Source organism: Eucalyptus grandis, chromosome 7 (genome assembly GCF_016545825.1).
Source record: "Eucalyptus grandis isolate ANBG69807.140 chromosome 7, ASM1654582v1, whole genome shotgun sequence".
NCBI lineage: Eukaryota > Viridiplantae > Streptophyta > Magnoliopsida > Myrtales > Myrtaceae > Eucalyptus > Eucalyptus grandis.
The window spans coordinates 32,790,239-32,862,327 of NC_052618.1; the positions used below are offsets into that span (position 1 = coordinate 32,790,239).

The window sequence follows — 72,089 nt, forward strand, 5'->3', positions numbered from 1 at the left end:
AACTACGATGTTCTGTCTAATGAATCGACTGAAAAAAGAAAAACAAAAAAAACAAAGTTGTATTTGAATCATGTGCAGAGTCAAATGAAAGAGGCAATGCTCATATCACTGCACAGTTGGAACACGAGGTTAGAAAAGAATTAATCAGTTTCCAGTCGTGTAGCCAATTTTATTAAGTATAAAATTTAATTTCATTGTAATCTATTGACATTCAGCACCCTATCATTGGATTCAGCTCCCATTAGATGACCCTTGCCAGCTACTACATTCGAGCTAATAAATGACACTATTACCACCTCAGTCTTGTCGTATTTGGTCATCTTTTACTAGAACTATAAAAAGGTCCATGTATCTAAAATAATTTTTGCTTTTTTAAAGTCCCACAAGCGTGATATATTCAGTTAAATCGATATTATCATGCTAAGAAATGTCCCTAGCCGTAAAAAATTGATGTCGGATTTCTAAAATATCGATTAGATATTTCCGGAGAAAATCCAAAGTGGCGTACATACTCGCTTTTGTGCGCTTGAAAATCCAAAGGACGAATACTGCAATATATATAACCCCTGTGAAAGTGGCACTCAAGAGGCTTATAGCCAGTGGTATGAACAAGCATATGGCAATCTTTTGAAGCAATCTGGATTCACACAAAAGTTGCAATTAATGATTGTGTGATCACCCTTACCACACCGGCACAAAATTTTCTTACAAGGCAACATGCATCTTTTAAAATCAGGAATATCCAACAGGGTCTCATTCCCTGAAGGACTTTGATATAAGACCATACACAAAAAAGCCAAAACAGCACATAAAACATAAGGGATATTTGCAGCAAGTAGCGATGTACTTGAGCCCCAATTCATATTTGGAGTCCCTATCATATACCTACTTGATTGTTTAAAAAGTAAGGTAAGAATGAAAACATGTCATCGTTCCTTCACCCTAGAACAAGAAAACAAAAGCATAAGCAGTTGATTAGGATTGGGGGAGGGGGGTGGGGGATTGTTGTCCTGTTCTGATTGAACATTCTCTTAATTTGTTTGGTATAGTTGTGATTATATTGCACTGTTGCTGTGCGGTTAAGAGCGGCCACTGGATCATACATGTTTAAGGATGCACTACCCCAAATGTGTACAGCGTAGCTTCCTGCAAGATGCCGTAAGCTTCAAAAGTTGTTGGGATGTTGTAGCTGTGAAGAATTCACCAAATGCTTCGTACATGTTGGAACATTTCTTTTTGCAATTGTAACTGCCCATCGAAAAATTGTACCAAACAAGCTCTTGGTCAATTACTATCGTTATAAATAGGAAAATAGATAAGCATATACTTACATGCTTTTCTTTTTTATAATTATATTACATGAGACTGGTAAAAAGATTTTCGACTGTTGTTTTTATGAGTTTTTACCAATATAAACTTTGAAAATATTCAAGAAAAAAATCTAGATGTTGATGAATATTATTGTGCTATCTTGAAATTTTGCTCATTTGTTGGACCCATGAGAAATGAGAAAATGATAAAAAAACTTATTTTCATATCGGCAATGTATATTGATGCATAAAACAATCTGTCACGGCACAGCACAAACTCCATTTTTCTGGGTTTGGACGGATGTACGTGGGGGTCAAACTTTACAGGCAAACAACATGAAATAAACAATGGGTTCGTACGATTCAGATTTCGGTGAAAAGGACATCAAATCACAGATATAGAATGGGAGAAGAGGGTGTTGGATAGAAGACAGGACTCTCTTTCAATATCAAAGACTTAGCTGCTAATGAATACATATTGATGCACATACCCTTTAAATAAATCTCATTATATTAACTACAAAGACTGCACTTTTGTACTATATATATTTCGCATTGGTGCAATTAGAATTGGCATTCTTAACACGCATTACACAGGGAGGGAGGGAGGGAGAGAGAGAGAGAGAGAGAGAGATGGAGCTTTGTGGACATGGATATCTGGAAGACTTGTTCTTGGCTCATCAAGAGAGAAACCCTCCTTGGGAAGCTAACGTTGCGCCCATGGAATTGAACGAGCTCTTCTCAAGCGATTGGAATTATGATTTCTTTGATGACTATCGAATTCCATCTCCCTCCTCGCATTTTCCAAATTATTGTTCCTCGCAAGAATCATTGCTCTCTCCTCCTACACACCATCCAGACCAGAACATCTTCTCCGAGCTTCCTCAATATCCACTTAGCATTGAGTCCTTGGCTCACCAGCTCCTTGATTCGCCGATCTCGCCCCCGCGGATCGCCAGTTCGTCCTATAGCCCGTGCGACGACGCCCCACTTTTCCCAGTTCAAGAAAGAACACTTCCCTTGTCTGTGATGACGGAGGAAGGAGAGGCCACGTTTCTTCATGCAGATGGTTTTAAGCAGACCATTGGGATGCAGGGAGATTGTAAACCAGAATCGATGGAGTCTCCGAATAATCAGGTTCCAGTATTTTCCGCAGCAGGGCCTAGTGTAGGGGCGAAGAACAATCGGGCTAGAAAGAAGTCGGGGGGACAGCCCTCGAAGAACTTAATGGCTGAGAGGAGGCGAAGGAAGCGGCTCAACGATCGGCTCTCGATGCTCAGATCCATTGTCCCAAAAATCAGCAAGGTGCGTACACATTTTGAGTTCTTTTGGGTCATTATGTGAATGCTGAACTTCTTGTCTTACTGAAAAGTTCTAATTGTGGTTTTGTTCTCATCATGTCATATGCCAGATGGACAGAACTTCAATCCTATGTGACACAATTGACTACATGAAAGAGCTGCTCCAGAAGATCAACCACTTGCAACATGACAGCCAATTCGGTCCCTATCACTTGAACATAATGGACATTATAGAAGACATGAAACCCAATGAGATGTTGGTGAGAAATACACCAAAGGTAAAATTTTACTGAAACTGTGATCAAGGCCCTATAATCAGACTTAATCATTTGTTCATGGAATCTAAGTATATAATTTGGGCCATGTCTTTTTCAGTTCAACGTGGAGCGAAGAGACGTGGAGACAAGGATCGAGATCTGCTGTGCCACGAAACCGGGTTTGTTGCTGTCAATGGTGAGCAAATTGGATGCATTGGGCCTTGACATGCAGGAGTGTGTCATTAGCTGCTTCAATGACTTTGCGATGCAAGCTTCTTGCTCAGAGGTACGAAAACCAACGACTATACAAAGTGATGATAGCTTTTTGAGCCTCACGATTTTTCTAGCAGAGTTTTTTTGGTAAAGATTTTTTTTTTTCTAGCAGAGTTGAAATCATAAAAACCTTAAATTTCTAAATGAGTTCTTGCACCTGTTGGCAATAGGAAATGCAGCAAAGAAATCTCACCAGTACTGGGGATATAAAGCAAGCGCTGTTCAGAAATGCCGGATACGGAGGAAGATGCTTGTAAAGATTTGAAGAGAATTAGAAAGATTCTGATTTTCTAGGCCTTAGATTGAGTTCTGCAAATGGAAGGCTTTTAGTGATTTTGATTTTTAGCGTGAGCTTTCTTTATTTTCCCTTGCTGAACCGAGCAATGTCTTGAAATTTACTTCATGTGGGATTGAAACGTTGACCATTGGTGGAAAAGTGTTTTTCTTCTTGCTTCAAGTTCATTAGGGCATGTTTGTTTACACTTAAAGCAAAAAGCAACACAACAATTCCATTTAAGCAGAAGTACTTAGGCAAAAACAAAAGGAAAATCTAACAAATTATTCAAATTTATGTATTTTTTCGTGTTGATATTCGAGTGTCATGAAAGTTCAATAAGTTTCAAATTATAAAAAGTCAAAATGCACGAGTCCTATGATTTATATTAATCAAAAAATAAAAGGTAAACATCAATTTGGATGGGTCGTTTTAATTTCATCCATCCAAATCATAGCGAAAGCCAGTTAGGTTGTATTGAAATCTGTTAGCTATGTTTTGCAGCAGAAGAAGAAAGCTCTATAGGAGACTGGAGATAGAAAGCAAGGACAAGTGGTGAGGTCAAGATTTTTCTTTCAGTTCTTCCTTTTCCATATGGTTTTCCTTCCTTAAAGAAGACCGAACCTTCATAAATGGTAGATTAATGTGCTCCCGAATTTCGAGTTTGCTCGTTGTAGTAAATGAAAGATTCGAACTGGTGAAGTGGTTCTTAAGCGATATGTGTGAACTGATATAGCATTGAATGAATCTGGAATATAAAAGTTGAATTTGAATTGCTAAATCTAACAAGAACTACGTGAGACTCACCATTTGTGGCGGTCTAGACATAGCTAGGTACATGTACTTAGTCTGTGATAATGTTTGCATACGATCGTGCATTTTTTTTTTTTTCAAAATGCAATACATACCTAAACGACAAATAGTATGAACTGCGAGCGCTTTGACATCATTTTTCCTTTTCCTTTTCCTGTTCATGGTTAAATGTGCTTGGCGACACATGCTGATACCGCTCATGGATTTATATCTTTCTGTTGGCTTTGGACGGGCCTGTACTTTACACTCCTAGTTACGCGCCAGTGTCTCAAAACAGTAGAACTGAACAGTTCAACAAGCAAAACCTCCTCTAACCTTATGGCGATTTGATGTGTATTACCGGTCACTGACAATATCAGCCAAATAAACCTATCATAATCAAAGTACGAAAAATTCTATCCTTCCACCTTTAGAAATATGAATTCGACTTTTTTTCCGGTGCTTATAACTTTCACTAAACCATCGATTTTATTTTTCTAGGTAACATTTTAATGACCTAAGAAAGATCTTAAGAAATTACCGACATTTTATAAAATAGCATGCGAATTCCCAATTTTGTACTAACTTACCAGCTTTTATTTTTGCATAACTTTCTAGGGGTGTGCAATGGAAACCGCCCGAACCGGGAACCGGCGGACCGGACCGGACCCGCCCGGTTTGGGCGGTTCTAGAGGGTCTCGGTCCGGTCTCAGGTTCCTATTTTTGGAACCGGTGATCGGTTGGACCGGTTCTCGGTTTTGAGGTTAGAACCGGACCGACCATATATATTAGTTTCTAAACTAAATTACAATACCCATTACCAGATTCATTTTTCCTCAAAGTTAATCCCCTTTTTTGCGTTTCTCTACACTCTACGATAAGCATCACATCAGCCTTTTCTTTTCTAAATTTTGCAATTCTTATTTTCCTTTTCCTTCTTGAAACCTAAACGGCTAAACCCATCTCTTTATTGTTTTTAGTTTCTGCTCTAATGTACAGTAACCATCACATCAACTTTCATTTTCCCAAATTTTACAATCCAATTCAACGGCAATTCTCGCTATCTTTCCCTCTCAAAACCATAAGCCCTCCCCTTGCTCGCTCGATGCCTTGCCCGACGCTCCCAACGCCTCACCAATGGATGGTATTGAACAATGACCAAACTATGTGTTGAATTTTTGTTGAGTTTGGATTCTGTTTTTCTTTTGTTTTGTGCCTCTCTAATAATATTTATGTTCATGAGAATGAAGGTGAATGTGTTAAATATGTTTGGAAAGAAAAACTTCTCTGATATTTCAAATGCATGGATCTCTAGCTTATTTTTTTGTTTCATAATAGTGCAAGGACATAGAGTATGATACAGGATTTTAATTTTTGTTTCCACAAAGTGGACGTTTATAATTTAATAGGGCGTCACTTTGTTGGTCACAAAGTGAATAAGAAAACTTGACCGGATCATAATCTTGTGCATTACTTTACTAGTAATTACTATTTATTTTTTTTATTAAATGAAATGAAAACAAGTGATGGTTCATTGGAACCGGACCGGTTGGTCCGGTCCGATTCTCGGTTCCAAGACAGCCGGTCTGGTCCACGGTCTAGAAAAGTGAGAACTGGTCCTCCCGGTCCGGTTCCGGTTCTTGAGTGGAACCGGATCGAACCGGAAACCGATCACCCCTATAACTTTCTAACTGTTCAAATTTATTAACATTTACATGATATTACCAACTTAAATTAGGGTGACTTATCAACTTTTATCATAAAGTTACGGACTATTCTTAGGTTTTAACTCTCATTTGAGTTACTTACATTTTCTTTTAATTTACCGACTTTCTTATTAAGTTATCAATTTTTATTTACATTGGTTATTAATTTTTTAAAATTTAGGGAACAAGTTGTTGCATGACCTAGTATTTGTTTTTACATATAGTTTTTAGACCTTATCGACTCTTACCTGTGATCATGGGGAAAAAAATCCGTTCCTTAGGGAGTACAATGGGTAAAATCATCCTCAAAATATATCATAGAGCAAGCAATGTATGATAGGAGCTGTCTATACAATTTATATACCAAGTAATATATTAAATTGTAGGTGAGAATTTATAAGAGTACTTTATATTCAACACTGTCCAATATTTTGTTTCAATTGATGCATAGTTACCAAAAAAAGTCTTAAACCTAATTGCACGAGTATCAATCTAGTCTAAAATTTTTAAATTTGGCCAATTTAGTCTTACACCTTTTGACAATATGTTAATGTAGACTTTCTAGCCAATTTTGATGGACAATCACTAATGTGGATGCCGGTAACTTTATGTGGCATGACCAATACTAACATTGATAATATTTTATAATTATTTAACATTATTTTGTTTTTCTTCAATATTTATAGATTTTTTTGGTTCTTTACTTTCTTTCCTTTTAGTTTCCATTGAAATATAGCTGACCTTGGCGGGTTTATGGTGAAAAAAGAGAGAAGAAAATATAAAAATTAAATAAAATTTAGAGAATTTCAAAAATTGCAAAATTGTTCACATCGAGTTAGGCATGCCACCTAGAACAACTAGTATCTATGTCGAATTGTCGGCCACAATTGGTCAAAGGATTACATTGGCGTATCGTCAAAAGGTTTATGATTGAATTAATCAAATTGAAAATTTTAGAACTAAATTGATATCCATACAATAAGTTTATGGTTTTCCTCAAAAGTTGGTGTTGGTGTACCTAAAATTGGGCCTGCTTGGTTCGGCTTTTTGGGGAATGCATTTGCCAAAATGCAAATACCTTTGGGTGAATGTGGTTTTCCAAAATGCAAATATCGTTTGGTAAAATTTGCATTTGTAAATGACTTTTATTAAATTTAAAAAAAAAAAACATTTGTATTTTTTTTTGAAGTTCGCCATCGGACCGGATCTCGGCAACCGGATGGCGGATTTGGCGGCACGACCCCGGCAACGATCGCCTGGGGTCGCGCGACCCAGGCGTCACCTGAGGTCTGACAACAATCGTCGGGGTCGGGTGACCCTCAGGCGATGGTCGTCGGCGCCTTGGCTGGAGGTCGTCAGCCTCCGATAAGTTTCTTCGTGCAATGGTGTGCGGTGGTTTTGGAGAAGATGAACAGTGCTGATATTTGCATTCCAAAGATATAACTTCCCAAAGTACCTCCGGAGCTATATTGGGCTAAAGGTTCTTAGAGCCACTTGAAAATGCAATTGCATCTCACCAAAGTCACCCAAAAAAACAAACCAAATACCTTTGCATTTGGCCAAGGGACTTTAGAGTCCCAAAGGGCTTTCCAAATGCTCAACCAAACAGGGCCATTATCCTATATCATGTGCCTATATGCCCTGTCTAAACGTTTAGTCCCTAACCGGTCTTATTTTCCCTAAATTAGCTCTTCAATGTTTCTTTTTGTGCATGTTACTCCTCAAAAAGTCTCCTGTCGCAAACCCTAAAATGTTGATCGCGAATAGGTGATGACCATCAAATTTATGTACTAAAACCTCTAAAGCAGGAAAGAAGTTGAGACAATTCTCAGTAAGAAATCTCAAGAGTCTTTAGGTTTGTTTGCACTGGAGTTGTAGGACAAGCCAAAATTTCTCTGTAAGGCAGCCCGTCTATACCCCTAATCGTAATAAGGCAATACCTAAGGCCAAAATGAGACTTGATATAAGAAAGTCGAAAAACTTAGCGATGGCAATGAAGTATTGCAGTGATCAAAATTTACAATTTGATTGTATGACCTAAATTGATCCGGGCTCCAAATGTGAACCCTTATGGACTAAAGCTGAGCCGGAAAACTCATTGGTTTGATTGATATTGCCATTCATTTCTTACCTACTTATTTTTGTTTAAATTGTGCATCAAACGTGGCACTACATCTATATATTCGACCAAACCAAACGGAAATAAAAAACATTGAACTAGAATCAGGTTTCTTTAGACAAATGGTAGGCGAAAACCGAAAAAACTATAGTAATTTTTTTACGCAAATCCGATTTAATCGCATGCCATCCCATTCGATTTGACCTTGTTTTATTCTGGTTGTGTTCTTCTTATTCATTTATGATTTGAGAAAGCTCCCTCCTGAAGAGATTTGATGAACAGAACAGAAAGTGGAAACGAGAGGGAGAAAATGAAAAACAATGCAGAGAGAAAGTGTATTCTTATTCAATGAGTGCTCGCTTACATCGAAAAAACTTGTCCCCATTTATTCTTCCTCATCAGTTTTTATATCAACCGGAGAATGACAACAGAATGAAAAACAACTAGCTAACGGAACAACTAACTAACTGAAGCAAAAGAAGAGAAAGTTTGACTTTACAAACTTAAAACTGAATACTGATTCCTCAATGGTAAATCAGTTTTAACTGAATACTGATTCCTCAATGGTAAATCAGTTTTACATGTGCTATAATCTCTGTTGTTGCTTTCTTTCTTTCCTTTATTTTCGTCAGCTTCTTTCATTCCTTTGTTCTCGACGCTTTCTCTTTTTCCTTTGTACTTGATAGCACTTACTGGTTTTCCATTAGCTTCGCCTTCCTTCTTTCCTCTGTTCTAGAAGTTTTCTTTCTTTTCTCTGTTCTTGACATCACTAGTACTTTGTGTAGTTCTCTTAACATATGAGGCTTGAATGTGACTTCAATCTGTTGCAGATTCATCGTCTTTTAATAGAGAACAAAGTTGATTTGTACTCTCAGGAAAATGGCTCTGATACCAAGAAGAGATTTGATGAACATAACAGAAAGTGTAAACGAGAGGGAGAAAATGAAACCTCCAACCAACGCGTGATTCATCCTCACAGAGAAAATCGTAGTCAAATTCCGGATGTCGGTCATGATTAGGAAATCTCAGTTTCCTGTCTCTCTGGCCTCTAATCGAGTAGGGTGTTCCTTGGATCTTCTCTCCACACTCTGGTTGATAGCTTCGACGTCTCCTGATGAATTTCGAGGGGGCGATTTGAGAGATTTAGGAAATTCCCCATATCTCCCTCTATTGTTTATATACCTCATAAATTATAACTGTTATTGTGAATCCAGGAAAATGGGGGTCTGAATATACATCTCTTTGCGCTAACTAGTTGCCTTCCTTCTGGTGTATAGATACCGCTGAATGCACGAAATTCATGCATTCTCTCTTTCGATTAATTCATCTGCCTATTTGTGATTGACGACTCTGATGAAATGCCTATATCCTAATCTCGGAAAATAAAAATAAAAATGGGACTCCTTTTGCATTGCATATATATGAGGATGCTATGCATGTGTCATTGTAATGCGTTCTGTTACAGATATTTAGAATATGTCATTTGATTCTCCACATCTCTCGTGATTGTTTATATGTTTCTTTTGATTGTGCATATGCCCGATTGGTTACCATTGATGTTTCATTATCATGTTACTTTGGATAGTAATTCAATAAAGCATATGAATAAGTAAACTTATATAAATACACGAATCTCTCAATTCTTTCATTTGCATTTTTCTCATCTTTTTCTCCCATTAACTGGTTTCCAATATCAAGAATTTATTTTCCTCTTCACCCCTATCAATGAGCTGATAAGTGGAGAAGGAACGCTGATGTTGTTGCACCTGCGCATTGACTTTCTTTATGGGGAAAGGTTAAAGGTAACTTCTTGTTGCGGCTAAATTCCTTGGAAAGCCATGTCTTAGACTCTGATTTTTTCGTTTTTTTGGTTGGAAATTCGGCTTCCTTTCATTTAGTGAAATTTCCAAGGATACAACATTTTCGCTTCGCAACATAGTAACTCGGAAGGGCTGAAGGGAGGAGGGAGATCTCGTTTGAAGGTAGGGCCTCTTTTCGTTGGGCCTTTATTACGGCCCGGTCCATAAATTTCGTCCGCCCATTTTCTTTACCGATGAAAAGTAACTTTTGAGGGAACATCGGATGATACAAAAATTCTAATCGAAGAAGAGAACAATATAATAATGCCCGGAAAGCATTCCATCAAGGTCGAATCAAATGTACCCCAAATTATTTTTGATGAAACATCCCGGGATACAAAATATTCTAGTCGAATAAGAGAACAATAGAATAATGCATGGAAAGCATTCCATAAAGGCCAAATCAAATGTACCCAAAATAACTTTTGATGGAACGTCCCAAGATGCAAAAAAATCTAGTCGAATGTGTCACTCTTATGAGTCATTAAGGAAACAATATAATAATGCACGGGAGATTGATAATTATGATAGCTTAAATTGGCATTTGACGCACATTAGACCATTCTTTTTAACTCGATCCAAAGTCGACGGCTCATATCAGAATTAGTAGGCCCAAGCAAAATCGCTCATCTTCCTTTTCTCCTCCTCGACTCGATTCCAAAAGGCAGATGAGTTGACATCAAATCCGAGTTTGAAGTTTTTCTTATTCAAAAACCCAATCATATTAGGGTCCGTGACTTAGTCAAGTCTGATAACGCATAGAATCATGTAATCTACTCACAACACAACCTAGTTATACCCGTTCATTCCCGCAACATGCACCGCAACCAATCTCCAAATCTCTCTATATTCCAACTTTAGAACCCGCGCTTCTCATTGGATGGCGCGCGCACGCATTACCGTACAATTGAAAGACATCCAGCCTATTTCTTCTTTTCCAGGACAACCGGCTCTGGCCAACCGCTGGGCAGGAACATTAGCATAAGAATGGTACCCGGCATATCCGAACGGGAATGGCGAACGAAGCATCCGCATCGGGGAAAAGCTCGGGAGAGGAGAGCATGATGCGCCGAATATTCCCCCCCGCTGTCGAAAAGTCTCCCGCCACGTGAGACTTTCGAATCCCTCCACAACAGCTCGGACACGTGTCGTCCCGGCCGCGGGCCGACGGGAGGCCCGCCACGTGGCCCTCTGGATGACGGGATTCGGTTACGACTTCTGGCCGGCACGCCATGGAAATTGGGGAGTTAATGGTTGGTTGGTCGGTCGGCAAGCCGATACGCCGCCTGTCGACTGGGGATTTGCCCGTCCTTCGAGTTTGAATTTTCTTTTTCTTCCCCACCGAATAATACGTCAAAAAAAAAAAAAAAAAAAAGGAACGGAAAATTTAGTTTGCAATTTCGGGGTGCGCGGAATCGGGGCGGGTTGGAGGGGTTGAGTTCGCACCCGGCGCACGCAAAGGCCACGACTATGGTGATTCACTGTTGTGCGCCGCCTGGCGGGTGTACAAGTAACGGCCTTTCCTCCTCCTCCTCGTCGCTGTCATTATTACGCCCCGCCGCCTCCGTACGTAGTAGCCGTTCTCCCTCCTCGCTCGCCCTCCCTCTCCCTCCCGATCTCTCCGTTTCGCAGCCGCCGCCGCAGCCCCAGCCGCGTCGACGCCGCCGTCGCCTCGACCTCCTCCCCGCCGCCGCCATCCGCTCTTCTCTCCCGCCTCGTTCTTCCGGTAATCCGTTTCGGCTGCGAATCTTGTCGTTTCGACTCCTTCTTGTGTTTCGCGTTTCCGCGGTTGCTGTTTGATTGGTTGGTGACGGATTGCGCGTGTGATTCGATCCGTTTCGCACTGAGAGATCTTTGATCTTCCGACGATTTTTCGTCGCTCGGATTTTGCGGTTCGGTTGCGGGTCGGTGTGTTTGAGTTTGGATTTAGGTAGCGAATGTGCTTGCGCGAGACGGATCACGTTTCGGCTTTCTTGAGATGCTGCGGCGCATTGTGACTATTATCGAAATGGATTCGGCGTTCTTCAGATTTCGGAATATTTGTCCTCTTTTTTGCGTGACGATGATGGTGTGATCTGGGATGCGATTGCGAAGGACTCGTCGGTTAATCGATGATGCTGCTTATTTGATACCTACAGCTGAAATTTGGATGATCGTCATTTTCGCCCGATGGAACTGACTCTGTGGGTGCTCCGTTTTTTCTTTGGTTACAGACATGGATTCTGCAGTGACAGGGCTATATCCATTACACCGTTGCAAGACACTCCACCTGGTACGCAGCGTTGCCCTGTTTTGGGTTTCTTTATGCGTGTGTAAAAGCAGATTCATAGGCGTTAAGAATTTCGGTTCTGACTGGACAATACATGCAGGTTAGGCATGCACAAGGAATTCATAATGTGGAAGGAGAAAAGAATCACGACGCCTATCTGTCATATGATCTCTTTGATGCTCACCTCACCCCCTCTCGGCTGGCAGCAGGTGGTCACTTTTTCTCATGTTCCGAGCGGAATTTCTCTTTAAGATCGCATTTTATTGGTTTTCTCATTAGGAATGGAGTTGCTCCCGTGGATTTGACAGCTGAATATTCTCATTATAAGAACTTGATTAAAAACTAGGTGGGCTTGTATAGAATTTTAATAAATAGACGGGGCGACAATGACATAGCCAATTGAAGTTGTTGCGAAAACTGAGAAGTCTTTGCTGTTCTTGTTCTTGTTATAATGCCTAGAAGTCTACATTTATGTATATAATTTTTTGAACTTCAGCAGATCTATTAGAAAAATTTTAAGGCATTTGTTTCTTGCTTTTTTCTTTTTTTAATGCGGTTTGTTTGGACTGGTTTACTTTCTAATGATCTCTTCATGCGGTGATAGGTGAGTAACCTGCGCAAGCATGTCCAAGCACACGGACTTTCGAAGAAGATTGATCTTGTAATTGCATCCCCTCTGTTGAGGTACTCGGCTTCAAATTTGTTTGTTGCTTTATCTTTTCATGTGTTCTTACAGATTGCATTGTCTTCAATTTGATTGATTATCAATTGGCAGCTTAGATTGTTAAGGATATAAGTTGTTTTGTTACACATAGCTGCTTTACTCATTTAAGCCTTCATAAGTTCATAGAACTTTGATATAAAGTCCTAAAAATTGGTTGCTAGAGGCACCTGAGACATGAGGTCCTCTGTGATGAATGATTGCATTTGAACTTGCAATGAGACAACTTCATCTACAGCATAAGAGAAGAGAGTAAGTGAGATAAATTTCGGATGGTGTATCCTTTCTCATTTGATGGAGAACGGGCCAATGGGCAAGGTGTATATTCCATTTGTCAAGATAACTACAATAAACTATATCATTTTCTAGTAACTTAAATTTTAGTATTAAATGGTTGCATACTCAGTTCAACATATATCTTAATGAGTTTTCATTCTTTATATGTTATGGGTTTTAATCATTCTTTTGTCCACATGTTTCGGGTCCGCAAACTTTAAGTTTAACTTGTCATTCTCCTAGCCTTTGCATGAGGAGCATGCTGTTGTACAAAATTTGGACTTGAAGTTCGTTCAAGTGCTGTTTTTACACTTTTATGTGATCACTTGCAGAACTATGCAAACAGCTGTTGGAGTTTTTTTTGCGGGGAAGGCTACACAGATGGAATAGGTGCACCTCCTTTGATGGTTGCAAATGCTGGGAATAGCGATCATCCTGCTATTTCAAGTCTCAACTGCCCACCATTTATTGCCATAGAACTTTGTCGAGAACATTTAGTAAGTGAATACTATGGGAATAAAAAATCATTCACAAAATCCTGAATATTGATTTGTTTTTCAGAATCGGGAAGCATTTTGTGTGGAAATTCCGCTATGGTAACTTTTGTCCGTGGAAAATGTTGGTAGTTTTCATTTCTTCTTGCTGTACCCTTTTTTGAATGGATGCAGTTGAATTTGGAATGGGGCCATCCACTTTACAGATTGTATCGCATTCTGTTCACAGCTTACAATCTTTACTCTATTGACTATAATATGCACAAGTATCTGTATTGGACAAGGATTGCGAGACATAAGAAAAAGAATTTGCCTTTGTCCTTGACTGGTATGATAATTTGTGAACTTCAAAGTGGATATCAAGTGGAAGTACAGCTGTCTATACCACTGGCTTTATAAGGGTCATACTTCAGAGTATTTGTTTCTCCTTGATTTGAGATTGAGGGATTCTTTCTTGTAGTTACCTTAGTAAGTATGAATGAAGCTAGAAAGCTGGCACTTATTAGGAAGAGTTCTGATTCTTGTTTAGCAAATTGACTGATCTTGCTTTAGTTTAAATTTAGTTCTCAACCTAAGGACTTCTTATCTTGTTAAGGATGACCAAACGTTACATATTTATTGTTGTAGAAGGATCAGTTTCTTCATGTTGCACAGGTTCCTCCTTTTAGCAGTTAGAATGGTGGATGCCACAATACATCATTCAACTTTTGCCAATTTTTATTTGTGCAGCTGAAATTCAGTTTCTATTATGGCTATCATTTTACAAATCATTCGACTGCTACCACTCTCTTTGTATTACATTTCAATTTCGACGAAAATGGACATGTTAGCACAAGTGGATGACCTAACATGACATGGCATGATGGTAACCTCACATGGTGAACTGATTTTCGCTTGAGCACCATAATCCATAAGATTGGTCACAGATCTTGTACCATGGATCATGCTATCTTGTTGAAAAATGTCCCATCTAGCTTGTTGTGTCATGTATTTAATAATTTAGATATTTTGTCAAATGGAGTTTGCATATTAGCATAATATATCTCGTTCTATTGAAAATGGTGACCAACTGGAAACAGAGTAGTGATAATTGCATGACTTTGCAAAGTATAGTGGTAATACCCCAAGCCGAATGATCTCTCATATAATTAGCCTCCATTTAAAAGTTATTGCAAGACAAAGATGCAGACATTTTGCTACTAGTAATTGTAGAATTTCTCTCTTTCCTGGTATTTTGTGGATCCTCTTGTATTGGTATTGAACATTCCTTGCAATGTTTCATGTTGCTAAAAATTTACATTTTGGTCCATAGGGAGTTCATCCTTGTGACAAAAGACGAAGCATTAGCGAGTATCGGCCGCTCTTTCCTGCAATTGATTTTTCATTGGCAAGTGCTTCATTTCTTAAAATGTTTTTATTGGGCATTTGCTTTGGAAGTCTCAACATTAGCAAATCTCAGTAATTTAACTTTGATATTCACTTTTCTTTAGATTGAGAATGAAGATGACGTCTTGTGGATGCCTGATGTTAGAGAAGAGGATGAGGAAGTTGCTGTTCGAGGAATGAAGTTCTTGAACTGGTACTTCATAACTTCCTACTAAGTGCTTTAGAATATAAACCACAATGCAAAATAGACTTGCAACTTGTATGATCTTGGTAGAAAATAGCTGAAAAGCTATGTAAATAGTAAAAATCTGGAATGAGCCATTTGATTCTGCATCTCAAGGTTTTGATTTATCTTCAGGTTGTGGACACGGGAAGAGAAGGAGATTGCAATTGTTACCCACAGTGGATTCTTGTTTCATACCCTCAATCGTCATTCATCGATCAAGAGCGAAATGTGCAAGCAGTGAGTATCTCCTAGTTCATGTTTGGTCGATTGGTTCTAGTCAATGGTTTGATTAATCTAATTACGATTGGGAGCGCAGAAATGTTTGTGTTCTGACCGACTTGTTTTTCAAATTATTTACATTTGGTCCTTCATGTTGTCTTCCTTCTGAATATATTTCTAATGAGTGAATGACATGAAATTAAGATCGTTCCTGAAAAGCACTCTGAAGATTTTATGATATGCTAAATTTTTAAGCAGTATACACATTAGCAGTGACCACTTTTTAATCCACTGTGGATTGTGTTGCGATATCATACCACAACCGTTTGTTAAGCAGAAAAACTTGATTGTAGGTGGGTGATGCCCATCAGTCAATAGGGAAAGCTGGATCTCTATCTTCACGTTGAAAGAGAGGGAGATCAAGTGAGATCTAAGAGTTGCGAGTAAAGGGTAGAGTGTGAGGGAGAGAGCCGCCGTCAACCACCACGCTTGAACTGTATCCGACGACCCACCCCGACTTCTCTTTCGCGTCAAAATCATGATAGATTTCATCCCCCTTTGTTCTCGACTTTTCCGATGGGGTCAGTTTCCCAAGGATCTTGGCTTAGAGTTGCGCGAGGCGGACAGACATAGCCTGATCTATCGAGCTGGAATCCGCCGCGCGACGTCAAAACCTAGTGACCCGTGACGCCATAGCTCGCGCCCGCACCACCGCGCCCGGCGACGCGAGCTCCTTTGCCCGCTCACTGTCCCGCGACGCCACAACTCGCCTTCACGTCAAGATCGGTTCCATGGATCCATAGAGAATCGGACGGACCGGCATGATCAGATTCTCGGGTGGATCCAATCTGGCAACTGCGCGAATGGATCACCAGTTGGGCCGGAGCCGTCGCTTAGTGGGCGGTTACCGGTTACAGATTGGGAGCGCCCACCCAGGACCATACACCCCTAATCTAAGCTATATAGCGATCGATTCTTAAAAAATATTTTCCAAATCGTTTATTTTACATTAACAAATAGATGCTAACTTGTATACTTTTCGGTAGAATGGTAACTCTTTAGAAGATAACTTGTTCGCTGGACACAATGATGATATAGACTCATTATTAAGTACGTTTCGATTTGGCATATATGAATACAGCTTCACTTGTTTAACCTAGTTAGATTTGAATTGACATGTTGAGGCCGTGTCATTTTTTTTTAACTCAACACAATTAGACACATTTCAACATGATTAATAATCATATATATATATATATATATATATATATAGATATATAAAGATTTCTTCCTGATTGTTCTAAACAATAACACACGTGTTAAGTAAAACAAATATTGAGAATCATAGAAAACCCTTTTACAATAATACAATTTAGATATGAAATGTACTTGTTTTCTAGAATTGTGTTAAAAAATTGTAACCCAGGCTATTGTGCATAAATGTTTTACATGTTTATTGTTGTAAACATGTCAACATAGCATGCCATGTTAGTACACAATGTGGCGACACATTTAATAATCCTGTTAACTAAATCGTGTCATGTAACTCATTTTTGTTAGACATTTTGTGTCCGTGTTGAGGCAATTTGACATGTTCATTTAATATGTCGCATTCAAATTAGCCACACACATCTTATATTGCTAATTGAGCACAACATGACACGAATCATTAGCTCTTACTTTCATATGGATGATTCAAATTTGATTTTAATCAGCTAATACATCGAGTTTGCGCAATTTTGTAGTTGATGGCTTTGCTCTCAATCGAAAATGCAAATACTAAAAAAGTTAGTCTATCATATGACTCAAATTAAAGTCGAAAAAAATCCCAAGTCTCAGGTCTAGTTTTCGGGTCTCGGACGCAGGAGATGGGGCTCTCGGATCCATACTCTTACAAAAATCAGTTTTAGGTTTTCAAAAAGTGTAAAAGAAATTTCAAAATTTAACCATAAATTTGTCTTGAGCTAGAAAATTTTCCTATCGCCTCATTTTCCAAAAGCCATACCGATGGCCAAAAAATTGGAAGAAAAAAAATAAAATTCACCGCCAATTAATTTTTGTGCGAAATAAACAGTTCGTGACCATAGATTAAATTCATCTAAGTAATGAATGTATAGTTTTCATAAAGAACAATCAATTTATAATCAAATTTTACATAATTTCATTTTGGCAAAATCAAAAAAAAAAAAAAAGAGGAAAGTCACCGTCATTGCACATAGCTGTTACCTCCCTTGCTTCCCTCTGCCGCTATATTACATCCCACTCGACTCCACCAAGAGCTTTCTCCGTCAAGCTCCGGGAAGATCCACCTCGCCGGCGACAATGGCGGCCCCCGGCGACTCTCTTCCGGACATGCTCGACTCGCGAACGCATTTCTTCGGCCTCAAGCTCTTCGTCCTCGTCGGCGTGGCGGCCGTCGCCGTCGTCTGCCTCGTCGCCGTCTGCCTCGGTTGCCTCTGCATCTGCTCGAAGCAACGGAGCTCGAAGGGCCGCGACGTCGGGCCGAGGCGGAAGCACGGGCCCGGCTCCGTCCCGGCGGCGACCAAGACGATGGTGGAGCTCAGGGCAGGCGCGGCGGATCGCGTCGAGCGCGGCGCCAGAGAGGGCGGGATCGGGTATGCGGAACCGGATCCGGCGAAGTTCCGGGAGCTACTCGAGATCGGCAGGGACGAGGCCGGACATGGAGGCGGAGGAGAGAAGATGAGGAGGGGAATGCGCGGCGACGACGGCCACGGCGGCCCCGGCCGTCGGAGGGAGAGCCCCGCGGCGCCGGCGCCGGCGGCGGGGGAGGAGCGGAGGAACGTGGGGTGGGGGCGGTGGTACAGCTTGCGGGAGCTGGAGATCGCGACGGGGGTTCGCGGAGGAGAACGTGATCGGAGAAGGAGGCTACGGCGTCGTGTTCAGGGGTCTTGCCCGACGGCTCGGCGGTGGCGGTGAAGAACCTGCTCAGCAAGAGGTACGCAGTCCGTAACCCATGAACGCGCACTCTCCGTTTCTGTCTTTTCCTGCGAATTTTCCCCGAGAAAGTTCCAGCAACGCGCTTTCCTGAAACGTCTTCTGTACGGAAGAAGAAGAAGAAGAAGATGATGATGTGATGCGTGTGCGTGCTGTTCTTAGATCAGCATCCACTGACATTTTCATTCGACGAAGACGAAGACGCTTGAGAGTCAAACCACCTCGTAATTTGGGAAAAAGAAAAGCATTTTTTTATGTAAGTAATTAACAAAGAAAATGGGTTGTGTTGACTTATTGACCAATGCTTTAGAAATACTTATTTTGTATAATTAGATAAGAGAAAACTCATTTTCTTTAACCACTTGTCTATTAAAAATGTACTTTTTAAGCATGTGTTTTCAGGGTCAATGCGTCTGTATACTTTTTTAAATAGCTTCTCTGTCTTGTTGCAGTAGTGACATTAAAGAGGCCAATTAGAAGAAGTGAAGTAGTTAGATTTGAACAGTAGTAATTTATTGCAATGTGAGTATTATCTGGTCACTTTCAGATCGACCGGACCAAGAATATGTTTTTTTTTCGTTTTCAACGAAAATATAAACAAAAAAGAAATTATTTTTCTGGAGACGTGCCTGGTCTGAAAGAAAATTGTTTTCCTTGATTCTTGATTCTTGGTGTGCATTCAAGTGAGAAGATCCCTCTATTTCTATTTCCTATCTTTCATCAATTTTTCTCTTTTTGAATATCAATAAGTCTCATCTGTTCCTTTTTTTTTCATAAATCTTGTCTACTATCTCTTTGTCATATTTCAATGACGCTCCTGTTATTTTACACTTAAAAAACACCATTGTATGATATTTTGCAACTATGATTGTATAGTTTCTTTCCTCATATTTTGTAATTCTTGTTATTTTGATAGGTTTCAGAATAAATAAAGAAGGTGTTGATTTTAGTTTCTTAATTTCATGTCATTTTTAACAACATAGGCTGCCTTTAGTGGATTCACTTCTCATGTATGAAATACCATAATACCAATTTTTCAACTTACTTGTCTTCGGCGCAACCAACACAGAAAATGGTCTATTCTCTCTGAAATTGAATTTGCTGAAAAAATTTTAGACGACAAAAAGTTTTTAGTGAACAATCTTAACCGACAGTTTCGTTTTCTTGGAATTAGTGGTGTGACCGATTTTAAGTGACAAATTAAATATGCGGATCCATGTGTAAGGTGGTTGTTTGGCTACTAAATGCATAACATCCAAATAAAACTTTGTCACCAAATAAATAAATAAAAATAGTGACCTTTCTAAGTATATCTTGTATTTTTTTATATTCGACTAGTGATTCTTTTTTTCTTTCAAGTTCAAGTCTGAATTTCATGTCAGATGCTTCTTCTTTTGTTCTTGCTCCTTGAAGAAATGCCATAGTTTCTGACTCATATTTCCGGAGGAACTTTGGGGTTTATCGGACAGATAAGTTCCTTGTATATTCTGGGATGAATATGACGAGTTTCAAACGTAAATGATTTTATCAGTTTTGTACTTTATGAAAGATGAAACCTCACATAAAGTTCAGTAGGAAATCCAGCATGTGAGCTTGCAACATCTGTGAGACTCACACTAGGACAATGCATTTTGTTGAGTCTGATTCAGAGTTGATAGTGTTGGAATTCAGAAGATGAGAACTCCTCCACATTTGAATCTACCCCCATGCTCACCGAGTATCTTTGTTTTCCTATGTTCCTTGCATATTTCCTTTCATTCCTGGCTTCTGTTTCAACGTTTGTTCTGCAGTCTTGGACTGAAGTTTCGTTCTTTTCTAGTATTGTGGGTTTTCAATCCATTTCTTTGGCATGTCAGATTGCATCTGATGAAGCTGAGGACCATAGTTTGTAAAGCTCATTTACATGTGATTCACGATGTTTGGTTTGTGTTTGAGTTGAAGAACAGCGATGTAATGAATAAAAGCCAAACGTACTTACTTGTTTTCAGGGGTCAGGCGGAGAAGGAGTTCAAAGTTGAAGTTGAAGCCATAGGTAAAGTAAGACATAAGAACTTAGTTGGGCTGGTTGGATATTGTGCAGAGGGTTCTAAAAGGTAATTGTCTAGCTGCATTACAAAAAAATTTCCATGAGGCAAAGTTCTATATAATGGTCCCTATTGAAACTAATGTTCATGGCCACAGGATGTTCCGTGTATAAATACATCGATAATGGGAATTTGGAGCAATGGTTGCACGGTGACGTTGGACCTGTTGGCCCCTTGACATGGGACATCCGGATGAAAATTGCAGTCGGAATAGCTAAAGGGTGTGTGCAACTCTCGCCTCTGATTCTTTCTGTTCTGCTGACTTTGTGGAAGGAAGTTTGCCTTCACTTTGACTTGCGTTTTAGAACGCTGGCAGTCATGGTGTTTCTATTAATTGTTTCATCTATTCATTGGTTTTGCTCTCTCAGTGACTTTCTTGTTTTACTTCAGTGGTCTGGTTTTCTTTTCAGGCTAGCCTATCTGCATGAAGGTCTAGAACCAAAAAAGTAGTACATCGGGATGTAAAAGCTAGCAATATTCTTCTGGACAAAGGATGGAATCCCAAGATATCAGATTTCGGCCTCGCCAAACTCTTGGGGTCTGAGGCTAGCCACGTGACTACGCGTGTAATGGGCACTTTTTGGGTTCGCTCTTCTCTAATCACCTCTTTATCAAAGTTTAAGGAATTATACAATCCGGTCCACCCTTGCAGCTCATAATGTAGAGAAGTTGAGTGACTTCTCATCATCTTTGCAGTTACGTTTCTCCTGAGTATGCAAGCACGGGCATGCTTAATGAATGGAGTGATGTATACAGTTTCGGGGTTTTACTGATGGAGATAGTAACGGGAAGGACTCCGATTGACTATTCCAGACCAGCAGCAGAGGTGAATATTTTGCTCACTAGGATAACTTTCTGTAATGACCGATAAACCTTACTCGACATCCTGAGGTTTCTGTTGCATGTTCGTCAGATGAGCCCTAATCGAATGGGTTAAGGAAATGGTAGCCAGCCATCGCGGGGAAGATCTTGTTGATCCCTTGATTGCAGTTCAGCCCCCTCCTAGAGCTCTGAAGAGGGTTTTGCTGATCTGTCTGCGCTGTATCGACTTAGAGGCCACCAAACGACCGAAGATGGGGCAAATTGTTCACATGCTCGAGACAGAGGATTTCGCTTTCCGCACTGTAAGTTCTTATCATCTCTAAAAGTTCGTATTTTCTGCACTCCATCACTTACTGCTGAACATGCCATTCTGTTAGTGAATCATTCTGCTGAGTTTTCAGTTGCTTTATCAGTGCCGTCACCATTTCCTACTATGAATGCATAATGCACATGTTCCTCCGGTGCGATATTGGCTTGTGAAGCCTCGAATCTTGCATCTTGTTTCCTCGTGGATGCATTGCTGGGATTTGAACTTTCTGCAGCATCTTAACCAATAGCAACTTGAAGAGAAAAAACTTTTAAAGGAGAGTAGTATGAAAAAGTTAATGGTGAATCTGATTCTGCTGAATAAAGTGTGCCTTTGCTAACAAAGGTCACTCTCCCTCACAAAGATAGACATGATATCTACATTGTGGGCATGAAAGAATGGTTGCTGTCACAACATGACTGAATTGTTCGAGTGTTCACTTGACTCGGTTGTTTCCGAGTTCACCGCACCGCCACAGGAGCGGCAACTCGAGCATGTTATAGCCATGTATCGATTTCCTCTAGCAAAACTTTTCTGTCTAGATGAACTCTTACCTCAGCTAATCTTCATTCGAATATAAGATCTCGGGTGAGTGAATCATCTCCACATGATTGCAGGAACACCGGCCAGCTCGAGAGAAAGATCCACTTCTATCGAGGGGGGTCGCTTCGCATGACATTCATCCGGATAGATCGAGGTGGCGATAACGCATGTTGCTGGACTCGCGGGTTCACCGTCTTGCGGCCTAAGTCAATTCATACAAGAAACAGATTCTTGGATAACTTTAATGGGTATACAACACATATCTTGTGTCTCTTGTCTTGCTTCTAATGTATTATTTCACCTGTAAATGCTGGAAATTTCTCCCGTTTTAGTTCGATAAAAGCCGTGTAAATTTGTCGGCTCGACGGACAGACTTAAGTGGAGAGGAGTGTCTCACATTTTATTGCAGTGATTCTTAACATACTGGGAATTCCTGCTGTGCATCCAAGTTGAATGAAATTTATGGCAAAGGCAATATATTGGGAAGATCCATCCTGGTTTTCTGTTCAATCAAACTCCCATTTCCACACTGAAGGAACATAAACTTAACCCTTGCCTTTTGGGCCAAGTTTGTTGAACCTAACGACTGAGCCCATTTGAGATATGCTGTCCTCAAAGTGGACAAGGCCCAATATGGCAAGCGGAGTAGGGCCGGGCCGTTGTCATGAGCGAGTGTACCGGTGTCGCTTCGACGGAATGGAATGGAATGGAATGGAATGAAACGAGGAAATTGAGGAAATTGAACGCGAAAGGAATCGGTGTTAGAGAATCCCAATGCCTTTTTGGCCGAATAACGAGAATGGAATGGAATGAGGGTCCTCTTATTCAGGGTAAGGAAATAGGAACGTAATGGACTAATGATATCGACATGTTTAATATGAAACTTAGTATTTATCAATGATAGATAAATAATTGCAAGAGTCAGAGATAGGAAATGATAAGCTTTTGGCAGTGATTATTTTATGGTTAATATCAAGAAAAATTTCAAATTAGTATACATGTGAGAAATTTATCTCAAACTTATTTTTATTACAAAAATCCTAAACGGGTATATTTGTAATAAATTTTATTCTTTATTATCTTTTGTTAATTTTCTTTGTCAAATTATTAAGTTACATGATACGTTGCGGTTGATGGGTGTACTAATTTGAGACTTTACTCTTTGTTTGTAACATGTGTATTGGTTTATGATTTTCTGTAATATTAATTCAATTTAACAGTAACAACAGAGGGTAATTTTGTTACAAATGTACTAATTGGGGGGTTTTTATTGTTAAAAAAAATTAATTTTGGTAAAATTGTCACAAAGTATACAAGTTTGAGATTTTTTATAGTTAAAAATTAATTTAAAGTAAATTTGTCGGCTGGTGTATTAGCTTAATGTTAAAAAAAAAAATCTAGCGAGTTGTTATAATTTTTCTTAACTTAAAAGATGAATGTGATTTACAATTCATAATAAGTAATACATAGGTTGTCCATATTCATATATTATAATCGACTTAATATCCTAAAAACCTCCAATTTTAGCTTTTAATCCAACTTTATCATTTTCTCATTAAAAAATCCCAACTTTAAGTTCAATTCAGTTCTACCTCAAACTTTTTATTGTCTTATAACCCTCAATTTTAGGTCATGTCACAATTCTATCCTCATTTTTTTTGGTACTATGAAAAACTCACGACACTAGGTCTTGTCCTAATTTAACCCTAAAATTTGTACTATCCGTTAAAAAAAAACGTACTTTTACTTAAGTAACAAATCTACCTCTATTAATCCTCTGTCCAAAAATTTGTTGACAATTGAGAGCTGGAAAACTCCCAAATATGAGTTGTTCAATATTCCAAGTGCAATTTCTTTGATTGCGAGAGACAAAACATCAGAAGCAGAAGAGATCGAAAACCAAGTGCAAAATAACTAAGGGCGATTTTGATGAAGGATTTATGAAGGCAGATTTGAGATTTAAGTATAAGTTAGCAATCTCTAAGGAACCAAAAAAAAGAGTAAATTGAAACTTGAATTTTTTTATGAGACAAAAAGATTTAGGGTAGAATTGATACTAAACCTAAAGTTAAGGTTTTTATACGAGACAAAAAATAAAGTTTAGGGTAGAATTGACACTTGACCTAAAGTTTGGGGTTTTAGATGACAACATAATGTTTAGAGTAGAATTGAGACTATAACTAAGGTTAGAGGTTTTTTACGAGACAAATTGTAAAATTTAGATAAAAGTTGAAGTTTAAGGTTTTTTGAAGGGTTTTAGGCTTGTTATAATCAGTGGTATTATGTCAATTTAAAATTTGTTATTAATTTACTTTTTATTTATGCTTTTATGGGGACTCCAAGTTCGCTTCTCAAAATAACAAGGAAAATTATCTTTTCTCAAATTTATTGTATAGATGTCAATTTAGTCTTGAATTTTCCAATTTTGTCAATGTGATCCTAAACTTCTATGTAGAATTCTTATGTAACTCTAATCAATTATTGTCGAAAATCGCTAATGTGGCGATTCATAGGTTATCCTCATTAGCTTGTCATGTAGGACGATCGACGATGATCGAACGTCACCTCTATATAAGAACTTGGCATAAAGGTTTCAAACCCCATATTGGCGAAATTGAAAAACTTTAGATGAAATTGACATTTCTATAAGAGGTTCAAATCAATTCGATATTAAAATAACGTGTCGGAGAAACCCCAACGGATGTCTCACGTGGCACCAGTCTCTAAAGGCTAGAATTCAAGTCACATCAATCATATGTGTCGAAAGATGAGAGAGAGAGAGAGAGAGAGAGAGTTGCCATGCCATGTGATAATGCTTTTTGCATAAGGAAGTGGAACGGGTGGGGGAGAGAGGTTGCTTGTCGTTTCTTTAAGCATGAGAGACACGACGCCATTATGGCCTTTGCTGAGGAGCAAAAGGTCAAAAAGGAAGGGGCCTACTGGGCCTTGTACTCGCGTTGGCCGACTTGACCTTTCTTCATTTTTTAGTCGTCTTTTCTAATTTACTTATATATTTTGCGGGTATCATACTTTCCATTTATTGCGACACATTTGCCTCCACCTCTAGTCAACTTCTAATTGATCGGCCACGAATTGTGATCGTCGTGCATGCCAAACAAAATAGAAGTCGGTACCGATGATGCCCAATGGCGCGTCCCGTCAATCAGAAGAGCCGTTAAAGAAATTCCTTTTGATCTTGATTGGAGGAAACCGCTGTCTAACCTTGCAAGCAAAGTGAGATTTTAGGGCTTTTTGTTTGAGTTGTGCAAGATGAAGTTCTCATTAATAGAGGGGAGTAATCCGGACGATTGCGAATGATATAATCGGTAAATATGTTTTCCTTGTTGCAACATATTCATTCAATTGTCAATGAGGAATTATGCTTACTTGATCTTCATTACAAATAGTTGTGGATTTGCTATGACTTTCATGCAGAAAAAAAAAAAAAAAAGAGCTGCTTTTATGGCTCACGTCTCTTTTTTTCTTATTTTTTTTTCAAGATCTTGTTCTAAGTATTGTATAGCCAATTTCAAAGTTATGACTTATGAGATACCCGCTAACTTTATGGATAAGAAGAGACCTAGTTAATTGAAAGTGACATGAGTGAAAGGGATTGCTCCATATTCACCCGGAGCAAGTGATAGGGTCATTGAAATTTTCAATCTGCTTATAATGTAGATTTTAATCTTTCTAAAAGTTCAACCCTCCAAATTTGACTCGTATTAGTTGAAAAGGCAAAAGGGTATCACAAAGAAAGGCAAATCTCACAATTCATTTTCTAATTTTACTATTACAAAGACAAAACAACCAGCGTGCTCAATTTTATATATTAAAAAATACTTAATTTTGAATGTAGCATCTCGAATTTTACAAAACCCGACGTTAATTCATGACACCTCGAGTTCCCGATATTTTCTTATTTTTGAATATTGCTAAATCTACCAAAATCTCCATCTTCTTAATCACCCAAGGTTGTGTAAAATATATTGGTTTTACCTGCAAAATCGAGTCTTAGATTTAAGAGCTCGATCACGTGGGAAAGTGACTAGCGTCTAATAAATTACCGTCATTATCATGATATCTGGTCATGTATTTAATTTGCCAATATTAGATGGTCTCCTAAATTGAAAAGGAGGCACTTTCCAATTTTGAATGCTAGCATGACTATTTAGTGAAATTGTCCATTGAGTCAACATCATCCTTCATGAAACGGCATGACCGATGCCCTGAAAACTCAAGAAGTACTAATTTGATGATGCAAGTAGGTGTTATAATGGTGTGTGAGTGGGGCGATTAATACACAAGCCATCTAGATAAGGAAATCATCCATGTTTATAGATATCATTTGTTTACGAAAAATAAATAATTTGAAAAGTATTTTTCTAAAAACATTCATCTTTGTTACTTGAAAGAGTCGGTCAATAAAAAGTGTGTTCATTATCGATAATAATATATATTTAAATATTTTTATGCAAGATAAAAATAATTTTTATTCATTCACTTTTGTAATTGATTCAAATAATCATTTTTAAAAAAAAATATTTTTCACTTATCGAAATTCTGAAGACTTCTAATCAAAAACAAAATTCTGACCACCCATTTATATCATTCCATGTGATATCATATAGCATATTGACATATATTTTTTTGTGCGTACAATGTGTGTTTTTATAATATACTATAATGTAAATATACTAAAAGAAGTTGTCGGTCCAGAAAGTTGTCTCCATCGGAAAGTTCGCGCGGTCTTGAGGAAGTCGCCAAAAAGGTTCAAACGACGTGTGCGAGAGAAAGAGAATGGGCTGCCCTTTTCCACCGCCGTCCTTTACCACGCGTACGCGACTTTTGGGCTAATGGGATGATGCCACGTCAGCGAATTCAGTGCCCGAACCTGCTCAATTCTACAAAAAGAGCAAGAGAATTGCCTCGAATCATTTAATTAGAGTAGGTAGGATTTAAGATTTAATTAGTCAGTATAGTGCACACATGTCAAATCTTGATTATTGTAAATTAGGTGGCTTTTGAGATGGAAAAAAGAAAGAAAGAAAAAGTTTAGAGGCCTTGTGGTCCACCTCAATGTCTTAAAGCAACATCACGAGGCAGATCATTACCTGGCATTTGCTACCTCATTCGAGGATTGGTTGTGCACGTGTTACCATTTAATTGTTATTAGAATAAGCTTCCCTGAGTTGTGATAGGAATTTTTAACTTTGGCGAACATGAGAGGTGTTTGTTATTCGTTTTGTCATAAGTAATGGAGGCATCGATTGGCAATGAAGGAAGAAGATGAACAACCAGGTGAATTCATGGCCGAACCGTTATCTTTTTGAATTTTCTTTTTTAGCTCTGTAAGCGAGTGGGGTTACATTCAATAAGCAAATGCAAAAAAAACACATGCATTCGATCCATTTCAATTGAATGCCGTGAAAGAACTTCAAATAAAAGTAATTAATATCAGTAGCCCGACAATATATCTATACAGAACTTCGATCTTGATTATCATCTACCCTTTTGAACATTTGCAATCCACCCAACCTATTGAAAACATCATGTTGCACTCAAGCACAACGCTAAAAGCCATGGAGAAGATGGTCCTTAGACAAAGAAACCAATCACAGGCACCCCACACCAACTCCATTCAAAGGGTTTAAATTCCACTTTCCCACAGTCCATCCTCAGGTGGGAAACCTCTTGAGGAGGGTTGACGAAGAAATGGAAATACTATTGGTCTTGGAAATTGCTTGAGGGGAGGTTTCTCAGATGGGAGGAAGATAAGATGCGGCTCCAACCGCCATTTGATAAGGGAAAACCCCTAGAATCTTGCTTGGTCCCACCCAATGCAAAAGTGTTTTGGAAACGGAAGAACATGGCCAATTTTATTTGTATATTATAATTCGAAAAAAAGCCTCTCTCTTTGTGATAAAGAAAAGACACTTTCAATTCTTGAAAATCCTATCATTTCGCCAGCGATTTTATTTTGAATTAGCATGCCATATAGATTGATTGGCATCTTGTATACAACTTATAGTAATATGCAAAAGAATTGTCTATTAATGATAACTGAAAACATATTTCAAACAGAAATATAAACTTATGAGCTTTTACGAGATCTTTTGGAATTTCGTAATAAATCTATAATAACACGAAGCATGTGGTTTCTTAAAACGTTAAACTCTCTTTTCTTTCCCTCCCCTTTTCCTTTTTTTTTTTGCCGGATTTCACCTCACTCTCCACAATTTATATTTCCATTTTTCTGTTTTTTTATTGCGGACATAATGATTTATCTTCATTGTCGATAATTATTTATATTTAAATATTTTTTGTGCAAAAAAAAAAAATTTTATTCATTCACTTTTGTAATCAATTCAAATAATCATTTAAAAAAATATTTGTTACATTATTTATTTTTCGCTTATCGAAATTCTGAACACTTCTGATCAAAAACAAAATTCTGAACACCCATTTATATCATACTATGTGATATAACATATTAACATTTTTATGTATATTTTTGTGCGTACAATGTGTATTTTTATAATATACTATAATGTAAATATGCTAAAAGAAGTTGTCGGTCAAAAAGTTGTCTCCGGCGGAGAGCAATCAGGCGGTCTTGGGAAGTCGCCAAAAAGGTTCAAACGACGTGTACGAGAGAAAGAGAATGGTTGCCCTTTTCCACCACCGTCCTTTATCACGCGTACGCAACTTTTGGGCGATGGGATGATGCCACGTCAGCGAATTTAGTGCAAGAACCTGCTCAATTCTACAAAAAGAAGAAGAAGAAAAAGCAAGAGATTTGCCTCAAATCAGTTAATTAGAGCAGGTAGGATTTAAGATTCAATTAGTTAGCATAGTGTACACATGTCAAATCTTGCTTATTGTAAATTAGGTGACTTTTGAGATGGAAAGAGAAAGAAAAAGTTTAGAAGTCATGTCGTCCACCTCGATGTCCTAAAGCAACATCACGAGATAGATCTTTACCTGGCAATTGCTACCTCATTCGTGGATTGGTTGTACACGTGATTAGAATAAGCTTCCTTGAGTTGTGATAGGAATTTTTTTAACTTTGGCGAACATGATAGCCTGTTTGTTATTTTTAACTTTGGTGAATATAAGAGCTGTTTGTTATTCACTTTGTCATAAGTAATGGAGGCATTGATCGGCAATGAAGGAAGAAGATGAACCGATGATCAAGGGTTGGGACTTTAACTAGGTGAATTCATGGCTGAACCGTTCATCTTCTTTTTGAATTTTCTTTTTTAGCTCTATGAGTGAGTGAGGTTACATCCAATAAGCAAATGCAAAAAAAACATGTGCATTCGCTTCATTTCAGTTGTATGCCCATGAAAGAACTTCAAATGAGAGTACTTAAGATCGTAATCCGATAATATATCTATACAAAACTTCGACCCGATTATCATCTATCTTTCCGGACATTTGCAATCCGCCCAAGTTATTGAAAGCACCATGTTGCGCGCTAAAACCCATGGAGAAGATGGTCTCTAGACAAAGAAACCAATCACAAACACCCCACACCAACTCCCTTCAAAGGGTTTAAATTCCACTTTCCCACAATCCATTCTCAGGTAGGAAACCTCTTGAGGAGGGTTGTTGAAGAAATGGAAATACTATTGGTCTTGGGAATTACTTGAGGGGAGGTTTCTCATATGGGGGTAGATAAGATGCGGCTCCAACCACCATTTGATGGGGGGAATAGGCCTGCCAAAAAGTTTGGTTTTCCCCTAGAATCTTGCTCGGTCCCACCCAATGCAAAAGTGTTTTGGAAACGGAAGAACATGGCCAATTTTTTTTTTTTTTTTGTATATTATAATTCGAAAAAGAAAGCCCCTTTCTTCATGATAAAGAAGAGACACTTTTCGATTCTAGGTATTTTAGAAAAACTAGGTTTGGAAAGCACGCCGGACAGAATGTTGGAATCAGCATATGAAAATCCTAATATTTCACCTCATAGTTCTATTTTGGATTGACGAGCTATCTAGGTCGAATTGTGTTCTTTTGCATAGAACTCATAGTAATAAGTAGAAAAATCACTGGAGATTTCGAATAAAACGCTGATCATAACGGAATGTGTATTTTTGGGCAAGCCTGTGAACTTATAAACTTTTTTGAGACCCTTTGAAATTTCATGATAAAAATGACTTCTCAAAATGTTAAACTCTCTTTTGTTTCCCTCTCCTTTTCCTTTTTTTTGGTCGGATTTCACCTCTCTCTCTCAAAATTTAAATTCCCATTTTCCTGTTTTTATTCGAAATTGGGGAATTGTTGGGGAGAATTATGTGGGGGTAGCAAAACCAGCCGCAGTCCAAATACAGCCCCCAGACAACCCCTCCCGTCACGCTAACGCCCCCTGCGTCAAAGTCAATGGGGAGAGAGGAGGACGAGACCAAGACTCCTGCTGTCCGTTGACCCCATAAAAAATAAAATAAGAAAAGGGAAAGTTTTATATTTCTGTAATTAATTGAAGTTTGAACCCCTGCCCTTTTCACACCGAATCGAAACTGCTCCGCTTCTTCTCCTTTGTTCTTCTTCGTTACCGTTACTTTGCTTCCACCTTCCCTTATTTTTTCTCCTTTCTGTTTTATTTTCGACACATCTTGATGGATCATTAATGGAAAAAAGATAGAAAGGGTCCTGAACTTTTACACAATGTGAATATGTATAGACATATTCGATTTCATCTCTAGATTATACGAAAAGTTCTCAGACTCACATTAATCAGATGAGAATATTAAATACTTTCATGTAATTTTGAGACTAAATTTTTGGTATATATTTAATTTGATTTTTACACTATATAAAAATATTTAATGTTGTTTTCAAAGTCGAATCAATAGAATAATAATAATAATAATAATAATAATAATATTTTTACATGATTTAGGGGCTAAATTAAATATTTAGGTAAAAAAGGAAGGGGCCTACTGGGTCTTGTACTCGCGTTGGCCCACTTGACCTTTCTTCACTTTTTAGTCGTCTTTTCTAGTTACTTATTTATTTTGCGGGTATCATACTTTCCATTTATTTGTTGCAGGCGACACATTTCCCTCCACCTCTAGTCATCTTCTAATTGATCGACCACGAATTGTGATCATCGCGCATGCCAAAAAAAATAGAAGTCGATACATATGATGCCAATGGCGCGTCCCATCAATCGGAAGAGCCGTTAAAAGAAATTCCTTTTGATCTTGATCGGAGGAAAACACCGTCTAACCTTGCAAGCAAAGCGAGATTTTAGGGCTTTTTGTTTGAGTTGTGCGAGATAAAGTTCTCATTAATAGAGGGGGAGTAATCTGGACGATTGCGAATGATATAATCAGTAAATATGTTTTTCCTTGTTGCAACATATCCATTCAATTGTCAATGAGGAATTATGCTTAGCTTACTTGATCTTCACTACAAATAGTTGTGGGATTTGCTATGACTTTCATGCAAAAAAAAAAAAAAAAAAAAGAGAGCTGCTTTTATGGCTCACGTCTCTTTTTCTTATTTTTTCAAGCTCTTGTTCTAAGTAAAGAAGAAAAATAATCACTTGCATAGCCAATTTCAAAGTTATGAGACACCCGTTAACTTTATGGATACGATGAGACCTAATTAATTGAAAGTGACATGAATGAAAGGGATTGCTCCATATTCACCCGAAGCAAGTGATAAGGTCATTGAAATTTCCAACCTGCTTATAATGTAGATTTTAATCTTTCTAAAAGTTCAACCCTCCAAATTTGACTTGTATTAGTTGAAAAGGCAAAAGGGTATCACAAAGAAAGGCAAATCTCACAATTCATTTTCTAATTTTACTATTACAAAGACAAAACAACCAGCGTGCTCAATTTTATATATTAAAAACAAAACTTAATTTTGAATGTAGCATCTCGAATTTTGCAAAACCCGACGTTAATTCATGACACCTCGAGTTCCCGATATTTTCATATTTTTGAATATTGCTAAATCTACCAAAATCTCCATCTTCTTAATCACCCAAGGTTGTGTAAAATATATTGGTTTTACCTGCAAAATCGAGTTTTAGATTTAAGAGCTCGATCACGTGGGAAAATGACTAGCGTCTAACAAATTACCGTCATTATCATGGTATCTGGTCATGTCTTTTATTTGCCAATATTAGATAGTCTCCTAAATTGAAAAAGAGGCACTTTCCAATTTTGAATGCTAGTATGACTATTTAGTGAAATTGTCGATTGAGTCAACATCATCCTTCATGAAACGGCATCACGGATGCCCTGAAAACTCGAGAAGTACTAATTTCATTATGCAAGTAGGTATTATAACGGTGTGTGAGTGTGACAATTAATACACAAGCCATCTAGATAAGGAAATCATCCCATGTTTATAGATATTGTTTGTTTCATGAAAAATAAATGATTTGAAAAGTAATATTTTTGAAAACGTTCATCTATGTCATTTGAAAGAGTCGGTCAATAAAAATATCTTCATTGTCGATAATAATTTATATTTAAATATTTTCATGCAAAATAAAAATAATTTTTATTCATTCACTTTTGTAATTGATTCAAATAAATAATTTTTATTCATTCACTTTTGTAATTGATTCAAATAATCATTTTTGAAAAAAAATTAAAAAGAAAATTATTTTTTGCTTATTGAAATTCTGAACACTTCTGATCAAAAACAAAATTCTGAACACTCATTTATATCATAGCATGTGATATAGAATATTGACAATTTATATATATATTTTTTTGTGTGTACAATGTGTATTTTTATAATATACTATAATGTAAATAAACTAAAAAAAGTTGTCGGTCTAGAAAGTTGTCTCCATCGGAAAGCTCGGGCGGTCTTGAGGAAGTCACCTAAAAGGTTCAAACTACGTGTGCGAGAGAAAGAGATTGGGTTGCCCTTTTCCACCACCACCGTCCTTTACCACGCGTACGCGACTTTTGGGCTAATGGGATGATGCCACGTCAGCGAATTTAGCGCCCGAACCTGCTCAATTCTACAAAAAGAGCAAGAGAATTGCCTCGAATCATTTAATTAGAGTAGGTAGGATTTAAGATTCAATTAGTCAGCATAGAGTACACATGTCAAATCTTGATTATTGTAAATTAGGTGGCTTTTGAGATGGAAAAAGAAGGAAAGAAAAAGTTTAGAAGTCATGTGGTCCACCTTGACATTCTAAAGCAACATCACGAGACAGATCTTTACTTAGCAATTGCTACCTCATTCGTGGATTGGTTGTGCACACGTTACAATTTATTTGTTATCAGAATAAGCTTCCTTGAGTTTAGGAATTTTTTAACTTTGGCGAACATGAGAACTGTTTTTTTTTTTTTTGGTAAAGTTGGCGAACATGAGAACTGTTTGTTATTCGCTTTGTCATAAGTAATGGAGGCATCGATCAGCAATGAAGGAAGAAGATGAACCAATGATCAAGGGTTGGGACTTTAACTAGGTGAATTCATGGCCAAACCGTTCATCTTTTTTTCGAATTTTCTTTTTTATCTCCTAAGCGAGTGGGGTTACATCCAATGAGCAAATGCTAAAAAAACACATGCATTTGCTCCATTTCAGTTGAATGCCTATAAAAGAACTTCAAATGAAAGTACTTAATATTAGTAACCCGACAATATATCTATACAATACTTCGACCCTGATTGTCATCTACCTTTTCGGACATCTGCAATCCACCCAAGCTATTGAAAGCATCATGTTGCGCTCAAGCACAACGCTAAAACCCATGGAGAAGATGGTCCCTAGACAAAGAAACCGATCAAAGGCACTCCCAACCAACTCCATTCAAAGGGTTTAAATTCCACTTTCCCTCGAGCCATCCTCAGGTGGGAAACTTCTCGAGGAGGGTTGACGAAGAAATGGAAATACTATTTGGTCTTGGAAATTACTTGAGGGGAGATTTCTCATATGGGGGTAGATAAGATGCAACTCCAACCACCATTTAATGGGGAAAAGGCCTGCCAAAAGTTTGGTTTTCCCCTAGAATCTTGTTTGCAAAAAGTGTTTTGGAAACAGAAGAACATGACCAATTTTTTTTTTTTTGTAGATTATAATTCGAAAAAAAGCCCCTTTCTTCATGAAAAAGAAAAGACACTTTCAATTCTTGATTTTTAAAGAAATTGGATTCAAAGAGCGTGTGTAGCGCATAACGTTCAAATCAGCATTATATGAAAATCATATCATTTCGCTAGTGATTTTATTTTGAATCAGCATGCTATATAGATTGATCGGCATCTTGTATATAACTTAAAGTAATATTCAAAACATCCGTCCATTAATGATAATTGAAAGCATATTTCGAGTAAAAATGTAAACTTATGAGCTTTTTAAGAGACTTTTTGGAATTTCGTAATAAATCTATAATAACACAAAGCATATGGTTTCTTAAAATGTTAAACTCTCTTTTCTTTCCTTCCCCTTTTCCTTTTTTTTTTTTTGTCGGATTTCACCTCACTCTCCTAAATTTATATTCCCATTTTTCTATTTTTTGTTCGAAATTGGGGAATTGTTGGGGGAGAATTATGTAGTGGGGCCCGGGGGGTGGGCGGCGGAGAGGACGAGACCAAGACTCCTGCTGTCAGTTGACCCCATAAAAAATAAAATAAGAAAGGGTTAATACTTTTTGAAAACCCCAAACCTGACAACCGCGACAAATTTACTTGTATTTTTTTGACCACCAAAAACCCCAACTGGTATACCTTTGACAAATTTACCATAAATTGGTACACTTGTGACAAATTTATCCTCTGTTAGTTTTAGTTAAATTTTCTTGTTAAATTATAAAGTTAAATAACACGTGACAATTGACCGGTATATTAATTTGGGATTTTATACTCTGTTTGTCATAGTTTATAATTTTTGTGATTTTTTTGTGGTATTAATATAATTTTTTGGAGGGTATATTAGTCACAAATTTACTAGTTTGAGGTTTTTGTGGTCAAATAAATTAGTTTGGGGTAAATTTGTCATAAATGTACCCAGTTTAGGGTTTTTTATAGTTAGTCGGGGTAAATTTGTCACATGTGTAGGTTTGGGGTTTTTAAGGTATTAACCCAATAAGAAAAGGGAAAGTTATATTTCCATAATTAATTTTTTTTTGGTCTGAAATTTTCTATAATTAATTGACCTCCTGCCCTTTTCACACCGAATCGAAACTGCTCCGCTTCTTCTCCTTTGTCCTTCTTCGTTACCGTTACTTTCCTTCCACCTTCCCTTATTTTTCTCCTTTCTGTTTTATTTTCGACACATCTTGATGAATCATTAATGAAAAACGATAGAAAGGGCCCTGAACTTTTTACACAATGTGTATAGACATATTCGATTTCATCTCTAAATTATACAAAAATGCTCGGACTCACATTAATCAAATGATAGTATTAAATACTTTCATGAAATTTTGAGACTAAATTTTTGGTATATATTTAATTTGATTCTTAAACTATATAAAAATATTTCATTCTATTTTCAAAGTCGAATCAATAAAAGAATAATAATAGTATTTTTATATGATTAAGGAGCTAAATTAAATATTTATAAAAAAATCAACGATGACGTTATATATTATATATTAGACAAAAAAAAAAAAAGAGAGCTGATTTTATGGCCCACGTCTCTTTTTCGTAATTTTTTTTTTCAAACTCTTGTTCTAATAAAAAGAAAAATAATCTATTCAATTTCTAAGTTATGAGGTACCCCATTAACTTTGTAGATAAGATGAGACCTAATTAATTGAAATTGACACGAATGAAAGGGATTGCTCCATATTCACCTGAAGCAAGTGACAGGTTCTTTGAAATTTTCAACTTGCTTAGCATGTAGACTTTAATCTTTCTAAAAGTTCAACCCTCCAAATTTGACTCGTATTAGTTGCAAAGGCAAAAGGGTATCACAAAGAAAGGCAAATTTCACAATTCATTTTCTAATTTTACTATTACAAAGATAAAGAAAACCAGCGTGCTCAATTTTATATATGAAAAAAAAAACTTAATTTTGGAATTTTACAAAACCCAATGTCAATTCGTGACACCTTGAGTTCCCGATATTTTTTTATTTTTGAATATTGCTAAATCTACCAAAATCTCCATCTTCTTAACCACCCAAGGTTGTGTAAAATATATTGGTTTTACCTGCAAAATCGGGTCTTAGATTTAAGAGCTCGATCACGTGGGAAAATGACTAGCATCTAACAAATTACCCTCATTATCATGATAACTGGTCATGTATTTAATTTGCCAATATTTGGTTTCCTAAATTGAAAAATAGGCACTTTCAATTTTAAATGCTCGCATGACTATTTAGTAAAATTGTCATATTGATTCAACATCATCCTTCATGAAATGGCATGACGGATGCCCCAAAAACTCGAGAAGTACTAATTTCATGATGCAAGTAGGTACAATAATGGTGTGTGAGTGGGATGATTAATACACAATCTAGATAAGGAAATCATCTCACGTTGATAGATATCGTTTATTTCATAAAAAATAAATGATTTGAAAAGCATTTTCCTAAAAACGTTCATCTGTGTCACTTGAAAGAGTCGATCAATAAAATGTGTTTATTGTCAATAATAATTTATATTTAAATATTTTTGTGCAAAATAAAAATAATTTTTATTCATTCATTCACTTTTGTAATCAATTCAAATAATCATTTTTAGAAAATATTTTTAAATAATTTATTTTTCGCTTATCGAACTTCTGAACACTTTTGATCAAAAACAAAATTCTGAACACCCATTTATCTCATACCATGTGATATAGCATATTAACATTATATATGTATATTTTTTTGTGCGTACAATGTATATTATTATAATATACTATAATGTAAGTATACTAAAAGAAGTGGTCGGTCCGGAAAGTTGTCTCCATCGGAAAGCTCGGGCGGTTTGAGGAAGTCGCCAAAAGGTTCAAACGACGTGTGCGATGGAAAGAGATTGGGTTGCCCTTTTCCACCACCATCCTTTTCCACGCGTACGCGACTTTTGGGCTAATGGGATGATGCCACGTCAGCGAATTCAGTGCCCGAACCTGCTCAATTCTACAAAAAGAGCAAGAGATTTGCCTCGAATCATTTAATTAGAGTCGGTAGGATTTAAGATTCAATTAGTCAGCATATTGTACACATGTCAAATCTTGATTATTGTAAATTAGGTGGCTTTTGAGATTAGAAAAAGAAAGAGAGAAAAAGTATAGAAGTCATGCCGTCCACCTCGATGTCCTAAAGCAGCATCACGAGACATCTTTACCTGTCAATTGCTATCTCATTCGTGGATTGGTTGGGCACGTGTTACAATTTAATTGTTATATAAGCTTCCTTGAGTTGTGATAGGAATTTTCTTAACTTTGGCGTACATGAGAGCTGTTTGTTATTCGCTTTGTCATAAGTAATGGAGGCATCGATCGGCAATGAAGGAAGAAGATGAACCAATGATCAAGGGTTGGGACTTTAACTAGGTGAATTCATGGCCAAACCGTTCATCTTCTTTTCAATTTTTCTTTTTTAGTTCCATAAGCGAGTGGGGTTACATCCAATAAGCAAATGCAAAAAAAACACATGCATTTGCTCCATTTAAGTTGTATGCCCATGAAAGAATTTCAAATGAGAGTACTTAATATCAGTAACCCGACAATATATTTATACAGAACTTTGACCCTTGATTGTCATCTATCTTTCCGGACATCTGCAATCCGCCCAAACTATTGAAAGCATCGTGTTGCACTCAAGCACAACGCGGAAACCCATGGAGAAGATGGTCCTTAGACAAAGAAACCAATCACAGGCACCCCACATTAACTCCATTCAAAGGGTTTAAATTCCACTTTCCCTCGGTCCATCCTCAGGTGGGAAACCTCTTGAGGAGGGTTGACCAAGAAATGGAAAAACTATTTGCTTTTGGAAATTACTTGAGGGGAAGTTTCTCAGATGGGGGTAGATAAGATGCAACTCCAACCACCATTTGATGGGGGGATAAGGTCTGCCAAACAGTTTGGTTTTCCCCAAGAATCTTGCTCGGTCCCACCCAATGCAAAAAGTGTTTTGGAAACGGAAGAACATGGCCAATTTTATTTGTATATTATAATTCGAAAAAAAGCCCCTTCCTTCGTGAAAAAGAAAAGACACTTTCAATTCTTGATTTTTAGAGAAATTGGATTCAAAAAGCGTGTGTAGCGCAGAACGTTCAAATCAGCATTATATGAAAATCCTAGTATTTCGCCTGTGATTTTATTTTGAATGAACATGCCATGTAGATTGATTGGCGTCTTGTATACAACTTATAGTGATATGCAAAAATCCGTCCATCAATGATAATTGAAAGCATATTTCGGGCAAAAATGTAAACTTATGAGCTCTTACGAAATCTTTGGGAATTTTGTAATAAATCTGTAATAACACAAAGCATATGGCTTCTTAAAATGTTAAACTCTCTTTTCTTTCCCTCTCATTTTCCTTTTTTTTTTTCTTGTCGGATTTCACCTCACTCTCCAAAATTTATAGTTCCATTTTCCTGTTTTTTATTCGAAATTGGGGAATTGTTGGGGGTAGCAAAACCAGCCGCAGTCCAAAAACAGCCCCTAGATTCGGTTTCAATTACGAAACCGCCCCTGACACAACCCACCTCTTCACGCTAACGTCCCCCGCGTCAAAAGTCAATGGGGACAGAGGAGGCCGAGACCAAGACTCCTGCGGTCTGTTGACCCCATAAAAATTAAAATAAGAAAAGGGAAAGTTATATTTCCATAATTAATTATTTCTATATTTCTAATAATTAATTATTTCTATAATTAATTGAACTCCTGCCCTTTTCACACCGAATCGAAACTGCTGCGCTTCTTCTCCTTTGTCCTTCTTCGTTACCGTTACTTTCCTTCCGCCTTCCCTTATTTTTCTCCTTTCTGTTTTATTTTCGACACATCTTGATGGATCATTAATGAAAATTGATAGAAAGGGTCCTGAACTTTACACAATGTGAATATGTATAGACATATTCGATTTCATCTCTAAATTATACGAAAAGTTCTCGGACTCACATTAATCAGATGAGAATATTAGATACTTTCATGTAATTTTGAGATTAGATTTTTTGGTATATATTTAATTTGATTCTTAAACTAGATAAAAATATTTAATGCCATTTTCAAAGTCGAATCAATAGAAGAATAATAATAGTATTTTTATATGATTTAGGAGCTGAATTAAATATTGATAAAAAATCAACGATGACGTTATTCATGCAGCTATCTCAATTATTTATATCTGGAGCTCGAACTCCCCAAACCACTTTTTAAAAACACTTGAGCACGCCCGCACACTCCATATCCAGCTCATCGAGCACCATCCATGGCGGCTTCCTTCCTCTCCAATCCCTCCTCCCTCTCCTTCCTCCTCCTCCTCCTCCTCCTCCACGCTTCTCGCCTCGCCTGTAAGTGCTTTCTGAGCATATCCTTCTCTCTCTCGCTTTCTCTCTCTTTCTGTGGGTAGATTCTTGGCTAGTTGAGCAGCGGAATTCGCAGAGTTTGAGCTGAATTTTGTGTGGTCTATCGAGTCAGTCGAGTCTTGCGAGAAATGGGTATCGGAGCTTCTCGCTGGTCGAGTCCGGATTCGATGTGGGTTCGCGGCGGTTTCTTCCGTTTCTTTTCGTGGCGTTCGATCTGCCCGCTCGAAGTTTGTCCAATCTTGAGCGAGTCGAGTCGGGTGAGGAAGCTGAGGAATGTCTTGACGGTAGCTATTTCGTCTCTGCAGTTTCGCAGTCCTTCGTCGGAGTGAACTATGGGCAGGTGGCCGACAACCTCCCGCCGCCGGAGTCCACGGCGAAGCTCCTGCAGTCGACGACGATCGGGAAGGTCAGGCTGTACGGCGCGGATCCGGCGATAATCAAGGCGCTGGCGAACACGGGCATCGGGATCGTGATCGGCGCGGCCAACGGCGACATCCCCTCGCTGGCCGCCGATCCCAACGCGGCCGGCCAGTGGGTCGGCGCCAACATCCTCCCCTTCTATCCCGCCAGCAAGATCACCCTCGTCACGGTGGGCAATGAGGTGAATCCTTCAGCTCTCTCTGTTCTTCCGAAACGGGCAAAAATCAAAGCGCGACCCTTTGAATTTCCCGAGATTTACAGGCTCAAGGAGAGCTAATTCAAGAAGTCTTGAAATGAATTTGAAGTCGCCATTCGAAATTCATCTAGCTTAAGTTCGTTCGCTGCCGGTTTTCGACACGGCCCGTGATCACGAACTCGAACACGATTTTAATTGAAGCAGATAATGCAGCTAAAACGGCGTAAAGGCCTTTGCTTTTTTTCCTTTCATCTGGCTTTTTGGTGGGTATGAATGATGTGAGAGATGGTGCCATTCCTTTTCTCTTTTTGATGGAGCAAACATCAAGAAAGGACCAAGAAAGCGCTAAAAATTCGCGTTTTTCTAATGTTTCGCAGGTGTTCATGTCCAACGACGAGAATTTGATGTCGCAGCTCCTGCCGGCGATGCAGAACATGCAGAGGGCCATCACCGCCGCCGGGCTGGGCGGCAAGGTGAAGGTGTCGTCGGTGCACGCCATGTCGCTGCTGAGCCAGTCCGACCCGCCGTCGTCGGGCCGGTTCCACCCCTCGTTCGAGGCCCGGATGAGGACGTGCTGCAGTTCCAGCGGGAGAACGGCTCGCCCCTGCCCATCAACCCGTACCCGTTCTTCGCGTACCAGAGCGACCCGAGGCCCGAGACGCTGGCGTTCTGCCTGTTCCAGCCCAACGCCGGGCGGGTCGACTCCGGGACCGGGATCAAGTACATGAACATGTTCGACGCTCAGGTGAATTTGGTTTCTATCTCTTTCATTCCTGCCTTCTTCTTCTTCTTCTTCCTGGGAAATGGGCCTTGGTGAGAGAGTTCTCGGCCCATCTCTGCTGACAAAACTCTTATCTTTCTAACGGTCGAATGCATTGACGTTTGATTCTTTCTGTATGCCCCACTGGCCATGGCCTGATGATGTAGATAGAGTCCAGTTAAAGACTGCATTTCAATACTCGAGCTTGACTCGGTCATACACAGCTTGATATGAAAGCTGAGTCCGAGTTCGACCTGACAAAGTGAATTATCTGTCCATGGTCGTCCAATTTGTGTTTCGGGCTGGGGGTCAAGCTGATTAAGAACTTTTGAATCTGCTCTTTGCAATATGGTCATTTGTTCTCGAAAAGATGCTGCCTGTTCAAGACATTTCCTTCCTATAGGTGGAGTCTTGGTCAATCTTTTAGAAATGGTGGGCCTCAACTGAGCAATGAATGAATTCTCTTCAGTAGACTTAGAAAAAAAGTGAGTCCACAACCACCCCTTCTTCGTTTAGGTCGGGTTCTCTAATAGCAACGTGGTCCCATAGAACTGAAAGTTTTGCATCTATGTATGTACTATGGTGGTGTCAAAGCATGCCCAGTCCGCCGCCTTGTTGTGTCCAAATTCCACGGTACTTATTGACCTTTTGTTCATTGACCGTGAAATGAGAGTTTGCCTGATCAGCTCTCTCATAGTTTAGATGCTACTTTTGATGAGCTGAGGAAAGATGCTGTGTTTCTTCTCCTGTGTATGGGTGTAGCAAAAAGGAGGCAAGAGAGATGCTTTGGTTTTCTTTTCTCTTTTCTGGGTTGTTTTCAATGGTGAGGTTAGAGTGTTCTGGCTGAAAAAGTTTGCTTCTGAGAAGAACTGATGGCTCAAACCTTCCAACTTCTGAAATAGGTTATTCATGGTGGTTGTGTCGCTGTAGACTTCCATTCAAGTACCTTTGTCATCAACCTTTTTCATCTTGCCTTTTGAAAAAGCATCTGGTTCCGTTGGTATATATGCCCACGATGTACCAGCACAAATACAAATTGATAAAATTAGTTACTGCACTTTTGCTTAGCTCATCTCTTTAGAATGGTGGTCATCCTGTGCTGTGAGAGATGGGAACCTTGGAAAGTTACTTGAGGTATGGGCTGACAGGCTGTCCAGAGGAAGAATTTTAGACAAAAGCCTCCAAACATCTTTTGGCCACGTACCTAAAGTGAACCAGAAATTAAACAAGTTGTGACAGGCAGGGACCACCCGATGTCAAAGCCCCTTCCATAATGTGGGTGAAAATGTAGCCATGGGGATAGAGTAGTTCTCATTAACTAGCTAGGTGACATATTGCACGTGCTTTTATCTGAAGAACAATGTGAGTTCACTTGATAAATGAGCAAAATCACAATCTGCAGGTTGATGCTGTTTACTCTGCCCTAAAGGCTTTGGGTTACAAGGACATTGAAATCATGGTTGCAGAGACGGGGTGGCCGTACAATGGCGACAGCAATGAAGTCGGGACTAGCGTAGAGAATGCTAAGGCTTACAATGGCAATTTGATCGCTCACCTTAGATCTTTGGTTGGCACTCCACTGATGCCTGGGAAGTCCGTGGACACATACATTTCGCACTCTATGACGAGGATTTGAAACCAGGGCCTACTTCTGAACGATCGTTTGGAATGTACAAGCCTGATCTGACCATGACTTATGACATTGGTCTTGCGAAGAGTAGCCAGGTAAAACAACCACGTTCACTCTTCTTCATGCCATTATGGCTCTTTATTTTGGCAGTATGTAATAGACAATACAGGAATCGTACTGTATCGAACAATGGACATGAAAGGTGGAGTATGCAAATTGCTTTGCAATCCATGTTTGAAATAATAGAACTATGGGTCTTGACCTTCGTGACAGGAGACGGAAAGGTGCGATAGGCTTTCAGGATCTATATAGGCAGCAAAATAAAACTTTAACAGAAATCATCTAGGGCCTACTCTGTTCTAGTTTGGCACAAAGCTACTATCATGCACATTATTTTGCTCTGTTGACCCTGCAAGGCACTCTGAATAAGAATTCTTAGTATTTGGAGGTTTTTCTTTCTTTCTTTCTTCCAATTTACTTTTTGGCTCAGAATTTGGGAGAGTTGGAACCACCTACTTCATGTAGACATCATATGTACAAGCCCCATTATTCATCAAGGATCATAGTCTGTACCTGTTGCAGTGACAACTTCATTAATCAAATCCAAAAGTTTTGGACCTCTATGCATACAGTGCTTTATTTCTAAGGATAGCATGATGGATAATGGGTACTTAGAAGAGGAATGCATGTGTGGTTGCCCCTGTATTTGTATTTGATAAGTTGCTGCATTTAGGAGCTTTAATTCTGCAACTCTTAGAAGTTGTAAAATCTGAAATGAACACTTAATAATTCTCAAAGTTTCTCCTGTACTTCAGACCCCAGCTTCTCCAAAAGCTCCAGTGACTCCGACCCCAGTGACTCCGACCCCAAAACCAACAGGACCGGGCTGGTGTGTTCCCAAATCTGGCGTTTCCGATGCTCAATTGCAAGCAAGTCTCGACTATGCTTGCAGCAATAACATCGATTGCAGTCCGATCCAACCTGGCGGTGCTTGCTTTGATCCGAACACCATAGCGTCGCATGCAGCTTTTGCCATGAACCTCTACTACCAAACATTAGGCAGGAACCCTTGGAACTGCGATTTCTCTCAAACAGCAACGCTCGACGAACAATCCCAGTAAGTCTTCCAAAGCATGGCTCTATGAGTACTCATACTTAACCTAGACATTATAATTCCTAAACATGCGTAAATGAACACTGATCCTCGTATCTTTAGCATCTTTAGTATCTTATGCCTAACCATAATGCGCTACCCAAATCGATTTTTTATTTTTCCTCCAAAAAATGCCTTTGTTACCAAATGCATTTGCTCCAAAATGAGAAGAGGCAGAGTAAATCAGAAGGAAAAAGGATGAAGTTTGAGCTGGTTATAGGTATTGCTTCTGCGAATACTAATATGGTGTTAGACTAATCGCTTTCTCCAAAAGTTTAAGCTACTGATAATCAAGCCCTGGACTAACAGATAGAATAGGGGTGCCCAAGTTCGAATTCGCGGTCTATGCTCGGATTCATGCAAGATAAAAACATTATTTCCGCAAAGTCGAGCAGACGAGCCAGGGCTAGTGATGTGCAATGAGTTCATCTCTGTAGTGAGTTATTGCTAATTTGAACTGAATTGTCTGAATTGCAGGTTACAATGGCTGTGTTTACCCTGGTGGGAGCACCTGAAGTGCGATAGAACTGTATCATTAGATGATATATATAAAAGGCGGAATAAGGAATGGCGGTGTAGTTGAAGAACTTTGTCCCTATATTTAGTTGTAAAGCCCTTCCTTCTTATATTTATAGGTGTAATACAAATACATATATGTAGCCCTTTTCTCCGTCATTTTATTTTATTTTTCCTCATAAAGTTAATGAGTATGGGAAAAAGGATCCCTAAGGTTTTAGGTTTGAATAAGTCTCCATATTGTGCCGTGTACCTTATTTCCTAGATCTTCAATGAAGCTACATGATTTTTGGGCATTGATTTCGATCCAAAGGATCACTCTCTCTCTCTCTCTCTTGCCTTTTCCGGTCCGATTATTTACTGATTAAATGCTGTATTTTCAGTAGAAGCTGTGCCAGACCGTATTATATATATATATATATATAATTTTTTTTTTTTTTTGTATGAGATGATAAATTAAGTAAATACGTTTACATGTGAAGTAACGAGGTGATGGGGTTTGGTCAAGGACGCAACGAGGTTTTTCATTCTTTACAAGGACAACTTTTGAACTAAAAGGATGAAGCACAAAATTGACGGGATAATTATAAAAAAAGTCTTAAACCTATTGCATTATATCGTAAACTTTTTTTTAGTCAATTCAATTATAAACTTTTTGCATTTGTGTTAATTGAGTTTATTCGGCCAATTTTGATTGGTCGACATTGATTTGGCACTATTGGTGCAAATATGGTATTTTTAAAATAATATTTTAATATTTTTGAATTTTTTTTTATAATTTTTCTTTAATTTTCCCCCTTCCCTAGAGCTAGCCCTTGCTTGGTTGGGTGAGGGCCGCAATGCCTGCACCCGATTTTGTTGGGTGAGGTCATCGCGACCCTTGCAACCTCGCCCACACACACTTAGGGTGAGGGTTGCGATGCCCTTGCCGATTCTAAGGAAGGGGAATGGGGGAAAATTAAAGAAAAGAAAAGAAAAAAAAAAAAAATTATAAAAATTTAGAACATTTTAATATTTTTGAATATTTTTATAATTTTTTATAATTTTAATTTTCCCCCTTCATCTTCCTTAGAGCCTACCCTTGCCTAGTTGGGCAAGGGCTGCTATGCCCTCACCCGATTTTGGTTGGACAAGGGCCACGATGCCTTCGGCAACTCTAGATGGAAGCGGAAGGGGAAGGGGGAAAAATTAAAGAAAAGAAAAAAAATTAAAAATTATTCAAATATTATTTTAAAAATGTCACCTTAGCACTGGTTATGCCATGTTAGTGTCGGCTGGCCAAAATTGGCCGAATGAACTCAATTGACACAAATATAAAATGTTTATGATTGAATTAATAAAAAAAAAAGTTTAAGATTGAATGAGGATTTTTTTTTGATAATTCCCTCCAAAATTGGCTTTTGGTAGTAGAAAGAGGGAATGAGCGAGAGACGATGGGATTTCTTTTGCAAAAAGGAAAAACTGGGAATTGGGGATCGGGCGGATTAGGTTGGGTTTGGAATTTATTTTGGGTTGCTCGGATTTGGCTCAGTACGATTAGGATCATAATCGGGTTGTTTTAAATAGGTCGACATCTTATCGATCAATATCCGACCGACTTATCTTTCACCTATTATTTCCCTTAATATAGGCAAGAATTTCGTTTGACAAGATGGTTTTTGTCATCCCATCAAATAGAAAATTTATGCGTTGGATCGGGTTGAATCCGTCATTTTACGGATTAGAAAAGAAGGAAGCATGGCCCATCCCGTGGTGGGCGAGTTGGTTAGGGCGCACACTGGCCACACAAACGGCCAGGGTTCGATTTCCTTCTCGTCGCGTTGCGTGACTTAAGCGGGTGCCGTGATACCAAAATAAAAAGAAAAGAAGGAGAAGGAAGCACGCATCTTTGTTTGTGTACGGGCAGCTTGCGGGTCGTGGAGTTGAGAAAAACCCCATTCGGACAAAAGATGGGAGAAGTTGGAAGCCAAGATATACGTCTTCTATGGAGTCCGTTGATACCGTCAATAAGTTTTAGCAAGCATCCATTGTGTATCCATCATACCACTTTAGAGAAAGTGATTTCCTCTCGAGAAACCGCAAAAAAATACATGATCAAGAGCCATGTTCTTGAAAGAACTAAGTTTTCTTAAAAATAAGAGTTAATACTAATAAAAACTCTAAATTAATATAACTACGATAAATTCACCCTTCGTTAATTTTCATTTAAATTTTCTTATCAAATTGCTGTTGGATGACATTTGACAGTTTACAGGTGTATCGGTCAAGTGTAGTACTTACCCTAAAATTTTCTATGATATGAGCAAAAAAAAAAAAAAAAAAACTAATTGAGGGTAAACTTATTAGAATGGTATTTATTTAGAGTATTATCATATGTGTATTATGTTTAGGTTTTTGTGATAAAAAAATTAAATGAGATAAATTTGTCCAAATTTGAGATTTTTTATGTTATTGATCATAAAAATGATAACGATGGCAATGATGAAAGTGAAAATTAAAATAAATTATTCTACTATCATTTGAAGGTCGGATACATGATCTAATTATAAATATTATGCATCCCATGCCAACTGTTCCATTGTCGTCCAGCGGTTAGGATATCTGGCTTTCACCCAGGAGACCCGGGTTCGATTCCCGGCAATGGAACCTTTTTTTTTTTTTTTTTTTCAAATCTGCACATAATTAACGTATTTTCTAGAGACTAATAATTTTTCCAATTAAGGTAATTTTGGTTAGCATTAGAGTTACCAGAAAACAGTTCCAGACTTCCGATCACTCTCACTATCAATCCTCTGAAACCTGGCTCCTCCAGTTTTAACTAGTTTCTCATCATCACGCGGAAAAAAATCAGTCCAACTACGGATTTTATGGTTCACTAGAGCTCGCCTCCGGTCGACGGGAAATTCCTCATCGGTGACAAAATGAACGACCAAAAATAGTGACAATGTCCGAAAAAAGAACACCGGACCCGACATAGTCGTAGCAGAAACTTAGGACTAAGAAACAAATCAAATTTCCATGTCTGTCTCGGCACCGGCACCGGCACCGTGACGGTAACACATAGAGCCATGGATGATTGCTACTGCATTCCATTCCTGCTCTTGACCAGTTCGAATCAAAAAGAAAAGGGAGAAAGCCCCCGCATGATCGAAACAATTATTAGACAGTTCATAAATGCCAATGTAGCAATGGTGCAGCCGTGTTCGTCGTATATGAATGGATCACTGAGGCAGTCGGACAATGGAAGAATATGCAGAAGGAAAAGCCTGATCCAGCATCTTCTTTTTGCTCCCTATTTTCACTTTTGAATCATATCTACGTGGAGATGAAGCCGAGTCGCACAAATCAATGTCCAACCACCCTATGCCGAGAAAGTTTCGGTCTCTTCTGCAAAATTCCACTCCAGCTCTCCTTTCTTAAAGGCAAAAAAGTAGAGAAACTGAACACGCAAATCAACCGCTCGCTACAATCTCGTGTATGGCATCACTGACGCTTTCATCCTCGGAGCGCACGGCCAACTTCATCGCGACATCTCTCTGACCATCTATTCCGAAGGACAAGCGCACCAGGACCTTCACGTTCCCAATATATACACCGGATAGTAGGCAGCTGTGGGACCTGGAATTGCTTGGGACCACTTCCGTTCCCTAAAGACATATAACAAACTCGCTTTCACTTCAATGGATGATAATACATCATAAAGGCAGAGTACATCTAACAACAGAATGAAAAAAATGGTGACTGCCAATCTGCACCGAGTTGGAAAATTCCTCGGAGTCCTTCCATCTCTCAATGTCATAGTTTTCTTATCAGTCTCAATGTCTTCTATTTATCAAACTTTAACAACCTTTAGTTCAAGGTTTTGTCTAAAGAAGAACACCCACTTATATTGAAAGTAGGTCCAACATGGTCAGCCTAATTCCCATCGCTATAAGAAAACAAGTTCATTCACTTATTCCATGGACTTCAGGGCAAATGAAGAGGTAGAAACAGCTTCTGCGATATCTGTCTTTATCATGCCTCAGAAAGCATACTGACATGAAATTGTTCATTTGCATCTTTATTAACTGGGTCAATAGAGTTTCGGTATAAAGGATTACTATGTCAGAAAGCCCAAAGCAGGTGTAAACCAACATCAATATTCTGGCATATATGTTCTTAAACCAACCTCGAGCTGCAAATAAAAGTACTTCCAACAAAAGAATACCTCACAGGGCTGCATGCCAAGAAGGTCGATGACTGCATTCATAGCTTCGGTCAAGCTCTCCCTAGATCCCAGGCCATATTCATCAACCCGCTCAAAATCTGCACCCATGCTTTCCCATGCATTTCTGAAATTGGATACTCCGACTTTCAGCATGTAATCTGCTGCAACAACCTCAAGGTCCTCAAGCTGATATTCATCTTCAACACCATCTTCCTCTGCTTCACCAGTGGGCAGATCAACCTGATAGGGAAGTAAAATATTAAACAAAAAAGTGATTCAAAACCAAAGAATAAAATTGGTCTGTTGATTGCATTCTCTCCTCTTTATGCAAGTTAATTATGAGAATTTACCCAAAAATGTCAGTAATAGCATTAAGATTTATGGGTTTTTAAATTACAAGCCGTCAGTAGAGAATGGGCACTCAATCCCACAGGAGAATGTGACCATAGAGTAGCACGTATGCTTCTACCATACCAAATATTTTCACATGTTGAGGCAATTAGCGAGAGGATTTCATGTCATCTACAATAGCTGACAATGACAACAGATGATATTAGACAAAACCAGTTACTGAAAGACAAGCCGTTATTCAACAATCTTCAGTTATATCACGTTAAACATGATATTGAAGGTGACAAGTCATTCTTCTCTAAACTATAAGCTGGAGAAGAATGAGGGGATAATCTAAGTAAAGCCAACTAATACCTCTTTAACTATGAACTTCAACATATTGGAGAATTTTCCAACTGCAGGCACACCGTCAGGCTTTTCAAATGCCACAAAGGTCTGTCCAGGTGAATCATAAGGAAGAGATCGTAGAGGTTTGGATGCAACTTCAGAAAACTCCTCCGCATCCGAGGAATCCACTATAACAGCAACCTAGAAGCAAATTCAGAAACTATAATTGCAGTCTCAGGCAATGTGTCAAAGCAATATATGGCAGTTTTGAAGATAACATTACATTTTCCAATAACACCTCCGGAATCGTGTTGGTGCAGTTGTACTGAAACAAGACATGGCTATCAAAAATGTGTTTCACAACATTAACTGCATATTCTGTTCCTGCTTCAGTCAACTCGACTGGCGCAGACGACTGCAAGAAAAAGAAAACCCTTTTAAGTAAATCTCTACCAACAAAAGGTGGACATAAGCATTATTGAGATAAAAATATAATTACAGAACCTTAAAAAGCTTCCCAAAGCTGGAAAACTCAGCAATTGAAGAAAGAAGTCTCTCATAAGCATCAACAGTTGTTGCAGGGCCACTTGGAGGAGCAGCCAGACCAGCAGTAGGCTTCTTTCCAGGGGCTTTTTTCTCTGCAAGTGGCTGAGACTTGATCTCCTTGGGCACAGAGTTTATGTCAAAGGACTCATCTGAAGGCTCCTATATTGGAAATGGACATGTAAGTCAAAGTTAAAGGTCTTTAGACGAGGAGTGAGGGGGGGAGATAAGACTGACATAGTTTTTCAGACTTGTCTCCAAGTTGGCCAGGGGAACTTCCAGCGACCCAAAGAGAAACTCATTCGCGCTTGCATTAGTCTCAACTTCTGAATCATCACACCCAAGTGTGTTTAGGTAAAGAGTTGCTCTGTCACGAACCTGCAAGTGTGCATAAACTAAGTTGAGGCCAGACACGAAGGCTCATATAGGGGAAAAATCTATTGCATGACAAGCAAAATAAGCAAAGCTAAAAAGCATATAACATGATCTTTGCCCCAGACAACTAACCTCATCATCACTATCAAAGAGACAGCGCCGTAGAAGAACAAAGATACGGGGCTGCAAGGAAGTTGTCAGTGATTAATCCAGCATTGATCAGATCAGAAAGAACTGTTGAAAGGTGCATACAACATTTGCTAAATAGCAGAAGTAAAGGAAACTCGGCTTACCTTCAACGATTCGACCATGGCACCAAACTTTGCCAGGGTGCTTACAGCACTAGCCCGAACAGTAGCATTCTCAAGATGTACCCGATTGTAGATGTACCTTATGTACTTACTAGGATCTGAGGTTTTCGGCCCTTCGATTCCCAGAAAATGGAGAATCTACCAATGAAAATGTAACCACACATGAAAAAGCTGATTTTTAAAGAAAAGGGGAACTCTTTAAACATAATGTAACTCAAACACCCCACCTGTGTCGACAGATAAGTAAATTCACAATCTTCAATAAATTCCACAGATGAAGCAACCCACTTTCTTTTGCTTCAGGTATATCCCTGATGAGGATCACAATGGAATCTATAATAGCCTTTTTATACTCGAATCCACCTTCTTCCCTAAGAATGTTGCTAAGGAAGTTCATCCTGACGAAAACCAAAATAACATCATCATAGGTTAATCCAAATTCACGTATCAGTTACTTTAGAGAATAACCACATGATAAGATATATTTGTTGTACCAAAAAGGAAAATGGAAGGAGGCCAACTCACAGGGATCTGTATTTCAGAGGAAACTTCAAACATAATGACCTTATGGCTTCCACCACTACAATTTTAAACTCATCGGCAATATCTGACATAAAATTGGTAATCTGCTTCATCAGACGATCAACACTTGATTCGTTTCCTGTCTTCAGAAGAGTGGTGATGGCAAGTGTGGCGATGCTTCTGTTCTGGTCAGAAATAAGACTCTCCATATCTATATTGCAATTAGTGACGGCCATTGGATGTGTCATTGCAACCTGTTCAAGAATATTCTTTAAGATTTACTTGGAATAGAACTGCAACTGCAGGAATGTTAATGAAAAATATTGGTTGTCCCACAACCAAACTCTTTGGGGCCATGTGGAATCCTTGGCCTAGGTCAAATTTTGACAAAAGATTCAACTATATCCAACCCCACAAACAAGACACAAACTATGTGGAAATCTAAACTTGAGAGGTCTTATTCCAACTCCCATGATAGTGCCAAGAGAAGAGCTCCTCATTCCACCACTAGTTCAGTTCTAGACATCCTTTCTGAGCCTGGTCACAACTCAACTCTGGACAAAAGTCCACATACACGTCATCTGAATATTTCCATCTTACAATTACTGGGGCGATAAATAGGGTACAATAATCTACAACCAGCTGCTTTCTTTCTGTCCTCCTGGGACTACAAATAAGGTACGAAGACAGAAACATGTTGCTCTATTTCTTCAAATATATGGGTGCCTTTGCACCTATGCTACATATGTATGCATATGCATATACAACTAATGAAGAAAGACGAGTAACAATATATGCAGACTGAAGGTGATGATGACAAAACTGCTCACACCCATTTGGAGGATATGTGGATATTTACATTGATTAGTCTTCTACACATAAAAAGGGTTTTAAAAACGTATTGGCAGACTATCTAGGGAGGAGTAGGGTGGGAGGTACTGACCTTATTCAGAGTGCGGACAGCTGCGAATCTCAGCACTGGTTTGGAAGAACTCAAAAAGAGCTGGAGAACAGTTATTGCTGGAGTCAATTCCCTGCTTGTCACTCCATTAAGCTCGGTGATAGCTCTTGCAGCCTCAAGAATCACCATTTCAGCCTTGTGCCGCAGACAGCTTTCCAAATAATCAAAAAATGGTCTTTCACCAGTTTGTGAATTACCGGCTGACTCATGGATAACCTGCATATATTGTTTAATAAATGATAATGTCATGCAAATTAGTTATGTCATATTGAAAAGGACATCTTCCAGCTAAGTAGCTACAAGTACCTGACTAGTGTAGCGTATTAAAAGGCACTGGGCCAAAGGTGATCGAACAGATCCCCTTGTCAAGCTTGTTACAAGCTTGCTCACAGCAAGTCTATCATTTTGCCGAATCTGTGTGTTTTGAATAGGATGTAACGTCAGCACCTTTAAGCTAATAAGTAATCCAAATACATTTTAAGCGTACAGAAAAAAGGAAAGTCTCGTTATTGTGTGGCATTGTATACATTAGAGTATAATCAGAGGCTCTTTTCTTTCTTGATGGCCAAAATAATTGCCTCTTTCCACAGCAAAAAGGGAAAAAACAGCATGATACGAGACAGTATGTCCAGCAGCACAAAGCAATGCGCTCAATTATGACCATTCAATGGAGACGACAAATTCAGGTTTGTTTTCAGAAAAGGAAAGGAGATCAAAAGAAAAGAAAGGTGATGTGTCATGACACAACATGAATCAGCCAATTTACAGAATAGAATGAACTGCTAAATTTAAGTTGTTCTAGGTATTGAAGAAAAGGGAAGACCAAGTATTTACATTTACCCCACCATGATAAAAGTGAAAATATAAAATATCTGCGTCCTTCATGTCTTTTGTCAAAATCAATATGACCAACTAAAGATAAATTATGTCTATTTTAGATTGCAGATCACTGATCACAGGGAAAGCTGGTATGACAATGTCAAAGATCTCTCTCTCTCTCTCTCTCTCTCTCTCTCTCTCTCAACTTTTCATGAACTAAAAGTGATAGGTTTCCTCCTATGAGGCTACGTATGAACTTGTATTAGTTCAGAACAATAACAGGAAAGAACCACCTGACAAGCAAGAAATTCCTTAATGTAGAAGAAATAGAGGAAACAGAAAGAACAGTGAAAAACACTTCAGAATCTACTAGCTAGTTTCTATTGCAGAAAATGAGACAGCTTCTCTTCCCGAATGCAAATTCCAGAAGCTAAAAGTTCATCTAAAACATTAAATCACGGATTTTTCACAGAGGTCAACAAATGGATCTATTCATGTTTAGCTTCAGATAGTAAATCATATTATTGCCATGGAATTAGCCTTCCACTTGGGACAGGCAGTCAGGCGTCCATAGACATGAAACACACAAAACACGATCAAGTCTAAAATTTTCTATGCAAAGGTAAATAGCCATGCGGCTGACTAATACTGGGATATAAGATTGCAGTTTCTCCAAAAATTGCACCTAAATTGTGAAAAGGTAAGTCCAATCGTCTAGACGAACAATGCTTTAACCAACCTGATGGAGTACGGCCAGTGCATGAAACTGTACAAGGGCTGCTCTTGATTGCACAGCTTCCTGAACCTCATTGCTCCACCTTTTACAATCTCCGGGTTCGTCTGTAAACATGAGACAAATATAAAGAGGCAGATTTTGACATAAAGAAGGAACTAGCTACCATCACCAGAAAGCATTTAAATGAACCTGAAGTAAATGGATCCCGCTAACTAAGGCTGCACTGGCAACCACCGGGTTCTTGTCAACAATAGCTTGTTTCAAGTAGCGTTCAATTTGGGTGAGCAGGGTTCCATCTGTGATCCGACATAAAACTCGAATTGCATTGGCACGATACATGTCAGTCTTGCTGTTCATATCCTTCATTAGGGAGCTTGTCACAATAATCACCTAGCGAAGCAAAGAAAATTCAGCAAGTCAGAATTTGCAAAACAAAACCAAGGCTCATTCATATAAAGGGAGTCAGGATTAGAATATTCCAATTCAGCATACAACCTCATCTGCAGAAGGAGAGATCTCCTTTATCATCAAATAAACCATTCTCCTTAATCCTATGTCTCTGGATTGGAAAAGTTTTGTCACAGCAAAAAAGACTTCTGTCGCTTCTGTCTGCATGATTGAATGGAGATCCAGTCACATATAGCACTAAAAAAGAGACACATTAATCAAATCCTCCATGATCTTGATCATAACAGCCAATGAAGCATAAGGGGTAATGATTTGGAACATTTAAAAGAATTTGACCTTGGTGAATGTTTCCCCCTGATTCAGCAGATAGAGTAGCTTCGTGATGACCTGCAATCGAGCGAAAAAACACCAGAAAACTCAGTCATTGATGAAAGAACTGGGCGTGAAATGTAGGTTTGAAATTGAATACCACAAAGCGAGACCTGAGAGCATCGCCTAGGGTCAAGCTGAGGGTCGTTGAAAACTCTAGCTTCCTGAAGAACTGCTCCCTTCTCGATCCCAAGAAACGGAGAGTAATCGGCTGCACAGCATTCGAATCGCAAAAATCAGGTAAATCAAAAGACCCACATATGGGAGCTCCATCCCATCACATTTCACACAAGAAGAACCAGAAGTCAGCAATCACTAGCAGCCGACGAACATTAAAACAGCAACCCCGAAGGAGAAAAACCCGGATCACGCCCATCGACACCGAGTACATTCGCACAATTCAACATCCCCATTGCTCGTAGCAGCTGAATTCACAATTATCTCCGCCGATACTACGGAACAACACAGGAACCGCTCGGATCGCGAAAACCGAATCAAGTCGAGAAAACAACCGTAGCCCATCAATTCAGTCAGACCCATGCCCCGACCAAAACAACAATTCGGCATCGCCATTGCTCGCCGGAGCCACATTCCCGATTGCTTCCGCCGACAGATACGAAACGACCGCGGGAACCCGCTCGGATCGAGCGAGCGCGAAACCGGATCACGTCGAGAACACGACCATAGCGCATCGAATCGGACCGAAACGACGGATCTAGGAACCTACGACTCGCGTCGGCACCGCGCGAACAGATGTGCGAGCAGAAACCGACGAATCCGGTGAGAAGAAAAACAGAGGAAGGAACGAGAGGACGCCGGAGGCTTTACCTTCTTCGTCGTCGTCGTCCTTCTTCATGAACGGCTGAGCCATGGCGGCGCGGCGAGAGCGAACGCGCGGCGGAATGCGGGGGGCGCGCGGCGGCGCAGTCTCTGAATCTGGCTCGGCGTGTGTGGAGCTTTTCCGGAGCGCGCGGGGGGGATGATACGGAGAAGGAAGAAGCTGTGAAAACTGTAGGAGGGACTTGGAGATCTGGTGTTTTGTCTCTTGGGACGGGAGCAGGAGGACTGGGAAGTAATTTTGCAATCCAAGTCATCCACTGTACGTAAATTTCAAGTAAGTTGTCGAATGTAGGGTGTGTAAAATGAACTGCCTAGTTCGAACTAGACTAGCTAGTGCAGTTTGATTCTTAAGATTGCCGGTTCGATTCTCGGTTCTTAGGGAATCGAATTGGATTGCATCGGATAGACTATAAATACCTTTTAGAATGTGAACTAAATATTAAGTTGTCAATGGTACTCCAAACTATGGCTCAATAACTTTTCATTCATTGTTACTTCCATCAATATCTTAAAATTTTTCACTCTCTTTTATTGTGCACGCCTATCCTTTAAGGGAGAAAAAGTAGCCAATTCCATTGGATTGGATCGGACCAAACGGTCCGATTCGGTTTCTGGTCCTAGGACCAAACAGTCCAATTTGGTTCCCAATTCTACTTTGGAATCGGTTTGGTTCTCGATTCTACATCTAAACTGGAGTATATCGAAAACCGGTTACCCCTACTCAAATGTAAGGATGAGCATGATTTCAGAGTAGAACTTAGAACCGAAAAACTAGATTGGTTGAACATATTTTCCAAAGTCTGCAGGGTAGGTTATAAGTTCTAAAAAGGGAAAAAGTCACGAAAAACCCGACTTTTTTGCCCATAGTGACATATTTACCCAATTTTTTTTTTTTTGTGACGTGAAAAACCCCAAACTTTTTAAACCGTGACACATTTACCCCATCAAGGGTATTTTTGTCTTTTTTATTCTATTTTTTCTTCTTCTTCCCTCCCTCTGTAGGCCGGCGTCTAGCGAGGTTGCCTTTGCGGCGTCGGGCGGCCTCTCTCGCCGAGATCGCGAGCGCACCCCTTGCCCGACGCCGGCAAGGGCACCCCTCGCCAAATCCGCCGGGGCGTCCTCGCCGATGCAAGCGAGGTTGCTCGACGTTGGCGAGGGTAGGGACACCCTTGCTCGACCTCGCCGTGTCGGGTAAGGGGTGCCCTGTCGAATCGGCAGGTCGTCCTCGCGAGACGCGGCAAGGGCCGCTGACGCCCGGCGAGGGCGGGGACACCCTTGCCGACCTTGCTTGCGTCGGGTGAGGGCGGCCCTCCCTAGATGAGTGAGGCACCCCTTGCCGGATGCAGGTGAGGGCTGCTCGATGCTGGCGAGGGCATCCCTCGCCGGATGCCGGCTTCCCTCCGCCAACTAGGGGAGGGAAGAGAGAAGGAAAAAAAAGAAAAGAAAGAAAGAAATTAAAAAAAATGAAAATACCAAAATGTCCTATAATTTTGGGCTAAATGTGTCACATAACAAAAGTTCAGGATTTTTGGTGTTACAAAAAAGTTTGGGGTAAATGTGTCACTTTTTGGGTAAAGTTCAGGGTTTTTCGTAGCTTTTTCCCTTCTAAAAATTAGGAAACCTATTTTAACGAGTAGGTTTTGGATTCTAAATAGATAAATTTTGGAATTTGGAGCTTTGAACTTGGAATGCGATCCTATCATATTTCATGGCTCCAATGATGGTAGGGCCTTATCTCGAATAAGGGCGTGAATTGACTAGCTTAGTTTTAAATGAGAGTTGAAGGTTACCGGAAGCCCCAGTGATCACTGATTAGCTTGCTCCGTAGGCTAGAGCAGGATCAATTCACTGAAAAGGAAAAGTAAATTTGGTCTGTCCCAATTTGAAGAAGCTCTAATGAATCCCCAAGTAAAAGAAGTTAGGGTTCTTCGAATGGAAATTTTCCTTCGAAAAATTCACTTGCAAATCACGTAGGTTCTTGATGGTCCTCGCCCGGTCGGGCCAAGGGTCGTCGCTTGCTAAGGCAACCCCCGGCGAATGGCGGCCCTTGGCTCGGCCCGGCGAGGGTATCGACCCTCGCCCGGATCGGGCGGCGCTGGCCCCTAGCCAGGGCTTTACCAACCCTCCCTCCTCTGTCGCCGGCTCTTCCCGGCAGCGGTGGTGAGGGCTCGGCCCTCGGTCGCCCCGTCCTCCTCCTCCTCCTCCTTTTTAATTTAATATTTGTATTTTTAAATGTTTTCAATAAATTTAGTTTAAAATTTAATTTAATTAATTTTTATATTAAATTTTTACCACGTCGACACAAAAACAATATCTTTTTTTTTTATTGTCTAGCCACGTCGCATGCAAACGACGCCGTTTTGCACTTATTTCTTGGAAAATCGTTTAGTTTTAAATTTAATTTAATTAATTTTTACATTAAATTTTACCATGTCGACACAAAAACGATGTCGTTTTTGTATTGTCTAAGCCACGTCAACATGCAAAACAATGCCGTTTTGCACTTATTTCGCCGGAATATCGCAACGTCAGCGTTTTGGCTAGATTTTTGTCGGATTGGCACTTAAGTGATCTATTTTGCTTCAATTTTCGCACTTAAGTATCATTTTTCTAACTTTTGACATTAATTGTTCCTCCGTGTCAAGTTTTGGTACTTGAACTGTACTTCTTCCCATATTTATGGCAACGAAGGCAGTAATAATTGGATAGATTTTTTTTCGTTTTATGCTTTATTTTTCATAGCGTTGCTTTGGCTTGTTAAAGCCGGATTTGTGGGTGCATTCTATCTCTTTTTTTGCAAATGGATGCACGTGAATTGCATTTTCAAATAGCAAGTGGTATTCTCTATGCATTTTCTAACTGGATTCGCTGTCGCTGTAGTCCCTACTTGTCGGTTGTGGTCCATTTTTTTTTTTTACAAATTGTTTTACTGATTTCACTTTGCTTGTTCCTATATATGTTTTGTGGTTAACAACCCATCCACCGATTCATGTTTTGTAATATTATTGAAAGCAGCTGTTCTTATTTTCTGGAAGTAGACCATAGTTTCATCGTAATAGATTTGGGATAAGTTTCCCATAATTCCTAAAACTTGTTAAATAAGTGACATTAATTCCTAAAATATTAAAAAAAAAAAGCAACCTAAATCTAAAATTGACCAAATTGATACAATCAAATTCTTTTGTAAACTTTGTTCGACTTGACTAACAAAAAACAATGATATGGCTAAAACATGAATGGCGAGACCAAAATGTCATTTTGGTCCATATCTAGTTTTTATTCTAAGTATTATTTAATTTAGGTTAAAAAATTAACTAAACTTAAAAAGAAAAAAAGAAAAAAAGAGGAAGGCAAAAAGGGGCAAGGGCTTGTAGGCCCTTGTTGTTATGAGCCCACCATCATGGAAAGGACTCTCAGTTGGGGTGGCTGAGCCCTAGTCAATGTTTGGTGACCTTGGCCAATAGTAGGTGACAGTCATGACTCTCCCCAAATTTGGGTAAGGCCCAACAATCTTGGCCAATGGGGCAATGACCCCACTAGTGATGGCCCTCAACTAGATGTGGGCAAAGGTCTGCGACTTTAGTTAGATTTGGGCGAAGGCCGGTGACCTTTATCTGATTTGGGGAGGGTCATGACCCTTGCCTGGGGTCGGCTAGGGTCACCAACCATTGGCTAGGGCTCTGAGACTTGGGCTGACCCTTGCCTAGAGGCAATGAGGGCCTTATAGGCCCTTGCCCTCTTTGCCTTTTTTTTTTTTTTTTTTTAATTTAGTTTATTTTTTAATCTAATTTAAATAATCTTTAGATTAAAAATCAGTTTTTAAATCAAAACAACGTCAATTTAATCTTATCCTTCATGTTTTAGCTATGTTAATGCTATGTAGAAAAAGAGTAAATAATAAAAAACCACGTTAGAGTTTTTTGTTAGCTAAGGCCCTATTTGTTTAAATTTGTTTATGTTCCTCGAAATACAAATTTTTGTTCTTTTGTTTCGGAGAACAAAAAAAGAATAGAAACGCGTTTGTTTACTTTTGTTCCCATGAACAAATTTTTTTTTTAAAACAGATTTGGAACAAAAACAAGAAGTAGAAAAAACTTGTTTTTGTTTTGGGAACAATTTCGGAAACACTCTTTTTTTCTCTTTTTCTTTGGCCGGTTGTTGGCCTCGGCCATGACCGGCGACCTCGCCCAGTGTTCTTGGGCCACCAGCGAGCTCGGCCTTGCCTTGGCTGGGCAAGCTCAAGTAAGTCCTCTTCGGACCCAAAATAAAAAAGAAAAGTAAGTCGCTCAAATGTAGGGGTGTGTGAAACGCACTTTGCACGGATCGGGAATCACTTGGACCCGAATGGACTAACCGGTGCGGTTTGATTCTTGGGAGTGTCGGTCCAATTCTTGGTTCCTAAATTTAGAAACAATGTCCGGGCGGTTTAGTTCCCGATTCCAAGAGGTAATCAAAGCTGGGCTGGATCGGACCAACTACAAATACTTTTATTTATTTATTATTTCTTAAAAAAAATTAACTCGTCTAATGGTACCCCAAACGTAGTTGTATAATTTTTCACTCATCGTTGCTTTTGTTAATATGTTAAGATTTGTCAATCTCCCTTGTGTGCATGCCTATCCTTTAAGGGGGAACAAAGTAGCCGATTCCATTGGATTGGATCGAAACCAATGGTTTAATCGATTCCCGATTCTACTTTGGAACTTTGGAACCGGACCTCCCGGTTGGTTCTTGATTCTACCTTGAAAGCTGGATTAAATCGAGAACCAATCATCCCTACTCAAATGTAAGGGTAAGCATGGTTTCAGGTAGAACTTAGTAGTGGAACTTGTTTTTCAAAGTCTGTAGGGTTGGTTATAAGTTCTAAAAATTAGGAAACTGTTTTAATGAATAGGTTTCAGGTTTTAGGTAGACAGAACTTGGAACTTGGAATCTTAAATTTGGAACATAATCCTATCATATTTCATGGCTTCAATGATGAGTAGGGCCTTATCTCGAATAAGGGTGTGAAATGACCAGCTAAGTCTTAAACAAGAGTTGAAGGTTAGCGAAAGGCCAAGTGATCACCGATTAGCTTGTTCCAAAGGCTAGAGTAGGATCAATTCAACGAAATGAAAAATAAAGTTGGTTTGACCCAATTTGAAGAAGCTTTAATGAATCCCCAAATAAAAAGAAGTTAGGGTTCTTCGGATCGAAATTTTCCTCCGAAAAATTCACTTGCAAATTACGTAATTTTGGACGCAAAAGCCTCCTAAAGCGAAGAATTCGTTTGCTGCTTTCACTCAAAGACATGAGCTGTACCGAGTTGAAGGAGCTCCATCCTCAACTGGAGAAGTGTCAATTCCATCTAAATATCAACATCATCAATTTCATTCGTTTCAATCGAGGTCAGTTTACCAAATTTGGTGCACCTGATCCTTCGTTTGTCTAAGAGAAGGCGGTTGCAGCTTGTTAAAGCAACATATCGATAAAAAGTGTAGGTATATCATGGAATACCACATTTATGACAACGAAGGTGGTAATAATAGGATAGATTTTGTTTGTTTTATTTTTTATTTTTTATAGTGTTGCTTTGGCTTATTAAAGCCACATTTGTGGGTGCATTCTATCTCCTTTTTTGCGAACGGATGCATGTGAGTTGCATTTTCAAATAGCAAGTGGTATTCTCCATGCATTTTCTAATTGGATTTGCTGTCGTTGCAGTCCCCACGTGCCAGTTGCGGTCCATTTTTTTTGCAATTTTTTTTTTCTGATTTCACTTTGCTTTTTCCTACATTTGTTTCGTTGTTAATAACCCGTCCATAGATTCAAGCTTTGTAATGTTATTGAAAGCATCTGTTCTTATTTTTTGGAAGTAGACTACAGATTCGTCTTGATAGATTTGGGATAAGTATCCAAGAATTCCTAAAACTTGTTAAATAACTACATTAAACCTAAAACATCGAAAAGAATACAATATAAATCCTAAAACTAATCAAATTAGTACGATCAAGTTCTTTTATAAACTATGTTCGACTTGACTAACAAAAAACAATGACATGATTAAAACATGAATGACATGACCAAAATGACATTTTGGTCCATATCTAGTTTTTATTCTAGATTTTATTTAATTTATGTTAAAAAATTAACTAAACTAGAAAAATAAGAGGAAGGCAAGAGAGGGCTAGGGCTTGCAAGCCCTTGCTATCATCGCCCCACCACCATTGGAAAGGGTCGATGATTTGCAACAAGTTAGTTTGGGTGGCCGAGCCTAGTCAATTGCTAGCGACCTTGGCCAACCGTAGGCAGCAATCATGGCACATGGCACCCTCGCGCCCACCGATCTGTAGAGTCACCACAGTTCACTTTCCTTGATAACATGTCACTTTGATATCATTTCAATTGCGGCGGGTCCATACAACATAGGGGTTTACACTTTTTTTTTATAGGTCCCTTGCGCAATTCATATACGGAAGCACATCTAACAAACTCCATTCTTTATATTCAGAAAACGATGCACACCGACTAAACATCTTATATAAGTTAAAAGCCGAACATGTTTATTTACATAAAACGAGATGGACATCTTTAGTCGGTACATCGAAATGCCAATGTTTCTCTACTCGGCTATACTTCAAAAGATGACCAACATCTCTTCTAACAATTGAATACTTAAAGTCTATTGATTTGTGTCGGCGTCCAAAAGTTCCTCCCTTTGATATCCTCCTCCTCGCAATCATATCCAACCACTTGATTCATCTCTTTTGGTAGCGTGGTAGCGAGAGGATCTTATCTAGTCTGAAATGTTATTCCCCAAAAGGGGTGAATACAACCACTCAGCAGGTAAATGATCAATAAATCACTCAATACATCATGCCATGCAATCATCACAATCATAGCATCACATGCCATACAAGCATCCGTGCACAACATACCATGGCATCATGCACATGTCATCATACCTCATGTACCATCATCATCATATAGACATCATCATCATATCATACATTTACCATCAACATGTCACATATGGCATCATCCTTACCATGCATCCATGCGTATAACATCATCATCATATCACATGTACCATCATCATTGCCATGCATCCATGCATGTAACATCATCATCCTATCACATGTACTATCATCATTGCCATGCACCCATGCATGTAACATCATCATCATATCACATGTACCATCATCATTGCCATGCATCCATGCACATATCATCATCATATCACATGCATATACCATCATGCATATTTCAATTTCAATTTCTCAATTTCATCCTTTCATGTTGGACCACCACATTTCTCTTCCCTGGGACCAATGTTTGCATCCCATATTCATCACTTGCGCCCAATCCTGGCGTCGCGAGAACCTCCGACATTTAGCCATTTAAGGCCACCGGGCATCCGGCCCCCCACATTCCGGGCATCTCGTATCTCAACTGGCATCACAAGGCATCCCCTCGGGCAAAAACCTCCGAGGCTTCCGGCATTTACACTCCTGGCCGGGCATCTCGCATCTAACTAGCATCACGAGACATCCCCCGGGCACAAACCTCAGGGCTTTCGGAATTATGTGGACATACCACCGGCCTCCTGGAGATTACGTATCGTATACCAGGGCATCCAGACACTCAGGGGAATCTCGGGGCTCGCCATGAAAATGGTTTCCCCTGCCCTCCGGAATTACGTACCGACATACCACGGGTCTCCCCAGGAATTATGTACCCGTATACCACCGGGCATCTGACACTCCCGGGAATTGTTGGCTCACACCTCCAACGGCCTTCTCACTTATCTCAATTCACATCTTCAATTATAGTTCAATTATAACATGGCATGTGATGTGATGGCAATCAAGATCATATTTATCATTGAATTCATACATGCATCTCAAATCATTATCATGCATGCAGCTAGACACCGTCATCCATCACAATACAATTCATGGAGTCCATGCAATATAAAATGGTCCATATCTCATGCCTTTTCAAAGTTTACAAAATTCCAGCATGTACCATTTTAGAAAATATTTAAATTAAATATCCATATGCTTCTCAAAAATCATGAAATTAAGGCTAGTGATAGACAAGAAAATAGGGTAATAATTTCATGAAAAGCACAAGGCCAATCAAATTCCACACAAAATTATAATTCACACAAATACAGCATGTAATTTCGGATAGAAACAGAATGCACAGTTTCGAAATAATTTGATTAAAATATCAAACGACCTCCGAAATTATGAAATTTTACCAGGTTATAGCCAAGACACTAAAATGGATTTTCATGAATACTTCTAACCCAAATTATTTTATATTATTTCCTACAGTCACACGAAGCTTCTGGATCTAACACCGAAACGTCCAGTGCATGCTTCTCGAAATACTGAGTTTTCACCTACCTATTCTTCTTCGTTTCCTCTGAAATTTGGATATGTTTTACTTCAAGAGGTCCCTAAAAATTTCATGAAGGGATATAAGTCAAAATTCAGAGTATAGTCATCATTCGGGTCCATGAAGTCTCGGGTAACCTATACCGCGTCTCCAGATCTACGGTTTTCAAGAGTAAGTTGATTCACTAGGCTACACTTGTTCATTTTTGCTTCAAATTTGAGTATGTTAAACTTCAAGATGTTCTCTACAAGTTTCATGAAGAAGTAGAAAAGAGATTCTTAGTAAAAATCAACATGCAACCACAAATCCACCGAAAGATCAGTGAAATCGTTCCAGATCTGGTGTCTCCGTAGGATGAGTGTTTGACCCCTAAAATCTCCATCATTTTGTACCAAATTTTAGTATGTTATAGTTTAAGATGTTGGCTACAAAGTTCATGAAGAGATCAAATTCAAAATAGAACTCAAAACATGCATGCAAGCTCTCACAAGATTCTGGGTCAGGCGGTTCATGCGAAAAGATTCCAGATCTAGCATCTCCGTAGGATGAGTTTGACCCTTAAATCTCCATAATTTTGCACCAAATTTTAGTATGTTGTATTTTAAGATGTTTTCTAAAACTCTCATGAAGAATCAAGGTCAAAATCAAACTCGAAACATGCATGCAAGCTCTCACAAGATTCTGGTTCAGGCGGTTCATGCGAAAACAGCATGCATCTCCAAGAACACACCTCATGTACTTCGATTTCTAACCTCTAAACATCCAAAAATTCAACCACACATGCAAGACACACATGCAAGGGGTGGAAATCAGTCCCAACTTGCCTCTAAGACCGAGAAAATGAGCACATGGACGGCACACCGGCGACGGACAACGGCGTGCGGGGGCGACGGGCGGACAGCTCCTTCTCTCGGCTCCCCCTTCTCTCTCACCACTCCCTCTCTCTCTCACTCTCTCAAAACCAGCCACTCTCTCTCTCTCTCTCTCTCTCTCTTTGGTTGCTATATAAATTGCATGCACCCTCAATTTGCATGGGGGACACTTGTCCCTAAGAAGGAGACAAGTGTCTCCTTTGCAGACATAAGGCCATGCGGCTCCTCCTCCTCCCTCCATGCGTCGGCAGCCAAATGGGCTTCATGGGCCGGGCCTCTTGGCCCACTTTAGCCCATCTCACTTGGGCCTAAAGTCAAGCTTAAATGGCCAAAATTTTCTTAAATAAGTCCATTTTTACTTTTAATAATTTACCTTAAATCCCAACATATAAATACTAAATTACAATTTCATATGGCCATAAAACTTGAAATCATAAATCCATAAATTCAATTTATAAAACACATGGCCAATGATAGAATTTTCTTTCCTATCACATAATTATCCATTAAAAAGCTTGGCCATAAATCTTATTGCAAATTATGGATTAAATGGCTATAAAATAACTTAATGGCACTTCCATCACCTATTCATAGACTTTAATGTAGCTAGAGGTTATTATGAATTTTGGGATGCCACATGGCCCTCCCCCAAATTTGGGTAAGCTCAACAACCTTGGCCAATGGGGCAATGACCCCACTAGTGATGGCCCTCAACTAGAATTGGGCAAAGGTCTGCGATGTTAGTTAGACTTGAGTGAAGGTCGATAACCTCGCTTGATTTGGGAAGGGAGTCGTGACTCTTGCTTGTGGTCGGCTAGGGTCGCGACCATTGGGTGGGAGCTTGCGACTTGGGTTGACCCTCACCGGCGGCAACGAGGCCCTATAGGCCTCGCCCTCTTTGCCTTCTCTTTTTAATTTAGTTTATTTTTAATCTAATTTAAATAATCTTTAGATTAAAAATCAGTTTTAAATCAAAACGATGTCAATTTAGTCTTATCCTTCATGTTTTAGCTACGTTAACACTATTAGAAAAGAGTAAAAAAAATAAAATAAAATCACGTTAGTGTTTTTTTGTTAGCTAAGTTGGACAGAATTAATGGAAAGAATTGACCACCGCCAGCGGTGGCCGCGGTGGTTTCGAGCTTAGTACCCATCCGAGAGGTTGAAACTCAGCATAGCCGATGCTTCAATGTATAAGCTGTACGATTCACCTGTGGCCCGGGTTAGTGGTGGGAGCCCGGTTCACCGGGGTTTACTCGCTGCGACGGCGCGGAGGTTCCTGGATCACAAAAAAAAAAAAATTAATGGAAGGATTTGATTGCACAAATTTGAAGTTTTAAAAATCAATTGCACCTTCTCAACAAATCTTAGGATTTTTAATCCACTTATATTAATAAATGTTTACATAAATAGCAATTTCTAGAGCCGCCACGAGCATCGCGATTTAAAATCTTATATAGCATGGGTGTTGGGCATCTATATGATAATGGAATTCCTCGACTCAAATGCAGGTTTTAAAGCTTGAAAATATGTAAGGTGGTTGAATTCAATTGGTTTTGTTCGTCTCCAAATTTTTTCTAATTTTGGGATAAGACAAATTACGCCATGCAAAAAAAAAAAAAAGAAAAGGAAGTGGATTAGTTAATAGGAAAAATTGGTAATTTCTGAATTATAATAAAACGTTGCTAAGTTGAAAAAAAGTGTAAGTGTTTTTACCAACAATTTTTTTGGAAAAAAGAAATTCCTTGTTACCAAATGTTTTGACACTTGCCAATGATTAAAACTTTGAAAAATCTCAAATTGGTACACCTAAAATAAATTCACCTTAAACTAATTTTTTGACCATAAAAAACCCAAAACTAATATTTTTTTTGATAAATTTACCAAAAACTACTACACTTATGACAAATTTACTTTATGCTAATTTATGTTGAATTTTACTATCAAATTGCGGAGTTAGATGACATGTGATAGTTGACTAGTATATCGGGGTTTGGAATTTTACTTTACATGCATTACGATTGTACCATTATTGTAATTTTTGTGGTATTAATCTCATTTAACAAAGGTATATTTGTCATAAATATACTAATTTGAGGTTTTAGTACACAAATATACTAGTTTGGGGGCTTGTTGTGGTCATTTAGGGTTAATTTGTCATAGGTATACTTGTTTGGGGTTTTTCGTGGTTAACAAATTAGTTTGTGATAAATTTGTTATAGGTATAACAATTTGTGATTTTTCGGTATTAACCCTTGCCAATATATATTGAATTTCACCGTTATAGAAAAGGAGTTAGTATTTTTTTTTTTTTTTTTTTTTTTGGGCATGAAACAATAGAATTTTGCTTGTTCACGACTTTCCATGATTAACTAAAGCGATTATGGAGTGGCAATTGCTGACACAAATTAACACGTTTAAACATGATTATATGGCAAAGCTAAAGGGACACACATTGATACAAATGCCATACAAATAAGTTTAAGAACATAATACATAAAAATTTAATGTTTTTCAATGATACAAGTACAACATCTAGTTATGATAAGTGAACTCGAAGTAATCCTCCACGCCAAATCCTTGAGTCGTTTAGGGAAGCGCATGTCTTATTTGACCAAACGCCGAAATTGTCGTGTGATCAATTTCTCTAGCTTCCTTGGTACACACCAAGAATTTCACTTGATGCAACATTCGTTGCGGTAGCATATCAACAACACGGGTTTTCATCAATCCCAAATTGACAAAACAATCGAAAACAAAATTGCTAACAAAATGGGGTAGTTGCTTCCTACTTTTTGCACTTGTAAAATTTGCTAACAATTTTATTAGGCTTGTGAGATTAAATCAAACAAATTAAACATGTTTCCCAAGTTATACATACTACAGCAAATGGAAATTATCCATAAAAAAATGAAGAAAAAAGATTAATTTGTTTGTGCTTATAAACTAATTATTCATTTCTCTTAAGTTGATTTTCTATATCTCTCGGATTATACATATAACTTTTTGATTGTGAATATCCTTGACTAATTATAATTGCTATTGTGTTAATCTTTGATAGTCATAAAATGAAGTCTATAAATATGCTTATGTACTATTTATGAATATATTGAAATATGCACAAATTCCGTATTTTTTCTCTTCCTTTAATTTCTAACTTCATATAAAAGCCATTTCAATGCCAGCTGTGGAGGTGGATGCTAGCCACACAAACCGCATGGCTCAAAGCTATTTTCCCAAGTTAGTCGTACAGGTCTTTTGATGCCATCACGCTAGCCATATTGGCTGCGTTGCTCGATACTGCTTTGCAAGCTAGTTGCAGCTCATTTGATGCCATCACGCTAGCCATATTGGCGGCGTTGCTCCATACTGCTTTGCAAGCTAGTTGCAGCTCATTTAATGCTATCACGCTAGCCATATTGGCTGCGTTGCCCAGATACTGCTTTGCAAGCAAGTTGCAACGTATTAGTGGCTTACAATTCCCTTTCATCTCTCAACATTTTCGCAAGTTGTTTCGAAAGCCGACACTATCGGACTCGTTGCGCTTAAACGGGCCTTCACTTGAAGTTACGCCTCAAACAGTCGTTAGATGTCGCCTGACACTACCATGCACCGCCTCGTCACAGATCCACTAAGCTCGCTGTTGGGTGTTGATTTCATGGAGAAACAAGTTTTCGTAGAACTGTTGGACTTGATTTCAAACAAGTTTAGTCATCTTGAGTTTAATGGGATGTTAGAGATAATTAGGAATTTGTCTAGTATAAATTCCTATGTTAGATATATTTTGATAATTCAATTACTTTTTCGAATCTCTAAAAATTGTGCGTATGTCTCCCTTTGACCGTGCATATATTGAATGATATGTCATCTTAGATAGTAATATAACAAAGCCTATATAGATTCATGTACTATTTTTCAGCATATATCAAAATATATAGAAAATTTCATTATTCTCTTTTTTGCTTTATTATTCTCAACTTGGTATTTGAGCGTTGAGGAAACCCTAAGTGCACGGGTGCATCCGAGCACAAGGTGCACACCCAAAGATATCCATCCTTGCCAACATAAGTCTCATATGAAGAAGCACTTGATTAAGAAATGATGCAGAAGAAAAGAAATACATAATTTTTGTATATTTCATATATATTGATAAATAGTACATATGCCTGACTTTATCAAATGATTATTTAAGGTAATAAGATAAACATGATACAAAAAATAATTAATCAGGGATATGCATAATCGAAGGAGGTATATGCATAATCGAGAGATATGAAAAATAAAAAATATCATAATATCTTCAACAAGCGTACTTGACATGGAGAAGCAACTATTCATGATTGGCACTGATGCGGCTGATCTGCCCGTGAAGGCCCTCGTGCTGGTGGTGCTAGTTTTCGTGCATGCTTTCCCCAGGAGTGTAGCTCTGGCAATCCCCAATGCAGAGGGGCGGAGCCTTATGCAGGATCTGGAGAACATCTAGACTCGGCTCCTTATTATAAGCCCGTTCTCCTTCGTGGCCCTTCATCAGAACCCGGCTCGCTCGCTTGGTCGCATCGATGTTCCCATCAAGAACAGCAAAATCATCAGGCCGGCTGCTACTTTCGGCGTTAGGATGTTCTTCATCTCAGCTGATCTCCAACTGTTTCTGGCTGTCTTCTTCTTTTGGCTGCTGCAAGTTGCGTGTCTATTTGTGGGTACGATGAAGAATGCGTCTGAGGATGTCTCCTATTTATATCGTGAACTACCAGCAATTTGCCTTCGGTTTCTTCTTACTCTTGATCAAACCTGTTGAACGGGGCTGGGATTTTGAACTTTTGACTGCCACAGTAATGGAGAACCAGCTCTGGAACTTCCTGGTTATAGAGAGGGAAGAGGAAGCAGAGGGATTTAGTTGGTGGTCGACCACAGTTTAACGTGGCAACTCGGTTTGAGAATGAATGAGCTGGAAAACCAATTCCTAAAAATATGGCTTTTATTGTTTAAAATAATTAGTTAACGAAATATTCATTATGGACAACAATTTATATCAGAATATTTTTTTTTCCATTAATTTTTAAAAGCAATATAAGCACTTTTAGGTAAATATTTTCTAAACCATTCATTTTCGAGAAATAAACATGTCCAACGTAGTTAAGGTTAACCATAAGGAAATTAAGATTTCGATATACATCTAGCAATGAAGTCAATTCTTACTTACATTTTATTTCGTTGAAGATAAATGATTTGTAAAATATTTTCTTTAAAATGATTATATGTGTAAAACACAAAAATGAATGTACAAAAAATATTTTCATCATTCACTTGTTTAGGCATAATTTGTTGTTGATAATAAAGATATTTTCATTAACTAATCATTGAAAATGATACATGCGATTATTTTAGGAAAATATTTTTTAAACCATTTATTTTCCGCGAAATAAATGGAGCATAATCTCTGGATTTTTACTCCTTCCTCCAACTCCTTTTGGATTGATTCAATGTAACTGTTCTAACATTTTCTTTTGTTCAAAATACATTATCTAATAAATTAGTCATGCAAAATTTGCCTTGTCACCTTTCATACTGTGAACTTAACTAACATTACTCCCATGTTTAAAGCACCAACTTGGCTATAAAGATTTAAGACTAAGTTTGATTGTCTGTGTATCTAGCTATGATATAATTGAATATGATAGAATATAAAATCCAGACATTTGATTATGTTTTATCCATTGTTTAATGAATGTAATAACATAGTTGATATATTCATATCCTATGCTGCCCATTTTTTCCCCAAAAATTTCATTGCCCCTCATTCTTTGAGAATTAGAAAGATCATTTTTAAGTTTGAATTTGTTCATTTAAAATAAAAAACAATGACCAACTACAAATACTTTTTTATTATTTCTTAAAAAATATTAGAATGTGAACTAAATATCTAACTCATCAATTGTACCCCAAACTACGGCTCCAATAACTTTTCATTCGTTGTTGCTTCCGTTGATATCTTAAGATTTGTTACTCTCTCTTGTCGGGCACGCCTACCCTTTAAGGGGGAAAAAGTAGCCGATTCCATTGGATTAGATCGAGAACCAATGGTCCAATCCTATTTCAATCCTATAAGACCAAACGGTCTAGTCAGTTCCCAGTTCTTCTTAAGAGCTTTGGGCAGCACCTCTCGGTTCGTTCCTGGTTCCACCTTGGAAATGGATTGGATAGAGAACCAATCACCCCTACTCAAATGTAGGGGTAAGCAAGTTCGGGCTAGAACTTAGGATTTGAGAACCAGATTGGTGGAACCTATTTTTCTAAGTTTGCAGGGTAAATTATAGGTTCCAAAAATTAGGAAATATGTTTTAATGAGTAGGTTTCAGGTTCTAGGTAAATGGAACTTGGAACTTAGAATGCGATTTTATCATATTTCATGGCTCCAATGATGAGTAGGGCCTGTCTCGAATAAGGGTGTGAAGTAATCAACTTAGTCTTAAATGAGAGTTGAAGGCCTTTGAAAGGCCAAGTGATCACCGATCAGCTTATTCCAAAGACAAGAGCAAGATAATTTGTTTGTTTAAGAGAAGGCGGTCACATTTTGCTAAAGCAACATATCGATAAAGATGTAGGTATATCATGGAATACCACATTTATGGCAACGAGGCGGTAATAATAAGATAGATTTTTTTTTGTTTTTGTTTTTATTTTTATAGCATTGTTTTGGCCTTGTTAAAGCCGGATTTGTGGGTGCATTCTATCTCCTTTTTGGTGAATGGATGCACGCGAGTTACATTACAAATAGCAAGTGGTGTTCTCTATGCATTTCTAATTGAATTTGTTGTCATTGTAGAGTGCGTTTGGTAATGATTCTATTCCGAAAACAATTTTTAATGAGAAATGATTTTTTTTTTTTTTTTGTTTCTAGGAACAACTTTTGAGAATAAAGCAGCGTTTAGTAAGCTGTATAAAATTTATATTCCGGAAAAAAATGCATTTGGTAAAATTGCATAATTTTGTTATTTTTAAATATTTTTAATATTTTTAATATTTTTCCTTCTTTCTTCTTTCTTTTTCTTTTCTCTCATTCTTCCTCCTTTGGGCCGGTGCGGTAGTGCCCAGCCTTAGGTTGGGTGAGGTCCCGGTGAGCTGTTGGAGCCTCGCTTAGCCTACGAGCTTGACCTTGCCCGGGCAACACGAGGTTGGCCTCGCTGCTGGCGAGGCCAAGCTTCACCATGGCTCGGCATTGCCCCGGCCTATGACACTCCGGTGAGATCGGCGGCCCTTGTCGGCACATCACCCAGAGCCATGGTCAAGGTCGACAGCGGGAAAAGGAAGAAGAAGGAAATGAAAGAGAAGAAGATAAAAGAAAAAAATTGTTTTTCGAGAACAAAATTTTTACCAAGTACATTTCTATTCTTTTATTCTTTTTCCGTTCCTGGAACAAAGAACAGAAATTGTTGTTCCGAGGGAACAAAACAATTTAACCAAACGGGCTTGTAATCCCTACTCGCGATTGTGGTCCCTTTTTTGCAAATTTTTTTATTGCTTTCACTTTGCTTTCCCTATATATGTTTTGTTGGTAACAACCCATCCACCAATTCATGTTTTTAATATTATTGAAAGCAGTTGTTCTTATTTTTGGAAGTAGACCATAGTTTCATCGTAATAGATTTGGGATAAGTATCTCATAATTCCTAAAACTTGTTGATAAGTGACATTAAGTCCTAAAATATTAAAAAGTGCAACCTAGATCCTAAAACTAACCAAATTGAT

At 38.7% G+C, this 72,089-nt stretch overlaps 3 protein-coding genes, 2 long non-coding RNA genes, 1 other non-coding gene and 2 pseudogenes across 7 annotated transcripts; 7 read left to right on the plus strand and 1 right to left on the minus strand.

Moving 5' to 3' along the window:
• Window positions 1–1,904: 1,904 nt before the first annotated feature.
• On the plus strand, window positions 1,905–3,471 carry LOC104448053 (transcription factor bHLH61). 2 transcript variants are annotated; one of them, XM_010061831.3, is made up of 4 exons: window positions 1,905–2,615; window positions 2,722–2,889; window positions 2,987–3,154; window positions 3,312–3,471. In XM_010061831.3, exons 1-4 carry the CDS (start codon window positions 1,944–1,946, stop codon window positions 3,396–3,398), a joined length of 1,095 nt encoding a protein of 364 aa, XP_010060133.1. In that variant the 5' UTR covers window positions 1,905–1,943; the 3' UTR covers window positions 3,399–3,471. The 2 variants fall into 2 exon arrangements, with proteins under 2 accessions (XP_010060133.1, XP_010060134.1); XM_010061832.3 differs by having other exon boundaries at window positions 3,321–3,471.
• Window positions 3,472–11,159: 7,688 nt separating this feature from the next.
• Window positions 11,160–15,761, plus strand: LOC104448050 (annotated as a pseudogene).
• A 2,021-nt stretch (window positions 15,762–17,782) lies between these two features.
• LOC120296091 lies at window positions 17,783–20,617 on the plus strand (annotated as a pseudogene).
• Window positions 20,618–20,668: 51 nt separating this feature from the next.
• LOC120295486 lies at window positions 20,669–21,435 on the plus strand. The gene is made up of 3 exons (XR_005552893.1): window positions 20,669–20,742; window positions 20,932–21,105; window positions 21,218–21,435. It is a non-coding gene; the product is annotated as an uncharacterized LOC120295486 (long non-coding RNA).
• A 10-nt stretch (window positions 21,436–21,445) lies between these two features.
• LOC120295487 lies at window positions 21,446–22,623 on the plus strand. The gene is made up of 2 exons (XR_005552894.1): window positions 21,446–21,645; window positions 22,268–22,623. It is a non-coding gene; the product is annotated as an uncharacterized LOC120295487 (long non-coding RNA).
• A 16,852-nt stretch (window positions 22,624–39,475) lies between these two features.
• On the plus strand, window positions 39,476–44,617 carry LOC104452637 (glucan endo-1,3-beta-glucosidase 7). Its single transcript, XM_010067094.3, is given in 9 exon segments — window positions 39,476–39,627; window positions 39,948–40,243; window positions 40,636–40,825; window positions 40,828–41,003; window positions 42,421–42,625; window positions 42,628–42,743; window positions 43,464–43,750; window positions 43,752–43,765; window positions 44,279–44,617. Coding segments are annotated over 9 exon segments (1,404 nt in total). The 5' UTR covers window positions 39,476–39,545; the 3' UTR covers window positions 44,317–44,617.
• Window positions 44,618–46,891: 2,274 nt separating this feature from the next.
• Window positions 46,892–46,963, plus strand: TRNAE-UUC. The gene has a single exon. It is a non-coding gene; the product is annotated as a tRNA-Glu (tRNA).
• Window positions 46,964–47,231: 268 nt separating this feature from the next.
• LOC104452636 (coatomer subunit gamma) lies at window positions 47,232–55,257 on the minus strand. The gene is given in 20 exon segments (XM_010067093.3): window positions 47,232–47,964; window positions 48,525–48,764; window positions 49,230–49,403; window positions 49,486–49,617; window positions 49,707–49,907; window positions 49,983–50,123; window positions 50,253–50,303; window positions 50,414–50,569; window positions 50,659–50,702; window positions 50,705–50,829; window positions 50,957–51,207; window positions 51,897–52,130; window positions 52,221–52,328; window positions 53,473–53,558; window positions 53,561–53,573; window positions 53,659–53,859; window positions 53,965–54,078; window positions 54,214–54,264; window positions 54,360–54,457; window positions 55,075–55,257. Coding segments are annotated over 20 exon segments (2,658 nt in total). The 5' UTR covers window positions 55,118–55,257; the 3' UTR covers window positions 47,232–47,769.
• Window positions 55,258–72,089: the final 16,832 nt, after the last annotated feature.

Coding starts and splice junctions, on each gene's coding strand:
- LOC104448053 (XM_010061831.3), top strand. CDS start 1,944: ATGGAGCTTTGTGGACATGGATATCTGGAAGACTTGTTCTTGGCTCAT. Junction 2,890..2,986: donor TGGTGAGAAATACACCAAAG/GTAAAATTTTAC, acceptor TGTCTTTTTCAG/TTCAACGTGGAGCGAAGAGA. Junction 3,155..3,311: donor TGCAAGCTTCTTGCTCAGAG/GTACGAAAACCA, acceptor TGTTGGCAATAG/GAAATGCAGCAAAGAAATCT.